Here is a 72,089-nt window from a genome sequence, read left to right on the forward strand (position 1 = left end):
GTTATATGGTTTTTGACCTATTTACTGTCTCCATATGTTTTCCTTTTTGTCTAGTTTTTCTCTAGGCTTTGGTCATTTAGTTCTAGTAATATTTTATTGAATTGCATATAAAAAATTGTCAAGATTTTGAATAATGTTATTTTCCTCATGAAAAGGTTTGCCCTTTCCTTTGCTGAGTAGACAGATTAGGGGTTATCAACTTTCACCAGTCAAGTACTAAGCTGGTTTGAAGTAGATCTGTGGTTATGGCAAAGATCTATCACTTCTGGTTTATATCTCCCCTTTCTGGAATTACCAATAGGTAATCATTACTGAGGTGTTTCTTGGAGATTTTTCTACCTGCTTGGTCTTGAATTCTAATCCTTCTATCTTTGGCGTTATAACACTAACAAAATTTCATTCTGCTTTTTAGAGCCTACCTCTGTTCATCTCCACAGGCAAATTCAGAATTTGGCAAATATTGAAAGATGGTGAATCTGATGGAGTGTTGGGATCAGGTCTCTAGCCTTCTTTTTTCATTGTTATTCTATCTTCACGTATCTTCTTTTTGTCTTTCCAGCCCCATAAGACTATCAGAATCTCTATGGTTTCTCTGTGTCTTAGTAGCTGTCTCCTGCCTGGACCCTTTGTTTCAAACCCCAAATTGAAAAATGCCCTGAGATTTGGAAGTCACTTTAAATGTCAGCTCACCTCTTTGCATGATTCCCTCTTCCTTGGAATTTTGTTCCCTCAAGTCCTCGTTGCCTTTGCCAGCTGTCAATGCCCTCAAATCTTTCTAGTCATTTTGCTGGGGGCTACTGTATTATATTTGGAAGTAGAAGTCTATAATGTGATTTGAAATTTGAGGAGTGTTTTTGTTTCATTGGACCGTAATTTTATTTTATTTTTTAAAGGGTGAGAATGGGAAATGCAGCAAAGATGTTGACCTGTAGATAATGAGAAGATTTTGAAGATTTTAAAACACAGAGACAGCATAACTCAGGCTGTATACTAGGTGGAGTTTCTTGGCAGAAGCATGTGGAAAGGAATGGGAGTGGAAAAAGCAGAAAAGGAGAGACTGGCAATTGTTTCCCTACTTCTTGTCCCTGCTTGAGAAATGACCCAACCTTTTAGGCTCCTGCTCCTTGCTCTAGAAAAATCAGAAAAAGGTGTTCTCCCTACAACAGGGAGCTTATGAGCAACGTCTAACAGAAGTGATAAAAGGTGGTTTCAGAATAAAAATAAGGACTTTGAAGCCAGATAGACCTTGTTTTAAATCCTGTCTCTGCCACTAGCTAACTATGAATCTGGTAAAATCACAAAGTTTCTAAAACTCATTTTTCTTGTCTGTAAAATGGGAATATAATGCCCCATAGAGTTATTTCACAAATTAAATGTGATTTTAGTATTGTGGTTGAGCCAGGATTCAAATACAAGCAATCTGGCCTTAGAGTCAAATGTTTAAGTACTACAATATACTGCATCTATGAGAATCAGAGATTGTTGTTGAAATTCCCCAAGTCAGATATTTCCAAAAGACAATATTTTCCATTGTGCAGATTAGTTTGAAGACAATAGGTTCTCTTCAAGGTCACCCAAGTCCTGCAGTGGTCCTGGCTCATAGTTTCAATCAGATGAGAAATTGGTGACTCCAAATCTAGACTCTTTCAGGAGATTACAGGAAAGGACTTTGCCCTGTAGACAGACAATCAAAATTTCTGATAGAAAGTGGTCACATTCATTAGTATGGGTTAAGGTTTCTCTTACTCAGGATTCTGTCTCTACTTGTCCCAAGACTAACCTGTACCTAATGCCTTAAAACACCACACAAAGGAACTAAATAGGCTCCATCTATTTGTCAGGACAAGTCCTTTTCCCCGTCTTCCAACTCTCTCACTGGGTTCTTCTTGGCTTCCTTGCATTTTCCCAGCCCCAGGTAAAATCTTTCTGTACAGAAATAACTTATATGATAGGCAAGCTGTCACCACAATTCTACTCCTCTTTAATAAGAATAAGGCCCTTTGTAACCTGAGAAAAATCTAAACTCCCAAAGACTAGACCATATGCTCTCTGTTTGCTGGCCTCTGAAGCTTTGTTCATGCCATTTCCTCTACAAAAATACTCTTTCCAATACTGTCACCAGCTACCTTCACAATTGTATTGACTAATGCTCTTCGTTTTGCAATCGACATAAAACTCAGAAATCTAAAACAAAGATTTATCAGCTCCTGTAAATGAAAAGTCTAGTAGTAAGGAAGGCTTCAAGTACATCCTGATCCAGGGGTCCATGATTCATGAGGGATCTAGTACCAGTTCTCTGAAATTTGGTTTGTTCTGCCCCCCTCAGTGTATTGACTTTATCCTCAGGTTAACTTCCCTTATAGAAGAAAAAAAAGTTACAGTAGTTTTATGATTCACGTCTTCATATCACACAGTCTTGAGGAAGAGACTTTTATGTCCCAACATCCCCAGCAAAAAGTCCAGAGACTCACTCTGATCATACTAGTTTAGGTTATAGTGATAACCCTCAGAAGAGATATAGACTACCCCGATTTGCTCAGCCTGGGTTATGTGCTCCATACCTGGAGTTAAAGGAAGAGCTACTTTCCTCAGAACTACATGGATCTCCAGTGGAAACTGAGAACTACTAGAAAGAGATAAGAGAAGAATGTGCACTTGGGAGGAACCAACAGAAATTCATTACATTATGAAGTCCTGACATCCAAGAGGTGAATCAAAATAAATACAAAATGGATAACCAAGGTAAAAGATCTGGTGGCAAACATTTGACACACTTAAATTTAGATCTGACTAAACAACATTAGAATTGGGTTTTGATTTTGCCAAGAAAGACTAAAACTTTTAACCTTCAGCAATTAAAATATACTAACCCAAATCAGGAAATGGAGGAAGGGAAATATGAGGAACAACACATGTTAATTTTATCATATTTCAGAACAAGGAGTCAATCAATCCTATCTAAAATTGAAACATGTACTTTTAGAAATCATAATTGCTCCAATGTCAAAATTTTCGTGCTTCATTTTCATGAACTTAAAGGTACCTTTTCTGAACTAATATACCTTGTATTAAAGAAACATTTATTTGAATTCAGAGATTCCCTCCATTTCTTTTTCTTCAAGTTGAGTTGAAGTCAAATTGAGTAGTTTTTACTTTGTGAATTGTGCATAAGATCACATTTCTCTAAAATTACTCCTATCTATATACCTATCTATTCATTTTATTGAAGAGCTAATCCATTAATATGGTTCCTATATAAAGTTTTACAGTGAAAAGTCATGCTTTCACCCATATCCTCCATCCTCCCAAGTCCCAGCCCTCAATTCATCTGTTTTTTATTAGTCTAGAAGCCTGGAATTACATCCACCAAAAGTGTACATGGTTATTTGGAGTGGTGGGATTTGAGATACTTTTTTAACTTTCTTACTGTTTATCTATACTTCTTTTTTTTCAAATAGTAATCAGATATAATTTTTAAGTTATTATATTAAAAATGAAAATAATTCCTCTCCTTCAATGGCCAATTAAGTCCCACTCTTTTGTGAAGACTTTGTTGGTTTTCAGGAGCAGGAATTACCTCTCTCCCTCTTCTCCATCATCCATATCCCTTACTCTGCAGCCCTCGCACACCATACACATACTCTCTGAGACCAATGCTATTTGTGGACGTGTAATGCATTCCTGCTGCGGGAGCTCCCTGGAAGTCCAATCTGGGGTTCCACTGTTAGCATTACACAGACCAGTCAGCCTCAAGAAAAAGTGATAGCTAACATGAGTTTTGAATTTCAAATTACACTCAGTGTCCCAGAAACCTGTTTATTTTTGCATTTTTGGCAAAATTCAACTTCCTGTTTCTAAGAAAGCCTACTCAAAGAAAGAAGGGACTTCACTCAGCTGTTCAAACCTCAGGTTGTACCTCCTTTAGCAGCTTAGGAGTTCGTGCGATAGAAAGGTCATTGCTTGGGGCCTGGGTTCAAGTCCCAATTCTGCCACCTGGGCAAATTGTTTCATCATTCTGAGCCTCCATTTCCTCATCCCAAGGGAGAGATGGTAATGATGATATTTACCTATCTCATAGAATTAAGTGAGATCATATAAGTAAAGTGCATGGTACTCTGCCTGACAGAGTAAGCACTACATAAGTATCAGCCATCACTGGTACCCATGAGCCATATCCCCGGGGGGCAACTTTACCAGGTGGAGATACACTTTTTAGATCCTGAAGGGCAGCTTACCCTGGAACTGACCACATATGTCCAAGGATCCAGGCTCTGCTGCTTTTGTCTCCACCTTTTTCCCACCTCCCCAGTCCTACAAAACCACCAGAGACAACTCCACGTTCACCTCAGTTCACCAGCCCTTCCCAGGGCAGAATCATAAACACTTAAATAAATTTTGGACTTCATTCAAACTTACTTTCATAAATTCCTGGAATTTTCTATTTGGAACAACCTCAGAGATGATCTAATCCAACCTGTTGATTTACAAATGAAGAAACCAAAGCCAGAGAGTTTAAGAAACTTGCCTAAGGGCCCATGGCTAGGTAATAATGGAGCCATGACCGGAACCCAGGCCCCATCTTCCTGCATTTCCCTATTATTGATCATATTGCCATGTAATATGTTGGTTAATTGGCCATCTCCCCCAGAAAGTGTGAGCTCCAACTTAGAATGCCTGCTTGTTCATGAGGAAGCTGAGGTTTAAAGAGGTGAAGTACTTGCCCAAGGTCACTCAGCTTGTAAGTGAAGGTATGAGATTTGGAACTTAGATTGCTTCCACTCAAAAACCTGTGCTTTTTATGCTGATAGCCTGTTTTCCAGTCCCATGACTTAAAGATATCTCTTCCTAAAGAAAGAATGGACATCAACGGTGGATGCAGGACAGTGGAGTAGAACAGGAAGTCAAGTGGGCTCATACACTAACCTGCTGTGTGAACTTGGACCAGTCATTTGACCTTGTCTTTTAGTCTGTCTTGTGCAGTAAGACTGTGGCAGCACCTGGTGCAGTGCATGACACCTTGGCTGTGATCCATATGTAGTTGAAAATTGTTGAATGTGTGAAGCTTTTTCCCCCCAGTACCACGTAGCCACATTCTTTACTTCTTGTTTTCCCTCTCACAGGGCACCTCAGAGGAGTCCATCATGGGCCCGGAATCCTGTGTCTCCCCATTCAGGTGAGGCATCCTCAGGTCGCCTCTGTTTTCACAGCTTCAGCAGGGATCACTGACTCTATCATCAAGTGTGAATACACTGTTTGTTTTCCTTCTTCTCCTTCCATTTGTTGTTGAAAAAGTCCATTAGTGCTGAATGTCATGACTAAATAGTCAAGGGGAGAACAGTTGATGTGTTAATAACCCTTGCATAAATACCATTTGTTACTGTCACCACTGAGGCTTTCAGAGAAATGGCACCATTCCTAGCCCTGGACTGTCCTCTTGTCAGCTCTCTGTCTTTCAGCAACGTGGAAAGACAGGTTTAGAGAGGGAAGAAGTCTGAAAGGGACTGGTGAGCAAGAGGAAGGAAAGGTATGGGAAAGAAACAGGGACTCAAAGAGATACAGAAAGTAAGAGAGAGGAGGGTAGGTTCCAATACATACACACATATGTGTGCGAGCGCAGACACACGCACATACACAATGAAGCCGTGGAGAGAGTCAGAGAGCTGATGATTAATGGGATCTTTTACCAGATGTTGTATTCTCTTGTGCTACTTCCTTAGCAGTGCTAGAGACCTCTGCATTCATCATATCTTAGCAGCTCTGATGTGGTCTCCCTGATTCCACATCTGCTCTTCTACTAACTTCTAGGATGTGCAGTTTTTTCCTACCAGCACTGGCTGGGACCCAGAGCGGAGATGATGTTGGCTGGATTTGAAGAATCAGCATAAGAAGGTTACATGGCATCACCATGGAGACCAGGAGAAAAAGAAACTTTCTAAAGGATATCTCCATGTTGGGGATGGAGGAACCTGCCGTCAGGAAAGGTCACACTTGGATGAAAGGATTCATGAACAGGAAAACTGGAAAACCAGCTTCCCCTCTTAGTTAAGAGCCTGGGTGACCTTGGGACTGTGCATTAAGCTCTCTGCACTTTTATGAGGACAGTTTGCATCAGATGATCTTCCAGCTCTAAGCATCTCTGGGGCTGAGATTTTAAGGTGGATCAGACACCAAATCCTCTTTGAATTTTCGTCCCTGGCTAGGGCTGATCAAGTATGACTTTAACGCAAGGCAAAATGGCTTGAAGACATCCACGTTGGTTAGATATCGTTGTGTCCCCAGACTAGACACCTTAAATACCTCTCTTGGAATTCTCACAAATTTAGTAATAATTCATTTACTTTGCTTAGTACTTAATTCTTTTCATAGCACTCTCCAAGAGAGACTACAGAGCATCATGATTAAGATCCCAACTCTGGACTCAGCCAGACAAAGGCTCAAATCTCAGCTCTGCTTCATACCAGCAGGGTGAAGTCAGGTAAGATTCTTTACCTCTATGAGCCTCAGTTTCCTCATCTGCAAGATGGAAATAACAGTAGAACCTATCTCATGGGCAATGACTTAAATAAATACTGTTTAGCACAGTGCCTACATGTATAAACCCTCCATAAATATTAGAATTTGTCCACTCCATTCCCACACCACCAATGGGAAATAGGTATGTTTCCATTTAGGAGAGGAAGAAACTAAAGAATGGAGAACTTAAGTGACATGACCACGGTCTCCAACCAGTTAGAGTTGAAGCCAAGACCAGAAAGAAAATAGACTGTCCATCCCCCATATCATCATGAAGTCTGTGAACTATGCTTTCAAGAGGCTAAGCTTTGAGGATGAGATTGATAAGGGAGAGGAGTAAAGGCTAAGGCTTTAATCTTGGGGAATACGTGCTGTTAGAAGGATGGGAAGAGTAAGAACTGAAGGATGAGTACTCAGGAAAGCAGGTGAAGAAAACTGTTGCAGGAAACAAGGAAATGGAGAGACCTTCAAGATGGCGGAAGAGTAGGACGTGGAGATCACCTTCCTCCCCACAAATACATCAGAAATACATCTACACGTTGAACAACTCCTACAGAACACCTACTGAACGCTGGCAGAAGACCTCAGACTTCCCAAAAGGCAAGAAACTCCCCACGTACCTGGGTAGGGCAAAAGAAAAAAGAAAAAACAGAGACAAAAGGATAGGGATGGGACCTGCACCAGTGGGAGGAAGCTGTGAAGGAGGAAATGTTTCCACACACTAGGAAGCCCCTTCACTGCTGGAGACTGGAGGTGGCGTGGGGGGAAGCTTCAGAGCCACGGAGGAGAGCGCAGCAACAGGGGTGCACAGGGCAAAGCGGAGAGATTCCCGCACAGAGGATCGGTGCTGACCGGCAGTCACCAGCCCGAGAGGCTTGTCTGCTCGTCCGCCAGGACGGGCGGGGGCTGGGAGCTGAGGCTCAGGCTTCGGCGGTCGGATCCCAGGGAGAGGACTGGGGTTGGCGGCGTGAACACAGCCTGAAGGGGGCTAGTGCGCCACGGCTAGCCAGGAGGGAGTCCGGGGAAAAGTCTGGAGTTGCCGCAAGAGACCATTGTTTCGGGGTGCACGAGGAGAGGGGATTCAGAGCGCCACCTAAACGAGATCCAGAGACGGGCGCGAGCCGCCGCTGTCAGCGTGGACCCCCGAGACGGACATGAGATGCTAAGCCTGCAGCTGCCGCCACCCAGAAGCCTGTGTGCAATCATAGGTCACTATCCACACCTCCCTTCCGGGGAGCCTGTGCAGCCCGCCACTGCCAGGGTCCCGTGATCCAGGAACAACTTCCCCGGGTGAAAGCACGGCGTGCCTCAGGCTGCTGCAACTTCACCTCCCTCCCCCCGGCCTGAGTGAGTCAGAGTCCCTGAATCAGCGGCTCCTTTAACCCCGTCCTGTCTGCGCGAAAAACAGACGCTTTCAGGCCACCTACACGCCGAGGTGGGGCCAAATCCAAAGCTGAACCCCAGGAGCTGTGCGAACAAAGAAGAGAAAGGGAAATTTCTCCCAGCAGCCTCAGGAGCAGTGGATTAAATCCCCACAATCAACTTGATATACCCTGCATCTGTGGAACACCTGAATAGACAACGAATCATCCCAAAATTGAGGCGGTGGACTGTGGGAGCAACTGTAGACTTGGGGTTTGCTGTATGCATCTGACTGGTTTCTGGTTTTATGTTTATCTTGGTTTAGCATATAGTTTTTTATCATAGGTAGATTTGTTTATTGATTTGGTTGCTCTCTTCTTTTTTTTTAATATAGATATATATTTTTTCCTTTTTCTCTTTTTGTGAGTATGTATATGTATGCTTCTTAGTGTGATTTTGTCTGTATAGCTTTGCTTTCACCATTTGTCTTAGGGTTCTGTCTGTCCATTTATTTATTTTTTTTAGTATAGTTTTTGCACTTCTTATCATTGGTGGATTTGTTTTTTGGTTCGGTGGCCCCTTTCTTTCTTTCTTTCTTTCGTTCATTTGTTCTTTCTTTTTTCTTTTATTAATTAAATTTTTTTAAATTTTTAATAATTATTTTATTTAATAGCTTTATTTTATTTTATTTTATTTTATTTATTGTATTTTTTTCTGCTGAACCATGTGCTGACAGGGTCTTGGTGCTCTGGCTGGGGGTCAGTCCTGTACCTCTGAGATGGGAGAGCCGAGTTCAGGACATTGGTCTACAAGAGACCTCCCGGCTCCATGTAATATCAAACGGTGAAAGCTCTCCCAGATATCTCCATCTCAACACTGAGACCCAGCTCCACTCAACGACCAGCAAGCTACAGTGCTGACACCCTATGCCAAACAATTAGCAAGACAGGAACACAACACCCCCTATTAGCAGAGAGACTGCTTAAACTCATAATAAGTTCACAGACACCCCAAAACACACCACTGAACCTGGTCCTTCCCACCAGAAAGACAAGATCCAGCCTCATCCACCAGAACACAAGCACCAGTCCCCTCCACCAGGAAGCCTACAAACCCACTGAACCAACTCAGCCACTGGGGGTAGACACCAAAAACAGCGAGAACTACAAACCTGCAGCCTGTGAAAAGGACACCCCAAGCACAGTATGTTAAGCAAAATGAGGAGACAGAGAAACACACAGCAGATGAAGGAGCAAAGTAAAAATCCACCAGACCTAACAAATGAAGAGGAAATAGGCAGTATACCTGAAAAAGAATGCAGAGTAATGATAGTAAAGATGATCCAAAATCTTGGCAATAGAATGGACAAAATACAAGAAACATTTAACAAGGACTTAGAAGAACTAAAGAGCAAACAAACAATGAGGAACAACACAGTAAATGAAATTTAAAATTTTCTAGAAGGAGCCAATAGCAGAATAACTGAGGCAGAAGAACGGATAAGTGACCTGGAAGATAAAATAGTGGAAATAACTACCACAGAGCAAAATAAAGAAAAAAGAATGAAAAGAATTGAGGACAGTCTCAGAGACCACTGGGACAACATTAAATGCACCAATATTCGAACAATAGGGGTCCCAGAAGAAGAAGAGAAAAAGAAAGGGGCTGAGAAAATATCTGAAGAGATTATAGTTCAAAATTTCCCTAATATGGAAAAGGAAATAGTCAAGTCCAGGAAAGGCAGAGAGTCCCATACAGGATAAACCTAAGGAGAAACATGCCAAGACACATTAATTGAACTATTAAAAATTAAATACAAAGAAAAAATATTAAGAGCAGCAAGGGAAAAACAACAAATAACACACAAGGGAATCCCCATAAGGTTAACAGCTGATCTTTCAGTAGAAACTCTGCAGGCCAGAAGGGAGTGGCAAGACATATTTAAAGTGATGAAAGGAACAAACCTACAACCAAGATTACTCTACCCAGCAAGGATCTCATTCAGATTTGATGGAGAAATTAAAACCTTTACAAACAAGCAAAACCTAAGAGAATTCAGCACCACAAAACCAGCTTGACAACAAATGCTAAAGGATATTCTCTAGGCAAGAAACACAAAAGAAGGAAAAGACCTACAATAACAAACCCAAAACAATTAAGAAAATGGTAATAGGAACATACATATCAATAACTACCTTAAATGTAAATGGATTAAAAGCTCCAACCAAAAGACATAGACTGGTTGAGTGGATACAAAAACAAGACCTGTATATATGCTGTCTACAAGAGACCCACTTCACCCCTAGGGACACATACAGACTGAAAGTGAGGGGATGGAAAAAATATTCCATGCAAATGGAAATCAAAAGAAAGCTGGAGTAGCAATTCTCATATCAGACAAAATAGACTTTAAAATAAAGACTATTACAAGAGAAAAAGAAGGACACTACATAATGATCAAAGCATCAATCCAAGAAGAAGATATAACAATAGTAAATATTTATGCACCCAACATAGGAGCACCTTAATAAATAAGGCAAGTGCTAACAGCCATAAAAGGGGAAATAGACAGTAACAAAATCATAGTAGGGAACTTTAGTACCCCATTTTCACCAATGGACAGATCATCCAAAATGAAAATAAATAAGGAAACACAAGCTTTAAATGATACATTAAACACGATGGACTTAATTGATATTTATAGGACATTCCATCCAAAATCAACAGAATACACTTTCTTCTCAACTGCTCATGCAACATTCTCCAGGATAGATCATATCTTGGATCACAAATCAAGCCTTGGTAAATTTAAGAAAATTGAAATTGTATCAAGTATCTTTTCTGACCACAACGCTATGAGACTAGATATCAATTACAGGAAAAAATCTGTAAAAAATGCAAGCACAGGGCGGCTAAACAATACACTACTAAATAACCACGAGATCACTAAGGAAATCAAAGAGGAGATTTAAAAATACCTAGAAACAAATGACAATGGAGACATGACGACCCAAAACCTATAGGAAGCAGCAAAAGCAGTTCCAAGAGGGAAGTTTATAGCAATACAATCCTACCTCAAGAAAAAAGAAACATCTCAAATAAACAACCTAACCTTATACCTAAAAAAATTAGAGAAGGAAAAACAAAAAAAAACCCAAAGTTAGCAGAAGGAAAGGAATCATAAAGATCAGATCAGAAATAAATGAAAAATAAAGAAGTAAACAATAGCAAAGATCACTAGAAGTAAAAGCTGGTTCTTTGAGAAGATAAACAAAATTGATAAACCATTAGCCAGACTCATCAAGAAAAAAAGGGAGAAGACTCAAATCAACAGAATTAGAAATGAAAAATGAGAAGTAACAACTGACACTGCAGAAATACAAAAGATCATGAGAGAGTACTGCAAGCAACTATATGCCAATAAATTGGAAAATCTGGAAGGAATGGACAAAATCTTAGAAAAACACAATCTTCTGAGACTGAACCAGGAAGAAACAGAAAATATAAACAGACCAATCACAAGCACAGAAATTGAGAGTGTGATTAAAACTCTTCCAACAGGGCTTCCCTGGTGGCACAGTGGTTGAGAGTCTGCCTGCCGATGCAGGGGACACGGGTTCGTGCCCCAGTCTGGGAAGATCCCACATGCCGTGGAGTGGCTAGGCCTGTGAGCCATGGCCACTGAGCCTGCGCGTCCAGAGCCTGTGCTCCACAACAGGAGAGGCCACAACAGTGAGAGGTCTGTGTACCGCAAAAAAAAAAAAAAAAAAAAAAAAAAAAAAAATCTTCCAACAACCAGAAGCCCAGGATCAGATGGCTTCACAGGCGAATTCTATCGAACATTTAAAGAAGAGCTAACACTTATCCTTCTCAAACTCTTCCAAAATATAGCAGAGGGAGGAACACTCCCAAACTCATTCTACAAGGCCACCATCACCCTGATACCAAAACCAAAGATGTCACAAAGAAAGAAGACTTCAGGCCAATATAACTAATGAACATAGATGCAAAAATCCTCAACAAAATACTATCAAACAGAATCCAATAGCACATTAGAAGGTTCAAATACCATGATAAAGTGTGGTTTATCCCAGCAATGCAAGGATTCTTCAATATATGCAAATCAATCAATGTGATAAACTATATTAACAAATTGAAGGAGAAAAACCATATGATAAAAGGAATCTAAATCAGAAAAGAAGAAGTAAATTTGTCACTGTTTGCAGATGACATGATACTATACACAGAGAATCCTAAAGATGCTATCAGAAAACTACTAGAGCTAATCAATGAATCTGCTAAAGTAGCAGGATACAAAATAAATGCACAGAAATCTCTTGCATTCCTATACACTAATGATGAAAATCTGAAAGAGAAATTAAGGAAACACTCCCATTTACCATTGCAACATAAAGAATAAAATACCTAGGAATAAACTTACCTAAGGAGACAAAAGGCCTCTATGAAGAAAACTATAAGTCACTGATGAAAGAAATTAAAGATGATACAAACAGATGGAGAGATATACCATGTTCTCGGATTGGAAGAATCAACATTGTGAATGACTCTACTACCCAAAGCAATCTACAGATTCAATGCAATCCCTATCAAATTACCAATGGCATTTTCACAGAGCTAAAACAAAAAATTTCACAATTTGTATGGAAACAAAAAAGACCCCAAATAGCCCCAAAACAATCATGAGAAAGAAAAATGGAGCTGGAGGAATCAGGCTCCCAGACTTCAGACTATACTACAAAGCTACAGTAATCAACACAGTATGGTACTGGCACAAAAACAGATATAGAGATCAATGGAACAGGATAAAACACCCAAAGATAAACCCATGCACATATGGTCACCTTATTTTTGATAAAGGAGGCAAGAATATACAATGGAGAAAAGACAGCCTCTTCAATAATGGTGCTGGGAAAACCAGACAGCTGCATGTAAAAGAATGAAATTAGAACACTCCCTAACACCATACACAAAAATAAACTCAAAATGGATTAAAGACCAAATGTAAGGCCAGACATTATAAAACTCTTAGAGGAAAACATAGGCAGAACACTCTATGACATAAATCACATCAAGATCCTTTTTGGCTCACTTCCTAGAGAAATGAGAATAAAAACCAAGTAAACAAATGGGACCTAATGAAGCTTTTGCACAGCAAAGGAAACCATAAACAAGATGAAAAGACAACCCTCAGAATGGGAGAAAATATTTGCAAATGAAGCAACTGACAAAGGATTAATCTCCAAAATACACAAGCAGCTCATGCAGCTCCATATCAAAAAAGCAAACAACCCAATTCAAAAGTGGGCAGAAGACCTATATAGACATTTCTCCAAAGAAGATATACAGATTGCCAACAAACACATGAAAGGATGCTCAACATCACTAATCATTAGAGAAATGCAAATCAAAACTACAATGAGGTATCACCTCACACCGGTCAGAATGGCCATCACCAAAAAATCTACAAACAATAAATGCTGGGTAGGTTGTGGAGAAAAGGCAACCCTCTTGCACTGTTGGTGGGAATGTAAACTGATATAGCCACTATGGAGAACAGTATGGAGTTTCCTTAAAAAACTAAAAATAGAACTACCATACGACCCAGCAATCCCACTACTGGGCATATACCCTGAGAAAACCATAATTCAAAGAGTGTCATGTACCACAATATTCATTGCAGCTTTATTTACAATAGCCAGGACGTGGAAGCAACTTAAGTGTCCATCGACAAATGAATGGATAAAGAAGATGTGACACATATATACAATGGAATATTGCTCAGCCATGAAAAGAAACTAAATTGAGTTATTTTCAGTGAGGTGGATGGACCTAGAGTCTTTCATAGTCTTTCTGAGTGAAGTAAGTCATAGTCTTTCTGAGTGAAGTAAGTCAGAAAGGGAAAAACAAATACCGTATGTCAATGCATATATATGGAATCAAAAAAAAATGAAATGTTTCTGAAGAACCCAGGGGCAGGACAGGAAAATAAAGACACAGATGTAGAGAATGGACTTGAGGACATGGGGAGGGGGAAGGGTAAGCAGGGGCGAAGTGAGAGAGTGGCATGGACATATATACACTACCAAATGCAGAATAGATAGCTAGTGGGCAGCAACCGTATAGCACAGGGAGATCAGCTTGGTGCTTTGCGACCACCTAGAGGGGTGGGATAGGGAGGGTGAGAGGGAGATGCAAGAGGGAGGAGATGTGTGGATATATGTATACATATAGCTGATTCACTTTGTTATAAAGCAGAAACTAACAAACCATTGTAAAGCAATTATACTCCAATAAAGACGTTTAAAAAAAAAAGTGTATTTTAGGCAAAGGGAACAGCTGAAGCAAAGTTCCCGAGGTAGGGATAAGTTTGACTATGACTTTCAGTGGGGCATTTTCAGTGACTTGATATGAACAGAGGCCAGATCATGACAGTTAACAGAAGAGAATTGAAGTATAAGGAAATAGAGAGTCTATGGGTAAACTACTCACTCAAAGAGTTGGTCTTGAAAAGAAGGAAGAGAACGGTATTGGTGGCATTTATGGTCGACAGTGGGCAGTGCCAGCCATTTCTCTTTGGGTACCTTTCATTTCCCTTCCCATTTCAGTGATTTCCCCTCAATACCAATATTCTCAAGCGGAAAGCCACATCCTTGGAACATTCACATTAACGACTATGAGGTATTTGTGGGGTTTGGAGATAAGAATACTCAAATCCTCCCACTCCAAGTCTCCACTGACAGCATGGAACTTGTTTGTACTTGTAGATACTGTCACCATTTCAGCAAGCACAGAGATATTTGCTTTGGATCTTTATTTTTTTTTTGTTCTCTAGAATTCAGGGTCACCTCTGGTTTCTAAGGCTTACTGTTTCTTATTTTACTGTTGGTTAGTTTCGCTCACTATCTTTCCACCCTTACCCCATCCTCCCAGGTCAAATTCTAGAGAAAGGCTGTCCAATAGAACTTTCTTTGATTATGGAAATGTTCTATATCTGCATGTCCAATACAGGAACCATTAGTCATATGTGGCTATGCAGCATTTGGAATTTGGGTAGTGCAATTAAGAAGCCACAATTTCGGCTAGGACAACAGAAGAATTTATATTTTAATTTTATTTAAACATTAATTTAAAAATATGACACATTTAAATGTTTGGAAAATAAGTATGTTTGGAAAAAATCAGGTATATGAGTCAAATAATTTGATTATAAAATTTATGAAATCTAAATACAGATCAAGCCTTTCCAATCAATATTTAACATGTGTTCAGTAAGTATAAAATGCACACCAGATTTTACAAACTTAATATGAAACTTTTTCATATTTCATAAAATATCTCATTATTAACATATTAACTAATTTTAAAATGACAATATTTTTATATATTAGATTTTTAAATATATTATTATAAGTAATTTCACCTGCTTCTTTTTACTGGTTAAAGGGAAAATTGGAAAATCTCAAATTTCAAATTACATATGTGACTCATTTTATTTTCATCAGAGAGAGCTAATTTAAGCTATTATTTACATATTAAAGAGCAGATTTGACAAATTCCCCTATTCTTAGGTATATGAATATAATTCATAATGTTATTGACTTATGATGCTTTACATTAAAACAGAAGAGTTAAAAAAAAGCCACAATTTCATTTACATAATTTTCACTAACTTAAATAGCCACATGTGGCTAGCACCCATATTTTTGGACAGATAGTTCTAAAGTTAAAATTCAGGAGAGTTCATAGTTCCCAAAGAGAAGACACTCTGCAAGTTCTTTGTGATTACTGAGAAATGCATCAATGCAAATAAATAATTCCCAGGACAATGAGGGAATTTCTTCTCAATCAAAAAAAAAAAAGGAATATATACAAAGTAGGCCAAGTTTGATGTGCTTGAATATTATCAGCATACAAATTTAGCCCAAACGTGAAAATACTCCTTCTTGTAAATCAGAGAGGTAATCTCTAAAGATCATCATTTCCCTAAGTGTGTTCTAAAGGGTGCTGATTTCATGAAGTCTTCTTTGATGAAAAAGGTGCATTGTCAAATAGGCTTGGAAAATTGGGAACACTTTTTTCCCTCTCTTATAGATTCACAATACACATCATAACACAAAGGTTCTGGGAAATCCTACAGTAAATAACTCTGTGATACATTGTTTGACTCACTTTCTCCAATGTATTTAACCATGAAACTCTGTGTGTGTGTGTGTGTGCATGTGTGTGTGTAAAGCATTAGTGTTTTGACACACTAGAGAAATATTAGGGTTAAGAGTATGGACTTTGGGGGAATTCCCTGGAAGACCAGTGGTAAGGACTCAGTGCTTTCACTGCAGGGCCGTGCCCCTGGTTCAATCCCTGGTCAGGGAACAAAGATCCTGCAAGCTGCGTGGTGAGGCAAAAAAAAAAAAGTATGGACTTTGGGAAAAAAAGAGCTGGGTGAACAATGCCAGTTCTACCACTTACTACTAGCTGTGTGACCTTGAGAGAGTCATTTAATCTTTCTGACCTTCATTTCCTTCATTTGAAAATTGGAGATAATAGCTATAAACAGCAGGCTTGCATGAGGATTAAATGTAATAGTGTATGCAAAGAAGATATCACAGTTCCTGGGATCAAGTGGATCTTCCCCAAATGGTTAGCTATTATTATTTTCATTATGACTTCTATTTATTTATTTATTTATTTATTTATTTTTATTTAAAAAATTTTTTTATTGGCTGTATTGGGTCTTTGTTGCTGCTTGCAGGCTTTTTCTAGTTGCGGCGAGTGGGGGCTACTCTTCGTTGCAGTGCGCTGGTTTCTCATTGTGGTGGCTTCTCTTGCTCTGGAGCACAGTCTCTAGCATGCAGGCTTCAATAGTTGTGGTACGCGGGCTTGGTTGCTCCGCGGCATGTGGGATCTTCCTTGACCAGGGCTCGAACCTGTGTCCCCTGCACTGGCAGGGGGATTCTTAACCACTGAGCTACCAGGGAAGTCCCTCATTATGACTTCTTAAGTGACTGAAGGACTGAGACTTTCTGGGCCCCAGGAGAAATATATTATGAACTGGTAGAGCTCATTTCTTGCCTGGAAATATTTTTACCTGTTGTACTGGAAACCTGGATGTAAGAGTGATCTTTTCTGCCTCTCTTTGTTCATCCTTCACTAAGAATGTACACTCAGCATCAGATGCTCTCCATCTCACTCAAAAGAAAAACCAGAGCCTTCAAAATGACCTCTAAGTTCTGTGTGATCTGGCCTGCCAGGGCCTCTCTAACATTATTTCCTACTACTGCTGAGTCTACTCTGGCAAACAGACTGTGCTGCTGTTCCTTGGACATGTCAAGAACACACGTCAGGAACCTCAGGAACTTTGCACCTGCTGATCTGTCCAGTAGGGTACCATTCCCCCAGCCATCTGCATGGCTCCTTTCCTTCCACCCTTCTTAACCCTACCTAAACTTGCAATCAACCCTACATACTCCAGCACACTTTACTCCTCTTCCTTGCTCTACATTTCTTGACTACACATCTGATATGCTATGTTCGTCTCTTAATATTTTGTTTCTTGTCTGTTTCCATCCAATAGAACATAAACGTCACGAGAGCAGAATTTTTTTTTGTCTCTTTCATTCTCTGCCATAACTCAGCACCTAGGACAGTGCCTGGCACATAGTAGTAGATGCTCAGTAAATGCATATTGAGTAACGATATGCAGAAACTGCATATGTTGTGTTGTTAAGTGTGTTGCTAAGTGCATTCCCTCTAAGCCTGGTTTTGAATGACTTCTTGAAGCATGAAGCACACAGTTACAGGTTGGTTTCTGTGGTTTTTATTAGTGTTTTCTGGGACCCATCAAACCAAAAAAAATATTTTGAAAAATATAATTCTTTCATAAAACAGAAATATTCAGTTTGAATTTAACACAGTTTCAAGGGCAAGATTTCTGATTTTTAAAAAAATAGCAGCAGTAGGGTTGCTTCCCACAAATTGTCAACCCTGAAGCCAGATGGGAAGAAGAGCAAGAATTAGGCATATAGTTACAGAAAGATTAATCCCAATTAAGCTAAACTTGTGAAGGCTTATACATTTTAGTGGTTCGTGAGGCCCAGTCTCAACACGTTTTTATTAAATGTTCTCTGTATCTCTTATTCCAGAAATGGAATACTGAGAAGCAATGCTGAGGTTAATTCAGCTCTGATAATTGTGATTGCTGTGTTCTTTCTTTCACACAAGAAGTATCCATCCAATGGGCTCCTATGGAGCACCTATTACACCCCACATAGTTAGATAAGCTCCTCACAAACATGGTTCCATGCTGTGCACACAGTAGGCACTCAATAAACTTTTTTTAACTAAAGAAGAATAATATAATTGCCTTTCCCTCTTACTATTTTAACTTTTCCTACACTTTATACATTTGAAAAACAACACACTTGCAAAACTAAAACCTAACATGCATGACTAACCTTATCAAAAGATCCCTCAGTATTTTTCAAAACAACAACAAAAAAATACAAACCAACCCCAAAATACTAAAACTTAGAACTGCTTTACACTTAAATAGCAATTTACATCATATAAACACATTCATAATCTTCATTGGTTTAAACAGGTGCAAGGTTCATGACTGGCTTCTTATACCAGATAAGTCTCACAGTTCCTAATAAGGTGACAGAATTCTCACACAACATACATTGACTTGCAGAACCAAATAACCTGTTTTGATTTTATTTCAGCACAGGTAGGAAGGCAAAGTAAAGAGTCTCACAGTAAAATGTTCACCTGATAGATAATATGTCCTTGAAGTTTTGGCCATTGTGCTCTTCATCCAGTGAAGAAAACAATTTACATCACGATTATGGATATGGCTTCCCAATCCGAGGAGTCTTCCAGAAGACATTCATTCATTAACTCAACATATGGTTATTGAGGACCTGTCTCATGTTAGATACTGGGAAAACAATATTGCTAAGATATCATCCCTGCCCTCAAAGAGCTTACAGTCTAGCAAGGTAAGAGTTTGAAGAAGGACAAGCACATTCACAGGAAAACTCACTGCCCGGGTCTGCCCTGCTCAGAAAGCAAGTTCAAGAAGCTGTAAGTATGTCCCTGGGAGTCAGGGCTTTGCTCGTTTCATCAAGTCAAATATCTAGAAGCCTCAGATGATCTGAGTCTGGTAAAGTCTTAGCAATACCTTTCCTGCCTCAGGTTCCTAGGAAAAAAACAAACAAGAGTCCAAGCCTTTAGTTTAAGGAGAGTTTAAGGAGACCATGCGTAGTGACCATAGGAGCATCAGCTCAGACGAGCTTCTCAAGTGAGAAGCTGTGAGTTGCCAAAAGAAGGGGGCTTCACCTGGTGCTGGCTTGTCTCTGGGATTTTGTTTTCTCTTGCAACACCGGGGGGAAGGATTCTATTCACACCCCAAATTGGCATGGCTCGATTACCTTCAGTTCTCCAAGTCATGAACAGCGCACAGAAAATGCATCAAACTCAAGCCAAGACAATAGAGAGATACGCTGAGAACTTAATACGCCCACCTATTTATGCAGGAACCGGGTGCCAAGAAACTGTCACTTTCAACAAATAACATAATCTGCTAATTATCTGCAGAGTGTTCCATTCAATATGTCCCAGACTCACTACCTAGCAGGGACTGCTCTTCAATGGAGAGGGTGAGGAAAGAGCCAAGACCAATTTGGAGGAATGTGAAAAACTTACAGGTTTGAGGAAGAGCAAGGTCGGAGAAGGATCCAGGCTGCCTAGATGATGAACAGGCCAAGCCAGAGAAGAAACAGCAGAGAGCGAATTAGCAGACACCCCTAATCACGTCACACAATTCAGACACACACAGCCACACAAACATTCATGTGTTTACACAAATTCAAATATCTGGAGGTTTAATTTATTCTGTGGGAAGTATAGTCAACTGCTGGGAAAGCCTCATAGTTCTTTAGCCTTCCTTGTAGAGCAAGGTGTGTCTTTCATGCAGGAATGTCTCAGATCTGTGCTGCTCATCTTCGTTTCTCTCAGTTCCCTCAGTAACTGTGACTTGACAACACTGAATAGCACCCAAGTCAGGAAGAGAGAAAAACAACTCGGTTGTACCTTCAGAAGATCATTCATCTCACTAAGCTGTGCTCCAAGGTCACTGGCGATAATGGCTGTCGTTATAATTAGGACAAATTCTTAATTCTTCATACTTCCAACCTTCTGAATCCATTACAGACACTCTGCAACTTTTGACTATGACTCGCTTGCCTGAGTTGAGGAAGGCACTGCAGGAGGTGTTCCATCAGTGGATGAGACGAGCCCCCTCTTATTGGTACATGTCTTCATTCCCATAATATGCTCAAGATAGAGAGGCAGGAGGGAGGAGAAAGCCAAGGACATGGGGGGCAGGAAAGAAAAGTTGCAAAAGGGATCTGGATATTCAAACTCATTTTCAAAGTGTCTATAGGCTCATGTTCCTCCCAGATTTCAGGGTCTGGCGATAAGTCTCCAGGGACCCAGAACAACACCAGCATTGGAGAAGTCTCCAACTCCTTCCTGACCATAGATCCTGAACTGAGTTTTCTGTTTTTCTCTTCCATCCTTCCTTTCTTTTCTTTGTCCTTTTTTTTTTTTTTTTAACATTCTTCTGGATGCAAATCTAGGCAAGACATCATTCACTTTGGAATGAATTAAGATGAGACAGGAAAGAGATTATCCAAAAGAGGAAAGATTATCACATCTGCAAAACTAACATCTGCAAAGACTCTCCCCTGGAACTAACTTCCTCTCTCACACACACACACTCTTTTTCTCTCCTCTCAGTGTTTCCTTCTGTAATATAATTTTTACTCTGTTTTGTAATTCTAATGCAAGTGTGTTCTATTGTTAGCCCTTGTTTATCTGAGTCTAGCTCTCATCTCAGGTTCTGAAAAGAAATCCCTCTAGCTCTTTCAACCCATTGTCCAAACATTTTAAAAATGAAAAATAGGTTGACTTTAAAGTCTTGCTTTTGCTTCTCTCTAGGGATTTTTGGTTGTTATTGTTCCGAGAATAAATCACCATCCTCATCTTGACTAGCTAAATCAGTGGTTCTCCCTCCCCCCCGGCCCCGGGGACATTTGGTAATGTCTAGAGACATTTTTGGTTGTCATAACTTTGAGGACCAGAGTGCTATTGGCACCTAGTGGGTAGAGATCATAGATACTGCTAAACATTCCAAAACACACAGGACAGCCAAATAATACACAACAAAGAATAATTCAGCCAAAAATATCAATTGTGCCAATTGGGAAACCACAGGACAATGGGAGTACAAGAGCAAACTCATAACTACCTCCCTTTTCCAACTTATTTTTAAGCAACTGGTATAAAAATAACCAAAGCCAGACCTTCTCTTAAGTAACTAAAAGTGAGCAGAGGTGGCAATTGAAGTTTTTCACCAATCATCCAAGGGGGAGGAGGGAAGATAGACTTGGCACCAGGTAAATCATTCCTGAATGAGTATAAAGCCCCCTCCACCATTATTATTCTCTGATTTAAGCATAAAAGGCATGTGATTATGCAGTGATTACAGTCCACTGTGGATTGTGGAAGTCCTCATTCTCCACTCACTGACACCCGAAGGTCAGGGTAGACTTCTCAGCATCCTTCTGGTTCATCCCACCAATCGGAGACCCTGGAGTTCATCCTAGAGACCACGCCCACCTCTCTTGAAGAGGCCACAAGGATGCTATGTGCGGAGGACACGTCACCTTTTCCTAAATCATTTTGCATATAAAAACTTTTAATGCCATCTGATTTTTTTTTCTTTCTCCTTAGCAAGAAGCACATGGCTACAGACTCTGTTCTTGCAGTGGGAAAGAACTTCACAATAGAGGCAAAAATAAATCACAGCCACATACAGTGTCATATTTCACAGAAAACTGTGTACGTTTGTTCCCCATATAGGACATACTTCAAAGTAACAAAATAATTCTATCAACTGTCATGTTCCTCCTTCCTGTTAGAAGTAGATGTATTTTTTTCCCCATCATGGTACATAAATATCAGAGAAAAGTAGTCTTTGAAATATTTATGTCCAGGGACTTCTTGGTTGGTTATCATTTGGGATGTGTTTAGGTTTGTGTTCAGTGTGTCAGCAGCTTCAGTTTTCATTTTCCCTCCATCCGCGTGCATTCTTCCCAAATTTATATACCAGTCTTCGTCCATCCACACGTTCCAGAATTTCTCTTTTGTAGTAATATCTGTAACAAAAGGCATTGCATAAGGTGGCTGGTCTGATTAAGACAGCCGGGGGAATGACTGGTCACACGGCCTTATCATGTTTGGAGACATGAAACTCCTCACCTCATGGCTCGGCTGAGTTTTTCATAGGTCATGCTGCTGTTGTTTTTCTTTTTCCCCCAAAGCTGGGCCACAGCCTCTGATTTCAAGAACCTGAAGATGCCCTCAGACCGGTCTTCCCACTTGATTAACCCTGGATTCTTGTCTGGGTTCAGGAGGATGTCGCGGATGAATTCCCATAAGTGAGTCCCTCGCGGATCTGAGGTGAAGGAGAAAAAGGAGTTTATTCATGGCTGAAGGCCTAGAGGAAGCCTAGAGTTGAAACATCTTACATCAAGTCAGAGATACTCGACTCCATGCTACCCACCTGTGATGCCAAATCACAGAATCCCCACTGGGTATTTAAGAATGAACTAGCACCGTTTTTTAATTTTACAAATCAGAAAGCTGAAGCATGGAGAATTTAACTGACTTGACCAAGGTCACACAGCTAACTAGTGGCAAAGCCAAGACAAAAGAACAGGTCTTACATAGAGAACAGATTTGTGTTTGCCAAGGGGGCACGGGTTGGGAGAGGGGGCGGAGTGGGAGGTCGGGGTTAGCAAATGTAGGCTATTATATGGAATGGATAAACAACAAGCTTCTACTGTATAGCACAGGGAACTATATTCAATATCCTGTGATAAACAATAATAAAAAATATTTTTAAAAAAGAATGTATATATATGTGTAACTGAATCACTTTGCTGTACAGCAGAAATTAACACAACATTGTAAATCAACTGTACTTCAATAAAAAGAAATAAATTTTAAAAATAGGTTTTAGATCTCCTAGGCTAGGAGGTGTATCTTCTAAATATGGTTGACAGATTGCTGGGCATTCATTTCAACTTGTTACTTCCCAGGAGAGCAACGCTCAACCACTTTTATTCGGAACTTCTTTTATTTAGAACCTCAACCAATTAGACGGCTGCCACCCAGAAACTGTGTGTCAGCCAGATGTGCATCGGTAGGGTCTTAGAATTCTAACTCCTAGAATATATTGGGGCGGGGTCTCACAGGGGTTGAGGGGGCCAATTTGAAAATAAAACAGCTACTGTAATGAAATTAGCAACCAAATTCAATTCTACCCTCACTGGATTTGTGACACACAACTCCCTCCCACACCCAATTTGAAGGGCTGTGTTCATTCAGTTCTGTGGGATGACCTGGAGTAGCAGATAGCAGATAGCAGTCCAACTCCTTACAATTTCCAGATTACACCACCTTGATTTCTTTCCATGTCCTCCGCCCCCCACCTCCACGTCTCTGATATTTCATACACTTTCATAAGGTTTTATTATCGGGAGAAATACAACTCCCCAAAAGCACTGTTGAATCTTAAGAATAAACAGTATTTCTTGGAACAATAACTCCACAAAAGTAAGAAGCCAACATATAGCAAAAGAAAAAAAGAATACACCCTCAGCTGTTTCTTCCCATCTCTCTCCTCTTCCCACCCTTTTTTCTGGAGAAAGGGAAATTGCTCACCCCATGCCTGAAAGAAGTTCTCGTTCACTGATGTCTCAGTTTTAGCACAAAGAGAACAGAATGAGGAGGAAATATCCACTGGGGCTCCACTTTGAGAAGCGACTGCAGAGGGGGTTACTTAGCCAGCAAGTGATGCCTCTCTTTTCACATCCTACCCAGTCTGAGGTGAAGAAATGCAGGCAGCAGGCAGAGGCAATATTTGTCTAAAAACTGGTGGCCTCCAGTTACTCTCCACTCAAGGGGAAGGGCCAGGAGGCATCTGAAAGCCAGCCAACTTACTGTGCTTTTTGGTGTGGGACTTTGTTGGTTGGTCTTGCTGCTTTTTCATATCAGGCGACTCTGCTAAAGAGAAAAATGAGAACTGCTTCATTTCCCTATTTCCTACAATTATCATCTTCATTCATTCATCCACTCATTTCACCAGTATTTATTGAGCACCTACTACATGTCTGGCACTGTTCAGGTAGGTGATCGTGTCCAAAACAAAACAGAGGTGATAAGTGCTCTGGAGAAAAAATTTCAGGGTAAGAAATAGGGGTAGAAGTGTGGAGATGGGAATAATTTTGCCATTAAATATAAGGTGGTCACAGAAGACGTCTCTGATAAGGGGACCAGAACAGTGTGAGGGGACAGCCATACAGAGAGCTTGTGGAAGAGCTTTCCATGCCTGAGAATAGCAAAGGCCCTGAGGTCAGTGTGCATAGAATAGAAGGAAGCCAGTGTGGCTGTGAACAAGGGGCACGGGGAGCAGGTGAGGTTCACTAAGGCCTTATAGGACTTTTTGAGGATTTTAGCTCTTATTCTGTGAGAGATGGGAAGCCATTGAAGGATTTATTTATTTATTTATTTATTTATTTATTTATTTATGGCTGCGTTGGGTCTTCTTTGTTGCCCGCAGGCTTTTTCTAGTTGAGGCGAGCGGGGGCTACTCTTTGTTGTGGTGCATGGGCTTCTCATTACAGTGGCTTCTTGTTGCAGAGCATGGACTCCAGATGCGTGGGCTTCAGCAGCTGTGGCACGTGGGCTTAGTAGTTGTGGCTCGCGGCCTCTAGAGCGCAGGCTCAGTAGTTGTGGTACCTGGCTTAGTTGCTCCCCGGCATGTGGAATCTTCTCAGACCAGGGGTCGAACCCGTGTCCCCTGCATTGGCAGGCGGATTCTTAACCACTGCACCACCAGGGAAGTCCCCACTGAAGGATTTAGGTCATTGAAAAGTTTTAGGTATATATATATATATATATATATATATATATATATATATAATACAAAAATGTAAACATTTATAACAAAGAAAGATGACTTTTAAGCCAGAGGAGTGCCTTTTTTGGCATGCAAAGTTACCTTTTAATTAGCCTGACAAAGGGGCCATTGACTGGCCTGAGCTCAGTACAGAGGGCCACAGTGGACTATGGAAACACAGATTAGTTTAACAAATGGCTCATTATGGTAACCCTTGAGATTATCAACAAAGAGGAGATGACAGAGGAAAATCTGTGAAATAAAACTTGTTAAAGAGAAAACTAAATGATCTAGCAGTGTGTGTGGGGTGTGTGTGTGTGTGTGTGTGTGTGTGTGTGTGCGCGCGCCAATGGGCACTTCAAATGTCAGGACGACTAAAGCAGATCTTACCATAAAAAAAATTACCACAATCAAAAATCTGCCAACTTGAATCCAGGGCAGCCCCTAAATGGTAGCCAATCCTGATAAGAAATTGGACCAGTATATCGTATCCCTTCTGTGTACATTACATCAGGGCTCCCTAACTTAAGGTTTGCTGACCCATGTGTGGACTTCAAGGGCATTTCAGACTGACTGAAACCACAGGCAAAGGAAGAGGGTCCACAGCTTTCAAGATTGTCAGTAGTGATCCATTATTCAATAAAGTTTGAATACCATTAGATCCTAAGGAAAATGGTTAAGAAGACTAGCTCCTGTTTCTTGACCACTATGTACCAGGCACTGTGGTCAGCACTTTACATGAATCACCTGTTTTGATTCACACAATCGCCCTATGAAGAAGGTACTAGCAGGATCCAGAGGTTTTACTCAAAACCACTATTCTATGCCATTTCCAAAGATGGTGCCACATAACAGATTTCATAAACATCTTCCCTGCCAAGAATCAGGTTCAGTTCTGCAACCCACTACTTAGTGGGGAAAATTCATTCCAATTTGATGATTCTCTATTTCCCCGCATGCATGGATGCATTCACCTATCTGATCCCCCAGATTGTCACAACTCAGAGCTCCCAGCAGTTTGAAAGTCGTGGTGGGATAGATGAGAGAGTTTTAGTAAGATCTGGTTAGAAGAGAAACCTCTTCTTCTGGTTAAATGCGCCACCACCCTCCCCCACCCCGCCGCCCCTCCCCTCAACACTGTCAGCAGGAGGGTTTGCACCCGACTTGGATTTCTCTGAAACCTGAAAGAACAAATTCGCAGGAAATGCAAGGAGACTCCACTCTCCCTCTCTGTAGGTTTCAGGGTGAGGTTGCGACATCCCATCAGGATGTGACAATATTGCGACAGGTTGGCACCCACAGCGGTTTCCAAGTGATACATCATTCTGACAGGGCCACGTTGTTCTGCAGACAAAGAGTGGCATTTACCCAGCAGGCCACAAGCAAAGCTCATTTTCAAATGGCATCCAGGAGGGATGCAGGGCCATTATTTCAGAGCCAGCATTGAACTCAGAAAAACCCAAGTGTAGGTGTCTCTCAGCTTTTTGGCCTCAATCATTGTTTAGGGGTTGCAAACTCATGTAAAGCAAGAATCAGTTACTTTGGGGAGTTAAGGTACCTTTATGAATAAAATGGAAACCTTGGCCCCTCTCCCCAGAAAAAGGCACATATGTGTACACTCGTGAAATTCTGTAACAATTTCAGGAGTGTGTGGGTCACTTAGGAGTCCATGGACTCCAGATTAAGAAGCCCCAGACCAGCTACACCACGAGGAAATGTCGCTTTGAGATGTCAGCCATTTACCCAAGCTAGACTTCCATCCAGCTTAAGAAAGACCTCCCGCGAAAAAAATTCCCCCAATAAAAATGTGTGCATCATCGTAGGCAAGAATATGCAGCCGAAGGCAAAAGAAACTTGAATTTCTTCCAGCCTCTTCTTCCAGTCCCCAGGGCATGGGGGACAAGCTGTGGAATCACCCACCTGCCTCAGCACTAAAATCTTTTGATCTGAAACCTTACCTTAATATGATGGCCCTGCCCCCTGTCTCTTCCCCTGGCCTCAAAATAAAAGTCAAAACCTTTGAAGTTAGCCACGTGGTTAAGTGATTCATCCTTGTAAAATAATGGCTTGCTCTGGGGAAACTGTCCAGCTTGGCTTTCTCCTGCTCCGCTCCCAGGCACCTCAGGCCAAGATCCAGTCCAGACGGGGCAGCACCGAGGCACAAGTTTATGATGAGTTCCAGAGCGTGACTTCATCTAAGCTGCTTCACAAGAAGCAAAGATTAGAAGCATTTGCATATGATTCAGCTGTGAGCCATTTCTTTACGGGATATACAAATTTCAGTGTTATAATATACCATGCCACCCTCGCTCTAGGCTCAGCGAGTCGGTAAATAAACACATCAATCCCGAGTTAGCGTGATTGGCTCGAGGACTATCGGGCAGATCAGGAACACTGGCGGCGGCCATTTTATGAAATGAGCAGATGACAGAGAAATCAAAACAGAGCCCGCTCCCCAACCTGTGTTTATCAGCAAGGGCGTCAGTTGACATGTGGCCTCGCCTCAGCGCGGCTTGTGACTTGCACTAAAACACATAAAGATACTTAACTGCACTCCATTTCATAGGAGCTGGAAATCTAAAGACTCAGACAAATGACAAGGGTCTTTGGGGGGGGGGGGCGGTTCTGGTCCCGTCCAGTAAAGACTAAACTATTCTAAAAGGAATTGATCCTTACAAGGTTGTAATAACTATCCTACCTGGAAGGCTGTTACCCCAAAGAATTCACCAACCCAGGCACTGAAATGATTCTTTAAGTGATCATTGTGATCGGGGTCCTGGATGGCTTATCTCATTTTCCAGCCTGTGTTACAATTTCAGGATAGGAATCTGGAGTAAGGTGATCAAGAATCAGGGGAGGTACAGGAGAGCAGATTTGTAAAGCCCATTTGAAGAAGGACTATTGAAAAGTAGAATAGCTGAACTCAGAAGACAGTGAGTTCCCTGTTACTACAAATATGAAAGCCGACCTTGGTCCCTGTTGATCGGGAGATTCCAGCAGGTTAAGTCAGGATGCAGGAGAGAGCAGTGTGTCCTGGCTGGGAGGGCAGCAGAGTTGTTGATTACGGCTTTTCCTTTCCCAGGTGCCTAGAGACTTAACCATCCCTGAGGCTCAGGAAGTGGTTGGTTCAACTTTATTCTTCCTTGGAATCTTCTGCCCTAAGCCAAAGACCCAGGACATGGGAGGTGACACTTTAGGAGGTGTGTCAGGAAGTCAGAGGGTGACCATGGTGGTTTCTTCAGCTCTGAAAACCTTGGTCTTGACTGGGTGGTGATGATTGCCACAGAAATTTTACCCTGACTGACTCAGTTCCCCCAGCATGGCAAATCCACTGCAGAACCTTTCTAGTGTTTGATCTAGTTCCCTAATTTCAGCAAATACTTAGAGTGACACATAAGGCGATGGGCCTCTGTGTGGAGGGGGAGGTCGAGAAATGAATTGGCCTCCATTCTTAACCTCAATTCCAGAAGCATTTACCCTGGCTCCCAGACCTGTCTCATTCAAAGGGCTTGACCCGAACAAAACCTCAAACCAAAAGCTTTCATTTTTTCAGTTCTCAAAAGCACACTCAACAAAATGAAAAAAAAAAAAAAAAAAAAAGGAAGGAGGAAGGGTTGTTGTTTGATTCTTCCTTTCACAGACACTCTTTTAAATCCCAGTTCTGAAGTTGCCCCAAATTCAATTCCAGGAAAAGACAGATTCACTTGTGATGGGTCTAAACTCCATTTCACAGAGCCAAACAGATTCACAAATTCGCACCGAGATCAAGAGACAACACGAAACCCTCTCTTCACCTCCCCCATGCACTCATTCCTACCAGTGGAACTATTTGTAAGTGGACAAGGAGAAATAATCTGAAATACAATCTGAAAGCTTCTCTCCCAGACTCCCAGCAGACCAGCCCTCTCACTCAGTGTAACCTTGATTGAGAGTCATGGGTAGACCCCAGATGCATCCAATCCTAACCAAACACGACTCATATGAACATGATTCATAATGTGCAGGCGGTCTGACTAATTAGAGAGTCCTGATGAGCCAACAAGGTCAGACTTTAAAACTGACCTGTGATTCCCAGGGTTCCAGAAGTTTTCAGCTACTGCCCCTCCACCCAGAGACCATCATCCCAGGTTCACTGTCCTCTGAATTCCACGGTTAGACATTCATTCTCTAAAGCCAAAGACAGCTTGTTGAAAATTAAATAGAGCCTTCTCCCCCATAAGTATACCCACATATGAATAATTTTATTGGATAATTTCACAAAAGCAAGTTTTTACTGAAAAGAGAGTTTCTGTTGTCACAGAGAGTGACTTGGTTTCACAGGAGCAAAACACATTTCCTAGAGGCATCCTTGCTGGTCATTTTCAATGTACAAATATGGGCCCAAAAGCAGATTCTTTATAAACCTTTCCTAGCCTTTTAATGGGAAAGACTCCAGTGAAGTTGGAAATGTAGGGCATTGGTAATTCTCATTAATTCACAGTAAACACTTGCAGGAGGCACACTCAGCCTCAGATGTCAGGACAACTTACCAATGGGAAAGTGACCGCTGGTTGTCATGGAGATCTGGGCCCGGCAGAAAGTTTTGCTGTCCAACAAATCTGTGGCAATGAAAACATAAAGGACATTAAGAGTCCCCTCCTTACAACATAAATTTTTGGCTGTTAGCAAACCAGAATAAGAATGTAAAAGGGTCTTAAGCGTTGGGGAGTTAGTTACCTACTGTGCTACCATAGTTGGTGTCATATAAATAGTTTTCTTCTTTCCAGGTGTTCATGATGGAAGGGTCTACAAAGGACAGAAAATGGGAATGTCAGCAATCACCTTCCCCAGGTGAGGAGTTTGCCTTTTCTTACTCACTGTTCATCAAAGAGGTGTGGGACAAGGGGCTGGTTCTCAGAGAGAAGAGATAAGATTCTGCTTCAGCCACATGTTACCTTATCATAATGTTACCCCAGTTTTCTTCCAGGGCCCTAGGGGAGATGGACTTTGTTACGGCCCCATCCAGGTGTTCTACACCTGTTGCATTTTGAGGGAAGTGAGAGAAGTTGTAACAGTGGGATCCTGTCCTGGACCAATGCTTTCCTGAGGATATTCCCAGTCTGTACTTGGGGGGGTCCAGGAGCCTGGCATTGTCTTACATTCTACTATATTGTCACCAGAACATTTTTAGACTAGTAAAAAAAAAAAATGGTAGGGACAAAATAATTTCATGATTAATGAGCATCTTTTACTAGTAACGTCTTCCTGGGAGAATTAATGATGTTTCTTTAAGAAAAAGTCTGCTCAGTCTTATCACAGAGTCTTTACTGCTAAAATCCAGAGAGAAACTCTCCTCAAGTTGGGTGACAGCCCCCTCCCTCCAGAATTTCTCCAATATGCTTAAGGGGTAACATAAAATTTTCAAAACAGAACTAAGGAGAAGGAGATGAGAGTGTTACCAAATCAAATAAACAGGTTTTAAGAGTAGGGCCTCATTGCTTCATCTAGGAAAAGTTCTCTCTCTCTCTCTCTTCAGTGTGCTGGGTAAGCACGTCTCCTGACTCTTCAGATTTCAGACTCCAAGGAAACTCCCCTCCACCTACCCTAAACGAAGCCCAACTCCTACACACCCCTCACCTCTGGGCTGATCTCCAACAGAAGTTTCTTCTTTCCTGGCTGGCCAAGAGCTGTGAGATCTGGCAGGAGCTGTCACCTCATCCCCACCAGGAACTTCCTGCTCTCCCCTCGTCACAGACAGAGGCTGCCCTCCGCTCCCTCCTGCTCAGCATCTGAATTTCAGGGCCGGGGTGGTAAGCCACTGGCCGAGTTTCATTTTGTTTGTGTAGCATAAGTGGTATACAAACCTGACTCACTGGCTAAGTCCTCCTGTTTACGACATAGGGATTTAGCTGGTATTTGAACTAATAGCTACGTGTTTGGGCACCCCAAGCCTGATCACTTAGGGGTTACACCCTCTGTCCTCGTTGGGTCACCTTGTACACCTGTTGTTGTCTCTGAAAACAAACTGAACCAAAAAGATTTGGGGGTGTTGGCCCCTGTATGAGCCTCCTTTCCCCTCCTCCCAGAGTGGAGCTTCTTCCCCACCCCTCGGCTCAGCTTTTGTGAACTGGCAACATGAGAATGTCTGGATGGTCAAGGAGGAATTGTCAAGTACTTGGGACCTCTCCAGTTCCAAACTGTCTCCTCCGCTGGGGCTATCTGTCCAGTCAACAGTGGGGATTCGGGGTCAGGGGGCACCATCCTCTAGGCCAACTCCTGTGCCTGCCTCTAGGGCAGTCACGCCCATAAAGCATAGACCATCTGGGTAACTCAACCCTGGTCTCTGGGGGGAAGGGCAGGGCTAGGAATACCTAATTAACATGTTTAGCAGCTACTGCTTTTCTTTAATAATGGTAGACCAGCCCCCTTACAAAAGAGTAAATAACTGCGTGGGGCCAATTTCCGCCCCTAGTGACTCAAAAATCACCCCAGGTAAAATACAGTCCTTGGTGACTGGCACGCAACCTGCAGGGAGGCCTGAGGCAAACTCTGTGGTTGGTCCATGTGGCCCACATTCTCACTGATGTGGACATGGGGAGTGACCTTGGAGCAGTGGCAGCTCCTATGGGCTTGGGGGGACTTGCAGAGCTCTCCCTAGCCTAAGAGGTCATAGGCCAAAGGTCACTATACAAAGACCTCTGATTGGTACAAGGCTCTAGGGCACAACTTCTCGAGGCAGTTACTGCCCCCTGCAAGTCCCCAGGGGAGACAGAAAGTTCTCAGGAGAGAGATTTTGGGACAGAGGAAGGAGGGATGATTAGGCAGATGGAGAACAAAAATGAATGTAGCTACTCTGGGCCTGCAGACTCTACTCAGAGCTCAGAATAGTGGCTTTTGTCTAAAAGCGTACTTAAGGCGGGAATCAGTTCCACAGCTGCCTTTGGACATCCCTACAGAAACTCCAAGGTCCCCAGAAACTATAGTAACTACAACACCAAGTCCGAATATTCCTCCTCCTTGTGAAACACACTCCCTCCAAGGGAGGAGGGGGAGAGGAGACACTGACCCTTCCTCTTCTCTCCCCTTGCTTCTCCTAACTTGGCCAAGTCCAATCCCCTGACTCTTTGTGGTGACAAGAAAGCCCACTTAGATTCTGCATTTTCTGGGCTCCTGGATCAGAGCCTGGGTGTTCCCTTGATCAACCATGGGAAGCAGAGAAGTGTGGGCAGAATTAGGCTCACCATCAATCTTAACAATCAGAAGTAGTCGTCAGTCATTGGTCCCAAGGACGAGGGATGAGGCTCATGGCTGCCTGGCCCATTGGAGACAGCCAGGGAAGAGACATCCCTGGGTTTCCTGCCAAAGTACTGGCTCCGTCCTGCTCCCGCACTCTCCCTCACACTCCCTCCCAGTTGTCCGCCGCAGGCCTTTGCCTACCAAGTTGGCTCCCTTCATCTGCCACGACTCACCAGCTTGTTCGGTCTTGACAATGACATTGTGTGTGGACTGGAACAGGTCACTGCTGCACTGGCCTGTGAAGGACAGATTGGGAAACTCAGAGCGGGCCCACGTGTAGCCAAAATGTGTTGCTTGACCAAGGACGAAGCTGGCTTCATGGAAGAGCTTCTGACAATCCCACAGCATGATCACCCTTCTTTGCTTCTGGGAGGGGGCTTCCCTCTCTGGATCTATAATCTCAAGCCTGGGGCCCTTGGCCCAGAAAATCAGTAGCTAGGGCACCAACATCAGATGGAATTATTTGGCCTTGTATAGAGAAGGCATCCAGTATGAAGGAAATAGAACTTTAGAAGTTGGAAGACCAGTTTTTCCACTAATAGCTGCAAGGTACTTCACCTTTCTTCATCTTGGTTTCCTCAACTGTACATTTAGGAGATTAAGCTAGCTAAAGTCATTAGATTTCCTCTAAGGTTCTTTCCCATACTAAGATTTGATACAAAATGCAAAGGAAAACCACCTTAGTTCTTCTTTGATCTTAAATTTAATCAAACCCCTTTTGATTAGATCTAATCTATGAGCTATGTCTGGATAAGTGCAGTGATTCTTCCCTTATTTATGCCTGGCAACTTTTCTCCAGATGTATCATATATGAAAGCACATATATACAAGTGAATTCGTTTCATATGTTTTTCCTGCCCATCCAGGTTATAAATATCTCAGGAGCAGAGGTCATGCTTGAATGTCTCTGACCTTCAGTTTTCCCAGATGAAAACTGCCCCTGTCAGATGGGTGCAATATTTATTTTCACATAAGGTCACCAAATGAATCAATTCACTTAGAGTCCTTGTATAAGTAAATACTCAATAAATGTAAGTTAGTAGAATGTCTACAAAGAGGCAAACAACGAAACAAAGGTGAGAAATCTGGACATTAGGCATTCAGAGACACCAGCAACATGCAAGTCATGGAAGACCAAAGGTGGAAGGTCAAAGGTGGAAGGTCAAGGACGGCCACATCACCTCCCACATTTCCCTGACTTAAGCTTCAATCAGGGCAAAGCTTTAAAGGAGTGGATTTAATTGGAGGTGGGGAGGTAAATATTTTTAATTCTTCAGGTGTAAGTCTGCTCTTTCTGAAGATGCCTGGGGGTTATTTTGAGAGCTTTATTTGGTTTGGTTCTAGTAAAAGAAAAATGAGCAACCACCTCTGTGAGGTGGATGGGAAGTAGGGAGTGCCCAGGAGCTGAATGAGGTCATCTCAAATGGCCACCACTTCTGCCTGCTCCGAAGCCAGACGCTGGATTCTCTTCAGTGTTGATGGCAGCTCTCTGGATCTGAATCTGGTTCACAGCCCTGGAGCTCATGCTTCCCAAAGCTCCAGCTACATGCCCAAACACAGATTCTGCTTAGACAGACATGCCCATTCTGATGTGGACAGGACAGCTCACTATTCATACATATCACTGCTTTCCAAAATAGTTCTCAGAGGAGCTAGTTTTTTTTGTTTGTTTGTTTGTTTTGCGGTACGCGGGCCTCTCACTCTTGTGGCCTCTCCCGTTGTGGAGCACAGGCTCCGGACGTGCAGGCTCAGCGGCCATGGCTCACGGGCCCAGCCGCTGTGCGGCAAGTGGGATCTTCCCAGACCAGGGCATGAACCCGTGTCCCCTGCATCGGCAGGCGGACTCTCAACCACTGAGCCACCAGGGAAGCCCGGAGCTAGTTTTTTATAACCATATCAGAAGAACCTTAGGCCCGTGTCAAGGACATTCTGCAAGATACTTGTCTACCCTACCAGCTCTTGCAAGCCAGTGTAGCACGCGTGTAGTTGTGAATAAACTATCACCAATGGACAGCCTTTAAACGGTGCCTGTCTATGTGCTAGGTGAGGCCTCAGGAAAGACACCTGGGGCTCTAGGGCAGCACCAATCCCAGAAATCACTGAAGAAACATCCCAAATGTGTCCAGACCATTCGTTTTAAGCCTTTTTTCGATTCAGGACCTTTTAAAAATCTGTTGTAAGATTGTAAGCTTTCTCCCCTCCCAAAAAACAAACTAGATCTAATTTTGCCTATTTTCTTACCACACTTACGTCCCATCTTGAGAACCTAGGTGTAGAAATGTTTTTTAAAAAATAGCCATGATGATCTTAACAAGCAAGGGATTGGGAATGAAACAATCGAACCCCATTTGCAAGAGAAAGAAGTGGTTTTCTGAGAGTACCAAGTATCCTGTGAATACCCAGCTAACCTTTGTCTCCTTGGAAATTAACCACGTAAAGAGAGAATTACAGTATGCTGGATTTGTATGGGATTAGACACACCTTGTACCCTAGGCTTCAAGCCTGTCCTCTCACTTCCCTTCTACTTCTCTGTCTCAGGAAACAGTCATTTGGAGGTGAGACCATCCTTGGATGCCCCTAAACAGGAACCCTGCCAGCTGTGGAGTCTCTGCTCTTCCCAGATGGCTCCTAGCAGGGCAGAGAGACAGAGACAGAGACAGAGAAAGAGTTACCATTCCACTTGAGATGCTGCAGGTTGCTGTAGAGGAGCTGTCCTGCTGTCCCTGCCGCCCGGGTGAACTCCTGCAGACTCATGCTGCAGAGATGCTCGCCGTTGATGTCAAACTCCTGGAAAGGGATGCAGCTGGCGTCCAGCTGGTTGGTGTCCAGGAGGTGCTGGAGCCACTCCCACACCTGATACTTGGTCCAGTACTGAGGATGGATTTCATGCCACTGGCCTCCAAAAAACCCGCTGGAAACTGCAAAACAGGAGGCGGCCCTGTGAGTGACCCGTGTTTGTTTCCGAGCATGATCCCAGACATGGGGATGCCCCTCTGGCTGCCAGACGTCACAGGGATCACAACCACTCCCTGCGTGCATCAGTGGGGATTGGAGCTTGAGATGGGCTCTGGAGAGGAGGCTCTAGGAAATGCAATTCTTTCCCCAGTTGTGGTGGGAGCCAATCATTCAGCCTCCGTATATCTTCATTTTGTTCTCCATATACTTACCCCTGAGCTCTGGATGAGGACACAACACTTGAAATGCTCTGAGATCATGAGCTCTTTCCCCACCTCCCACAAACTACCATGAAAGCTAAAGCATTGCTACAGTTTCAACAGAGTATTAGCTTCTTGTCCACACCCACATAATTCTCTCCTTCTTCTCCCTCTCTCTCTCCCATTTATTTCTCTCTCTTACACACGCATATATACACATACATACCCAAAACTCAGACCATTTTCAACCAAACTGAAGCTTGAGACTCAGGTTCTTGTCTCTGTGATGCCTTTGCTGCTCCCCAAAGTGGCCCAGATGATTCATCTGCTCACTGTGCTGACATCCTCCCACCCCATACTGGTTATTACAGCCACTAGGATGTCACTTCCCTACTCAGCTACCTTCAGCAATTTCCCTTTATCCACTGAAATTAGGCCCAAAACTGCCAAGCCAGGCATTAAGGCTCTTCACTAACTATTCCTCAAGTGACCTTTTGCCTTTTTTCTATGTTGTTCTTTCAGCCTGGTTTGTGTTCTACCTATCACTGCCTGTTGAATTTCTACCCAGCTTGCTGGCCCTGACCACCCTATAAAGCCGTCACAGATCCCCTTGACTGACTGCTGAGGGCTGCTGTCCTCTGAATCTCTAGGAGATGCACTTTACATTTCTCCTAATTACGTTTGTCATGTTCTGCCTCTCTTGGTGGGTCTCTAACTACAGTCCTGTTCTCCTTTGTAAATTGTATGCTCAAGGTCATGGACTCTGTCTTACCCATCCTTGTATCTCCCATAAAAACTACCTCAGAGACTTTGCCATCATAGGTACTGTCTCTCTCCTTCTTTAGTAAATTTGGGGCTGAAGAAGAAATAACGTTGGAACCTGGAAGAGTTGTGAGGTGCATTCACAAGATGGTTAATTCAAGTACCGGCGAAGAAGAGGAGTTCATTCAAGCCAATAAATATTACTGAGCTCACTATGGACTAACCATCTATGTATGTGACACTCATACTCACTTAAGAGAACATGACTAAATCAGCCCCAAATCCTGGAGGGATGGAGAAGAGAGAACCAGCCTCTGGCAGCATATAACCAGACTGAGAGACCTTACAATCCCCTTGAAAGCATGGGCCAAGGGAAGGAGCTCTCTAGTGGGAAAGGTGAGGGGCAAGGACAAGGGGAAAACCCTATTATAGCCCACCAAACTGAAGGAGGGGAAATCCAGCTGAGCATGACACACAGATATTCCCACAAACTCAAGAATAGACCAACAGAGGAAAACATAGCAAAAGAAAATGGTCCCTAACTTTTTCTTCAAGGTCATGCTAGATTAGTACTTCTCAAACTAATGTGATTATGAATCACCAGGGGATGTGGTTCAAATGCAGGTTCTGATTCCATAGACCTGGGGTGGGGCCTGAGTTTCTGCATTCCTAACAAACTTCCCAGGATGATTATGATGTTGGTCAGTGGATACAGTTTGAATGGCAAGGAGCTACAGAGCTCCAAAAGGTTTGATCTCCATAATGCCTATGGCCTAGCCCTCAACACCTCAGGGGGAAAGGCTGAAGGGGGAATGTTTCCAACCTGGTCCCACCTGCCACTCATATTATGTGCCTTACTCCTCATTCCTCATGGCCACACAAAAGCAGGCCTAAACCCTCAGCTTGGGCCCTAAAGGAGAAGCCAACAGTGGAGGGGGAAGGGGCAGGGACTGGACGAATCTAGTCCCAAAATTTAATTACATAGAAATATTCCCTAATACACCAACACACAGAGCCTAGACTGGATGTCTCTACTTCCTCCCGAATTTTTGGTGTCCTACCAATACAGCTATTTAAGGGTGGGCTACATTTTTTGCAGCTCCCCAAGTCTTTGTACTTTTATTTTTTAATTAATTGTGTTGCTATGACCCTGCAGCTCCGGGTTTGTAAACAAGAGACCCTCAATAACCCCACACCAGGCCTGCGGTACTTTCTTCTCTCGATGTCACATGACCCAGATGAGAGGATGGCTCCTGATAGCGCAGCCTGTTAGAACTTGCCAGAACCCGAGAATTTTGTCTAAAGTTGACCAGGGGAGACTCCCCATCAGCCAGGCGACTCATCAGATTCCTGAAGCTTTGGGAAAAGCACTGAAAATCGTATGAGTTCAGCTCCTCTCTGGCATTCAACTGGCCTCCCCCATCAATCATGACCAGGAGCTGGGCCCTCTCTGGGGCCTCTGGAAGTTAGAGAGTAAAAAAGTGATGTTTAAATTCCACTCCCTGCTGACTACACTCCAGAGTAAACCAGAGGGATGCTGCCTTAATCGAGGGTCCTAGGGCCTGGCATCCAAAAGATTTTGCAGCCTAAAGAGCTTTTCCCTGTTTGGAATCATCCTTTGAGGGCCCCACAAGGAATCTGAGTCCTGCCACAGGGAAGGTCATGCCCAGAAAAGGCAGGAGTTCGGAAGCACAGGTGATCAGTCAGAGAAGGTCACCCATCCCCGCTTTTGACCACGTGTGGCTGGGCTTCCAAGCTGGAAGGTGGAGCTGCCCACGGATCGGCCACTTCTTGGAGAATGCACCCCTTCCATCAGCCTCCCACTGCTGCTTCCCAGACTCTGCTCACCGATGGCCCATTTCCATTTTCTCAAGGGAAGCAAGCACAGCAGAGTCTCTGGGGAGGAGATTAGCGGCAGGTATTGGGCAGGAGAAGGCTCAGAGCTCCCTACACCCACTGCAGTTCGGTGCACAGCAGTCTGTGCAAACTGAACACCTTCACAATGGGGTGCGGTGCCCTGATTCAGCAACAACTTTTTTCAGTCCGGCTTCTACAGTAAGCCATGGGCTTGATCACCAAACCCTCTCTAAGCCCCACCACCAGGCCCTCCTTCTTCTAATCAGTCAGTTCTAGATTAAAGCACCAAAGGCAGGCACATGGTCTCCTAACAACTCTCCCCTCCCTTTACAAAGGGAAATCACCGGAAAATGAAATAGAAAGATTAAGCTGCTACAACTCTCTTCTCCTTAACTTCCACGCTTCCATGCGACACACACACACGCACACACACATATACACACACACACACACACACAGTTTTCCATCCTATCCTATCTTGATATCCCAGCCAACACTATTAAAGTCGGCCTTCCTCTGGGGTGCCTCTTCTATCACCCTCTCTGCCAGGCTACCAACCTGGACCTTTGAATATTGGGAGAAAACCATGGAATATCTCAAATGGGCTTCTGGCTGGGGCCCTGGGGGGCCTGTGAGGACCTCCAGCGTGAAGAAGAGTTTTCTCCAGTCTCCCTGGTCCCCACACCCCCCCGGCTGAATAAAACCTGTATTTTTCATTAAGTTGGGAAACGAAGCCTAATTAAAGCCGAGGAAGAATCCCCATGGGGAGTGACACTGACCCCCGCGCGGCCCCTTACCATTGCACGTGGGGTAGCTGTCTGTCCAGGCCGGCTGCTGGTGGAGGAGATTGTTGCTGGGATTGAGATTCATTACACCACTTCCTTCCAGAATCATGATCTGTAAAGGGATCAAACAGGCCGTTCAGCCAGTGCCTCTTGGACAAACGTCATTTGAGAGTATAGATCATAGAGTGAATTTAGGAAGGAAGAAATAATTTGGTCCTTCCATCCATTGCCTGTGAAGCATGTTGCCACAGCCCTTTCAGTAAAAGCAAAACTCATTGGCAATTAAAAATTTCCAGGTTCGATTTTCATATGCATGAGGCAAGATTTTATAGCCACCCATTCACAAATGAATAATCTCTGATCAGGAATGAAACGGGAGGAAAATGTAATACTTGCTCACTGGGCGAGTCTGGCCAGCAGCCAATTTTTTTTTTTTTTTTTGACAAAAGTGAAAATACCGAAGAGGTTTTTATTTAAAGTAAAATTTCAATCAATGAAAACCCAAATGGGTAGCAGAACAGACCCGGCACCTGTGCAGGAACTCTGACCTGAAATCAGACATTTACAAATCTCAACACATCTGAGCAGCCTACACCTGGGCATCCAGTAAATTTCCTCAGCACAAATGTCTGCCACGGGATGGGCTCGTCTTGGAGGACCTCAGCCATATTTGACCTAGAGTTTTTCAAGTATTTGGCTCCGTGATAATATTAGAAATCAGTTGGTTTTGGGGACAAGACACTGCCCCTTCCCCTCCTTCTTGGTAAAAATTCAGCCCCACATTCCCTCTCCTTTTAGAGACCTGGAGAATACCGCAGGTTTCAAAGCTGATCTGAAGCTGACTTTCTCAGTCTGAGGGCTCGTTTTCTCAGTAAAGGACCCAGGAGAAGAGGCTGTCTTCCATGAGCCTGTTTGGGTTTTTTAAACCATGTAAAAATTTTACACTTTAGAAATATTCACCTCAGTCGTCCAGCATCTACAATGTTCCTACCCTCAAGGCAGGCGCCCTCCACCTTTCAGACTCAAAGCCCCAGAAGTGTGTTCAATCATCCAAAGGATGAACAGCTTGTTTCCAGAGGATGATTGAGCATTACCCAGGGCCTCTAAGGGTAACCTGTTCTTTGTAAAGGTTCAGGTAGGGAGAAGAGTCTAGCTTTAGAGTAGCAGTTCACGGAAATGTTTCTGCCTGTATGGGGGAAATCTTGCATCTTCACGAGTCACCAACCTCCCCCAGTTGGAAACTGCCCAGCCAGAGTAGTTCCATCCCTCAAAACCCTTTCCTCTAATTTAGCTAGTGCTCCTCTGGTTCTATGTAGGGCTTGAGAGGGGAGAAGAGGGGTCTGGAAAAGGCATAAAAATTCATTCATGTGTTCATTTATTCAACAGATATTTATCAGCCTTGCAATGGGCTGGGCACAGTTTTAGGGACCAAGGATAGAGCAGTGATTAAGAGTTGAACTAGGCTAAACAGGAACATTTATCATGATTATTAACATCATCATCCTGGTTGTTTGGCAAATAATTAGGCCTAAGTAGAAGGTAGGAGAAGGAAAGATGTGGTGGGAATAATGAACACTGTAACAGACCACAGGGTGCGGAGATGGCAGAGCTGGATTCTACGTGGTGGTGCCATAGAGATGAGTTTCGAAGTCAGAAAGAGCGGGGGTTTATCCCACGCTCTCACACTTACCTGCTAAAGTTGGTACTAAGTCGAACAAAAGTCATTAACCTCTCTGAACCCCAGTTTCCTCTTATGCAAAATACAGGTCATCATACATACCATGTGTATTGGTTGGAGCTTAAACGAGTTTCTATACCTCAAGCACTTGTCACAAAGTAGGACATGACCGCATGGTAGGTGTTATGAGGAGGAGGGCTACTACATCTCTGGATAACCCAAACCAGAAGCAACCTTGGGCCTCAGTTTCCCCACGCAAAAATTTAAAGAAGGTAGGTTGCTTCTTAAGTTCATTTCCAGAAATCGCTTTGATTCTCACTCTCAGAGAAAACCAACCCAAGTCGAGCCTTTTTCTCCTTCACAGGAACTGGGCCTTTTCCCATCGAGCTTTCTACAGCAATTGCCCTAAGCTAAGAAACCAAATGGGGGACTCCAAGGTACAAGAAAACTTCCAGGTCCCCAGAGGGGTGGCTGGGGGAGGGAGGAGGCATGGCACCGACTCCTGTTTGCTCAAGGCTGGGCTTGTTCCTTGCCAGCATTTGCTCAACTACAAGCAGTAGACAGGTTACTGTTTAACCCTGAAGGGGCTGCAGCTCAGAGCCCAGCCCATCTGCCCTCCAGGCTGTGGGTAAGGGTGGGGTGGGCAGCGGAGGCTTCCCTGAAATTCTTTCACAAGGGTTTGCCCGCAGGGCTGTTTCAAAGTGGCCATTTCAGTGGAAGCCAGACCTGCCGGGGCCAACTAGGACCCACCTCCTCAGCCGGCTGGCCCAGACCTCCTGCTCACCACTTCCCAAAAAACTAGAAGGCAGGGTGGTGTGAGGACTGAACGCCTGGCTTTGAAGTCAGGGAAAGGTGGGCTCAGATCCTAGCTCCCCTGCTCACTGTGGGTGACCTTGAGCAAGTTCAAGTCTGTCTAGCCTAAATCTTTCTGATCCTCACTTTCCCGCCCTGTAAAATGGGAACAACCCAGACACAGAGGGCTGTGGGCATCAAATGAGCTTGTGCATGCAGAGAGCCGAGTGGGTACTAAGGAACAATTCAATAAATGTCTCATGACCGTGTGGGCCAGTTTTCCTCTTAGGACTGAATGCCCACCAGCCCCTTTCCTCTGGGCAGACATCATTTCTCAGCACGAGGCACCCAGAACTCTCAACCCACAGAGAAGCCCTGAGGACTACAAGGTCACAGCTGCCCGGTTGCCACCTGGCCCCCCAGGAGGCTGAGCGTGCTCCCTGCCAGCACCCCCTTTCCAAGGGAAAGCAGCTGGCAGGGTGAAGGGCCCTTTTTTACAGGGCACAGTAAATGGTTACTGCCCATAAAAGAGTTTATGTGGCATATTCCTTAGTGAGTCAGAGTTCACCGAGGTCACCCGGGCTTGTGAGGAAAGAAGATCAGTATTTTCAACCCAGCTTGGGGCTGCAGGGACAGCGCCCTTAGCATGGGCAGCGAAGGCCCCCCACCTCGGGGCCAGCATGGCAGAAGGCCTTTCACCAAGTCCTACCCCCCCACCCCCGGAGGCCCAGCTCTTCAGGTGTAAAATGAGGACATTTGCCCCCCAGCAGCCTTACAGGACTGTTGAAAAGATCAAATGAGATAATGGATAATAAATGTGCCTTGTGAATTGTTTTTTTTTAAAAAGCATTATTATAATCAACTCAGCCACACTCCCATATATGAAATTAAACTTTCTATGGTACATGGTGATTACTTTATGAGGTATAAAAAGCAACCCTTTTCATTAAAAAGTAAGGGAATTATTTAATGCTGCTCTTTAAGCTTTCTACTTTACCTTCAGCATAGCTTTTGTTATTTTCTTTCAAAAGAAAAATATATCAAGTGTGGGAGGTAGAGACTTTGGAATCTCTGAGGCCTGGGTTGGAATCCAGGCTCCCCATCTTTCAGCCACCTGACCTTGAGTATGTTACCCTTTCCCAGCTCAATGTCTTCACTGATTTCAAAGGGGAAGTCAGGGAAAGTGGATGTCCTCCAAGCCTAAGGGCTGTTTGGAAGGATAAATAATATCATGGATTTAAAGGTCCCTAGTCCAATGCCAGAACACATGCCCTCATTTAAAATCAATTTCTTTTCCTTTCTTTAAACATCAGTTCTCAGGGTGTTGCTCTAACACATTTTACTTCTTCCAAGATTGGAGGAAGTAAATTCAGAGCCTAAGTAAGAAGGTTCCACCCTTCGAGCCAAAAGCAAGCTGGGAAAAGGATCTATTTGGCCTCATCTCCAGCTCGAGGGAGAATTCTAGGGGTGAAAAGCAGTTTCTCAACCTCAGCACGACTGGCATCTTGGTCCAGGATGGTTCTTTGTTGCGGAGCCGACTTGTGCATTGCAGTATGCTTAGCTGCATCACTGGTCTCTAGCCACTAGATTCTAGCAGCACTCACCCACCACCCCCCTGAAAAATGTCCCCTGGAGCCAAATCACCCCCAGTTGTTGTGAACACCAGTCAAATTAGAGCCTGTGGAGGTGACAGCTCAGGCTTTGATCTTGCTGGTGTGGTGACCTTGGACTGTTTTCTATCCTTTCTGAGCTGCTATATCCTCTCCCAGGAAACAGCCGTGGCATTAGTATCACCACCTAAGCTTGCTGGAGGACTGACTGAGATAAGGGACTGCGAGGTCCCCAGCACAGTGCCTGGTCATGCTGGGTAATTGCCTCCTAGGTAGAAATTTAAGAAAATGCACTGGGTATCAGGCCCACCTTTGTCTATTCCCGCATTGTATGTATTCTGGGAACACAGCGTAAATTACTACTTGGGCGCTTAAAAACTGCACACCAGAAAAAAGGTAAATCTTAATTGAAACCGAAAGAGTGAAATGCAATGTGGGTGATGCAGCGTTTTTCCATCTGCATTCTCTTATCCCCCCTTCGTGTATACAAACAATTGGAGGGAATTTTTGCCCCCTGTGATTGTCTTGACTTCCACATTTGCCCAAGACATCACCCTTTGCACGGCAGTTCTAAAACTGACACTTTGGGCGACAGAAGTCTGGAGCCACGCGTGGGACCCAGTCGACTACAGTAGACGGTACCTCATGCCAGTCTATTCCACCTTAGGCAGCAATTCCATGGCAAACAATGGGCCACTAAGTTTTGACCAGTCCGAACCCAGTTTGTCAGAGAGACGGCACCATGCTGTGCTGGGGTGGCCACAGACACTCTTTACTCCCCTACTTTGTTAAGTGGCAGTTCGGGGTTAAACACAAATTCCCACAGAGCCCTAAGATGCTAGGGTCTCAGACTACTTCTGGGCCACCCACGCATAAAGGCGATCTACCACCTCTGTACCCTCCCTACCAGACCTTCATCAAAGGCTAAATTCCCTTCGAGCACCAGCTTGACCACCACGCACGGAGGACCAATGGATCGGGGTGGAGGCCATCAGAGCACTTGGCCTGACCCTAAACTTTAAGAGTCTCACATTTTAGCTGCTGCTCGGTGGCACAAATGGGACTGCATGAGAAAGAGTCTCACTAACATCTGGGTTGAAAGGGCATACTCAAGGTGCGAGGACCTTCAAACCCAGCCCGATGTTGCTGCATTTCTGGAGGGCAGCTCTTACAGTGACTCAGATGGTGAAGCTTGAAATCTTGATTCTGCCCCTTGGCAGGCTGTGTTGACCTTGGGGAAGTACCATCCTCTCTAAAGTCTCAATTTCCCCCCATGACAGAAAGTGGGGGAAATGGAGTTGATGTGCGGATTAAATGAGAATGTTTAATGTGTGAGAATGTAAAGTTCTCACACATTATCTCATACGTGGCAAGTACCCAGGAAATGTTGGCAGTTATCATGGGGTGTGCCCAGGCATCTGTCTCTAAACTGTGCTGGTTGGTTTGGGCGACATTCTTGGGGTCGGGTTAGACCCTTCAGAGGCAGGATGGTGTAACGGTGGAGAGCTCCAGGCTCTGGAGTCAGATGGCCATGGTTTAATCCCTGGCTTTGCCAGTTTACTAATGGGGCAAGCTTGGACAAGTGATTCAACTTCTCCTGAAGGTCTCATTTTCCTCATTGATAGAATGGTATGAAAAGTGTTGATAGATGATATGAAAAGGGTTGTTGAAAGACAAAATGAGATGATACCTGTAGAGTGCTTGGAAAAGCGCTTGGCACATATTAAGTACTTGGTAAATTTTAGCTGGTCTTTATAATCATTATTATCATTTCTTTATTGTGTTGTGGCTATTATTTTGTTGAGTCTCCAAGGAGGAAATTGAGGGTTTAGTTCACTTCAAGCAAGGCTTCCAACTTCCACCATCTACGTAATATTCAGCAATCCCAGCTGGCTGGCACAATCTAGCCTAGGGCTGGACTCGTGCCTCCCCACTCCCCATCCTGGGCTGCTGGGCAGACGCACCGTTAGGCTGAGCTGTGGGCAGCATCTCTCAGCCCCTGCTCACAGAAGCCGTGCTCCGCCCCTCTGGGCCTGCATCCTTCCTGTTCCCCTTCGTCCCACCAGGCACACGCTGCCTGAGGCTGCCAGGAGCGGTGGAAGGGCACACCTCTGCGGGCCTTGGGTTACCACCCGGCATTGTTCTCTCACACACCATGGTTGGTTGGCAGGTGCACAGGAGAGCAGCACATCCAAAGTGGGAGCTCCTGGCAGAGAATGGCCAGAGGATCTCTCTATCCTACAGGGTCCCTTAGCACATGAACTGCTCATTTACTGGAAGAAGGAGGTCTGGGGTTTGAGCTCATGGGTTCAGAAAAATGAGGGGAAAGAGGCACCACTGGGACTTTGACAAGGGACCAGAGTCATGCACTCCAGAACCCAGGAGGCTCTGCCCAGTCTCGGGACTCCTACCAAGGCCAAGAACTGCTCCACTGGTCTCTCTCCTTAAACACACAGAGAGAACCTGCCAACAGAGACAAACGCAGCCCAGCTTGGGCTCGCTTATCTGGAGCAAGGTGTGTCTTTTGTTCTGTGGTGAGGTTACTGAGACCAAGGACAAAATGCTGTAAAAATGAAAAATAAAAAACATAATAGTAATAATAATAATAACTATACTATAGTAGCTAGGGTTTATTGAACATTTAAAATGTGCTGGCTCTGTGCTAATAGTTTTAAATGCATTGTCTCAGTCAATATTCACAATTACTCTGTAAGGCATTATGTCATTTAACAGATGGTTTATCCGAGGATCAGAGAGGTTGGATAACTTGTTCAAGCTCACACAGTTTCGAAAGAATTGAAGCTAGAAGAGAATTCAAACTCCACGTGTCTAGCAACAAACCCTGGGCACTTTCTGCTGAGAAGGGGGTGCTTTGCCAGAGAAGAAAGATGCCTTCAACTCATCCTCACCTCCATCCCCATTCCATACATACTCACAGCATTCTCCCTCTGCCATCTGGGGCCTCACACCTTTACTACGTTTCTCCAAGATTACAAAATCCTCTGGTTCATTCAGTCATGCAGTGACCCTGACTGAAACCCTTCTCCTTTTTGCCAGAGCAACCTGAAGCCATCACTCTTCTCAATATACTCAAGAGTTCTTTTTAGAATGAAAGGGTAGAAATCTGTCTTCATTCTGTCATACCTATGATACACTCAGGTAGGAATATTTAGGGTATGAAAGCTGGGCCAGTTTTACTCTTTTAGCCATTAATTACAGATTTATACCCCTATATATTTATATACACATACATACATATTTACATGCATATATATACATGAGTATATTTGCACACATATATAAGATAAACTCTCCTTTTATGACTCAATAAAGTTATTTTTATTTTATATTTTGGAAATAAATTGGTCCATAATTCTTTGTGCTTCATCTGAATTAGCTCTCAGTCCAGAAAGTAGGGTTTACTCTTTCTGGGAGGGTAAAGATACACTGGGAGCCACCAGGACCACAGAGCAGACCATAAGCAGGGCTTTGCCTGTATTCCCTGTTCCCAGCCCCAGGGGACTGAGAGTCAAAGCCATGGTCTGCCTTCTTCCCAGCTCCTTGATACATTCAACCACAACATCCCCAAATGACCTCAGACCTGGCTGTCTTGTGTGGGTATTTCTACTCCTCAGGCTCGAGGAGCAATTAGACATTGTAAATAATTACTTTTGCAATGACAGTAATATCCAAACCATTCTCGGTCCTTAACCAAAGTTGCCAGCAGGTGAATTCACAGCATTTGCCTGAAAGATGTTGCAACAGATTACTGACTTCCTGTTTCAATATGACTGTCATTTCAAGAGAACTACTCCCAACGAGAAGAAAAGAAAATTCAAGTACCTGTGAAATCTAACTGAATTCAATACAGACAATAATTTGTGTTTTCCAAATGTATTAAAATGTGAATCAAGCTTGGGGAATGTATTTGATCCTCTCGGGATTACATCACAGGTAATTTCATACCCTCATAATGTGTTTTGAAACAGACATTTCATGTTCCCAGGGGCAACATCAGAAGCATTATTCCTGGGCTTTCAAGCGTTTTCATGAAGAATGATGCCATATTGGGAGGCCAAGAGTTGATCCATTATAGATACACTTTACTGAGTGTGAGCCATTTGGAAATATACATATTAGGCTGATCCTTATCAGTCTTGGTGCCAGATCCAGACAAGATTCAGATAACGACAGTGGACAGGCACCAAAGTTGATCAAAAAACAAGATTACCTTTCACGACCCCAGGAGCCTTTATCAATCTCGTTCAGATGTGACAAACTAAGAAAAATAGGGCAAGCTTTGAAGCATAAAAGGTCACAGAGTCTTTTGAGACCTCAAGAGAAACTAGGGTTTTCTCCTCTTCAAAATGCACATCAGGTTTTGCACGTATTTTCTGGGCCCCAGGCCCTCTAAAGACCATCCACTGACCCCTGCAAATCTATGGACACCATGGATCTTTAAAAAAAAAAAAAATCTCTCTTGCACTCATGTTGGATTGAAATGTAAAGAAAACTTTGCAGTGGAGTTAGGGATGGGAGACAAGTCTACTCCGACCTCTGAGAGAAGGCCTGAGAGATTCTATTCTTGCTCTTACTTGACATGAGTGTTGCCTAGTTTTCCTATGGTGACACCAGGAGGGGACCCACTGTCCCTCTCCATCGGCACCTAATGTAGAGATCATGCTGCATCCAGGAGAGTCATTCTGGACCTCTGTTTGGCAATGCAGTGAAGAATTCACCATCCTCCCCACCACCTTGAACCTCAGTATCTCTCTCCCCACTAATCCTCAATCTCTATTCTAAAACCAAATAATCATAAAGTAAAGATCATATAGAAAAAACAAAAAAAATCCAAAAAAAACCCAAACAAACAAAAAAACAGGCCTACTTTTACAACCCTAGGTCTCTGTAGGTCTTTGGAAAGGTACAGGTATGGGGACTAGAGGATTACATTTATGGTGCTTATTCTCCTACTTGACTGATGAGGCCGCACACCTGTTTCTCAAAGGTTGGTCTATAGGCCACCTGTATCATCATCACCTGAGGAGAAGTTAAATTTGAAGTTTACTGAGGTCCCGCCCAGACCGTGAATCAGAATCTACATTTTTAAGACCCTTCCTTCACGAATCCTTAAACACTCTCACAGCTGAGAGCTTCTGGCCAAAGATTCATCTACTTGCCTTCCCTCGATTTCCCACAACAAGACAATAAACTCCAGCAGATATCAGCCCTAAAAGAAACATCCATAAACACCAGGAAATCTTTGTAAAGTCAGAGACAATACATTCAATCCAAAGAACTCAAGCTCCAGTTCATCTGAGGAGATTCTATCACTGTATTATTTGCAAACTTGAAATAAAGCTGTTCCTAATGTCCAGTACCACCAAATGGTTCAATGCAACGGTGCTCAACGAACTTACAAGTATGAGTCTCTGAAGGCCAAACAAACAAAACCAGCATTTGCAGAGGACTTTTGTAATGATTATTTCCATCAAGGGAATCTCATGGCTGGCTGAGTCACCCCTTATCCCAATCCCCACCCCCACCTCAGCTCTTCCAAAGTTTACTTAACCACCTTGGATTTCAGACCTCATACCGAAGAAAATTAGTATCTTAGCCTTCGGCAGAGAGAAACAATCATCAAGGAATGTTTGTCCCACAGGTCTAAATATTTATCCCCTCCAATTAATATATATTTCTTGACTGTCTACTAGATGCTAGGCACCGTGCTGGGAGCTGGGGGCACAACAGTGAACACAACACAGAAGCTGCCCTGCTCTATTGGACTATCCAGAGAGGACACCACTTCTGAAAACAACAGTAGATCTTTCCAAAATTGTCTGACCTCATTCGCCATCTCCTGCTGGGGTTACCGTGGAACCAGAGGAGACAGAGCCTGGCAACCTGCTCTGGCATTTGGAAATCACCACCCTTGGAAAGAACTTCAACTCCATTTAAAAACAGGACTGACCCTCCTCTCTCCAGCAACCCCAAGCCCTCACCTTCACAGGAAACCCTCACCAAGACCTGGAGTTGGCAGCCATGAGTTTCACACGAAGCAGCCTCAGCCAAAACCAATCTCCGCTCAGGGCAGAATAAAGCAGTTGGTTGTCTGGATGGCTGAATGTCTCTCCCAGAGACAATGGCGTGTTTATGCGTCGGAGGGGTAGGGGCAGGTTAACATAAAACCCACCGTAAACAGAGCTGTTAATTCAGTTGCTGGCAGGGGCTTCTGTTATCTTCTGAATACCTCCCAGAGGGTATAAGCCCTACCTTTGCACTTGAGTTGGCAGCAGAGGTATTTCTTTGCACCTGTTACTCTGCTCCAATAACAACGCAGTTAAGCATTGATTTGTTGGAAAATAAACAGAAAGAAGCAAAGAAAGGCATCTGCCCAAACAGCCTGAGCTGGTTTGACAGAGCGTTCATGCCAATTTGTTTTTCCTATAAAAATCAAAGAAAAACCTGCGCTTTCACTTTGGATGCTACCCTCCCACTCCCTCAGAAGAAAAGGTGGTATCGAAGAGGCCAGCCAGAGCTGGCAGGGCCAAGGAGCCCGAAGACACTGTACTTTTCCATCGGCTGGCTCTGTGAGGGCGCTGAGGGGTGTCCAAGATCTGCAGAATGACATGGCCAGCCTCCAGCCAGCCCAGGTTAAGATCCTGAGTCAGATTAACAAGGGCGGAGAAGGGGCTGCTGGGGTATGATCAAAACCCAAACCACACTCTTCCAAATGGTTGACTTCTGAAAGTCAATATGGTTCAAGGAGAAGGTGTGGCCTATGGGAACCTCCCTAAGCAGGGACTCAGCCTGCTTCTCCCACGTCTTCATCTAGCCCTGGGCAGCAAGCATAGTTTGAAAACTCCAGGTCCCCGGACCATAGCTTTCCCAGTGGGGAAAGGAGGTTAGCCATACCTACCTCCAAGGCAAGATGTGTAGACTCACTCATGTCCCACCAAGCGACTTGATGTGTCAGGTCCCCAGTGGAAAGGACCTAAGATGTTCACGGTGTGATGCTTGCATTAATTCAAGCATCATTGTGCTCTCATTTCTCAACAGTTTGTCCATATCACATGAGGAACTCAAGCCAAAAAGGGCCACAAAGAGCTAAACAAATCACTCAAATGGAGATCATGACAATACTAATTAAGCAATGGCATCATCACCCACCCTTTAACACACAGTGTCAGAAGAAGCCTCTTAATATCTCTTGTTAAGCCTTGAGCAGAAAGCCTAGGACATGGGCAAGGCTCACTTTTCCCCGAGATGACCACCTCCCCTCAGCTTTCAGCTGTTGGGCCTTCATTATCACCAGACCACTGGCTTAATGGAGGAGTCACAGCAGCGGGGGAAGGCCTCAGAAAAGCCGCTTCTCAAGGAGCGTTACGAACAAGGTGTTCCGACAGAAGAGGGATATGGCTGGCTGAGCATTCCCAAGCATTCTTGTCATGAGCAGGGCAGGGAGTGGAGTGCCTTGGAACCAAACTGGGCAGCCAGAAAAATAAAAGATTTAACAACACCCTCAGTTCACTGAAAAATAAATAAGACCAAGGACGCAAGAATGCGGGAAGGGTGGAGCGAGGTAAGAGGTGAGAACGGCAGCCAGGGAGGGGTTGGGATGGACTGGGACAATGGATTTGACCATGTTGAGATTCAAGTGTCTTCCCAGAGAAAGACTAAGATGACCCAGCCAAGGAAAGATCAACAGCCACCAATTTAGAATCTCACAGATTGTATAATCACAAAACAACAGACAAAATTATGATGAGGATGATAGTTTATATTTATTGAGTGTTTATGATGTGCTAGGAGTTGAGCTAGGCTTTACAGGAATTTCCTCACTCAATCCTTGCAATAGCCTCAAATGTTGGTACTAATATTATCCCCATTTTACAGGTAAGGAGGCACAGAGAGGTTAAGCAACTTACCCAAAGACATGGAGCTAGTAAATGGACTGGATATATTATAATAAATGTATTGGAGTGTGGCAGGAAAGAGCAATACAACTCTTGCAGCTTTGAAAATGCATCCCTGTATTTCCAAAGACCAAGAGGATGTCTCTTTAGGATCACATTCTTTTAGTTTTAAAGTTGAGATCCTTTAAGTACAGACCCCTTCATTTTTTCCCTAAATGTGAACAAGAGGCATACTAAGCATCCTTGTGCCCTAATATGAAAGTTCTCTTAGTGTCCATCAGTGTGGATGCTACAGAAGCACCAGTTCACTGCCACGCAAAACCATTTGTCAATACTTCAGCCTGGCTTCCTGTTGAAAGGCCCAGACTGACTCAGGAGTTGGGCTTGGCTGCTTGAAGCCACCTCAGACTTATTATCCATGATAAAAGAGCAATAATAATAACAAGGAAACAAACTGTTGAAAAATTACGGGAAAATTATACCTCCTTTGGAAAAGCATCTGACGACTGAGCTGTCACACACAGGCCCTAATGTCAGACCTGCTGTGTTGTGGACATCACACCCACAAGAGGAGGACGTGAATGTGTCACTCTGGGAGCCTGCATTCCATCACTCAGAGAAGAACTCTAGGGAAGTCCACCCTCTCCTCCACCAGGCGCACGACCCTGCAGCAGTTTGTAAAAACGTAGCCGTAAGACACAGAACTTCATTAGACTCGTTCCAGTATCATCTTTGAAACTTAAGAAACAAATAATATCTGAATTTTCTCACGAATTAGAGGATCTCCTCTTTAGAAGAAGTAGGGTTTTCTCTTCACATAGGCAATCATTAAACGACAATAGACAAGAAAGCTGCGTTCCTTTTTAGTGCCATCCTACAAGAACAATAGACTCTCAGCAACCCAAGTCTCATTTTTCCTTCCAAAACACGTTTTGCTCCGCTTCTCCTAGCTCACTGGCCTGTGGATTAAGCCCTCTGGAAAATAACAAATGAAAATACTCCTCAACAAGGCAAGCAACTGCCTATCAGAAATGTTTTCTGGGCTTCCCTGGTGGTGCAGTGGTTGGGAGTCCGCCTGCCGATGCAGGGGACACGGGTTCGTGCCCCGGTCCAGGAAGATCCCACATGCTGCGGAGCGGCTGGGCCCGTGAGCCATGGCCGCAGAGCCTGAGCATCCGGAGCCTGTGCTCCACAACGGGAGAGGCCCGCATACCGCAAAAAAAAAGAAATGTTTTCTGAGGAATCAAATCCCTTCCAGCCGATTATTCAGCCATCCCTTCCACTGCTTCAGTGGACACCTTTGACACTCAAACAAAATGACCCAACTCACTAACTCAGAACGCCCAAGGTCAGCTAGATGAGCACGACTAGAATGAGTAGGGCCTTTCCCAACAACTTCCCGGCTTGCTGGCTTCCCAGCATCAGGAGCTGTTACATGTTTGAATAATTTCATCACACCCAGAGGGAGGTCCAGCTACACAATTTGCAGGGCTTGGTGCAAAGGAAAATTCGGAACCCCTTGTTCCAAATGTATTAAGAATTTCAAGACAGCCGCAACAGAGCATTAAACTAAGCACAGGTGTTTTCTAAGTGTTGGACCCTGTGTGACTGCAGTTGCTCTATCCCACTGACACCGGCCCTGTCCCAGGGGTCAGTCCCAACTTTTGCCTTCACCTGTACCCTTGCTCTATCATCATGGAAGGCAGGGGGAATCTTTGCTGTCTAAAGCTTTTCTGTCTAAAGCTCCTAAAGTGGTTAGGAGAATTAAATGAAATATGACATTGAACATGCCTGTAACAGCACCTGGCTTACAGCAGGCACTCAACAAATGTTAGCTAGTATTATTATTGTTGTTGTTATTATTATTATTTTCTTTATGCCAAGGTCCCTTGACAACTCCAAAGCTACCCATAGGCAAGAATGAAGGGTGGGAAGAAAATACACCCCATTTCGACAGAGACCATCTATTAGCTACTGCTGTTCAGAAATCATTTCATTAGCTCTGTGTGAGAGTGCTATAAATTAAGCATTTTTAGCCTTCTCTTTATACCATGGACCCATTTTATTCAGTCTGCTGAGGCTTATAGACTCCTTCTCAAAAAAAATGCTTTTAAAATGACAAAGTAAAATAATAAGATTAGAAAGGAAGTTTATCTTGAAATACAATTATCAAAATACTTAAAAAATAAATGTGTGATATCATAATAACATATGGGCTTCTTTATTAGTACATTAAACAAGAATATCTAGTGCAGGTTCAATAACTTCCGTAATATCAAAGTAGTGATGAATAGTGATATTTTGAGACATTTGTAACCAGTATAACATGATATGAAAATATCTGTAATTTCTCTTGGTGCCAATCAGCTACAGCTATTGCTACTGGGGAGTTTTGCTTACATTCATATTGAAATTGAATTCACACTGAATGTTGAATTTTAGTTAGATTACTGAAAATAAACATGTAATTTTTTCCCCACATCCAAGTTCACAAACCCTCTGATTTCTCCCCGTGGACACTAAGAGATCTTTGGATCCCAGGTTAGGAACCCTTGCTGTTTTATAGCAACGACTGCTTGTTCAATTCAAATAGTCTCTTGAGACCACTTTCACATGGCCAGAAGCCTCAGCTGAACAATTTACAGGAGGCAGACCCTATAGTGCCTTGGCAAAATAAGTAGGAATTTTTTTAAAGCCTCTAGAATACCCAGAGTAAGTAATGCCTTAGCTGCAGTGGCCAGTAGGTATCTGGAGACACTCAAGAATTTAAGGGTGGGCTTCCCTGGTGGCGCAGTGGTTGAGAGTCCACCTGCCGATGCAGGGGACATGGGTTCGTGCCCCGGTCCGGGAAGATCCCACATGCCGCAGAGCGGCTGGGCCCGTGAGCCATGGTCGCTGAGCCTGAGCGTCCGGAGCCTGTGCTCCGCAACGGGAGAGGCCACGTACCGTAAAAAAAAAAAAAAAAAGAAAAAAAAAAAGAAAAGAATTTAAGAGTTGGGCAACATATATAAAGTTGCAGTTAACCATGTGAACTGCTGGGACTGAGATCAGTTTCTCCTGGAGGCCCCTACCTGCCAGGCATCAAGATGGGATAAAAACATGCTATGTACCTACCCCAGGTCTTCCTTGGAACTGCCATGGGTGGTGGTTTGCAGCCAGTTCAACCCAAGGCTCCATCTGGAGTCCCCGGCTTCACATGGCTCAACCCATCTCCCTGCTGCCCACCTTCCCCCACTGAAAACCCCACTGCAGTTCTTTCCCAAGGTCACAGTGCAGAACCAACATCGATCACTTTGAAAAACAAAATTCCAGAATTATTATCAGCCACTCTTACTCGATAGCGCCTCACTGAAAACACCCATGTTGAGCACTGACCCTCCAATTCCGTTCCACAAATTACTAATTGTTTCCTCACAAGCATTTGTCCAGGTGCTTTCAGAATCTTTTTCTAATTTAATCCTTACAACAGCCTGTGCAGATGTTATTAACCTTATTTTCCACATGAGGAACTTATATTCTTGAGCTTACATAGTTCACCCAAAGTCACTCAGCGACTCGGTGGCAGAGTCGAACGTGAACCCAGGTATTCTGACTCTAACCTCCGTGTTCTTTGTACCACATTCCAGCTGCTTCCAGGCATCAAAAACTCATAGCCTCCTGCTCCTTCAGATACATAAGCAGCCAAAGTCTACTCTTCACCAACGTTCCTCAATCCACAGCCTCTGGCAAGTGAAAGGTAAGCTAGGTGCTCTCTGATTTTCTCAGTGGACATAATTGAGACAGAGCCTGAATTGGGGCCAAATCTAAAGTCCTTTGCAGGGTCTTCCCTGGTAGTGCAGTGGTTGAGAATCCGCCTGCCAATGAAGGGGACACTGGTTCGATCCCTGGTCTGGGGAGATCCCACATGCCGCGGAGCAACTAAGCCCGTGCACCACAACTACTGAGCCTGTGAGACACAACTACTGAGCCCGTGTGCCACAACTACTGAGCCTGTGCTCTAGAGCCTGCGAGCCACAACTACTGAGCCCGTGTGCCATAACTACTGAGCCTGTGCTCTAGAGCTCATGCTCCACAACTACTGAGCGCATGTGCCACAACTACTGAAGCCAGCACGCCTAGAGCCCGTGCTCCACAACGAGAGAAGCCACCACCATGAGAAGCCTGCACACTGCAACGAAGAGAAACTAGGGCTTTCTCTAGTTTCTCGCTGCAACTAGAGAAAGCCCGCATGCAGCGATGAAGACCCAACACAGCCAAAAATAAAATAAATAAATTTATTTTAAAAAATAATAAACTAAAGTCTGTTGCAAAGAAAACATCTTGTCAGTAGTCACCCTGGAGACAAGGCTGAAATAATCCTCACCTTTCAGACCCCACTTACCTCATCCAATAGGATATATCATTAGCCCTACTGAGGGAATTTTTTAAAGGTCCTAAGAGGGACCCCTCAAAACAATCTCTATGAGATAGTCATATGCTCCAAGGTCCACTGTCATACACAAAAGTAGGAGGCATTCTTCATATTCCAAAAAAGACTCAATAGACTTTTGGAAGAAGTCTGCATCAGGCAAAGAAAGGGCTGGCAGGCAGACTAAAATTTCTCAGATCCACAATTGGACCCATAAAGACCTAGTCCCCGAGATTGTTTATGTGGTGTCTATAATATAGAGTCAGGGGGATGTGACAGAATAGGAAATTTTGAATTCAACACAATTACAACAACATCAAAGAAATTGTACATCTAGACAAGGTCCTACGAAAGTAAAAATAGTTATTTTAATAGTGGGGTTCAAGAGGTGGTCTAATAGTCCAGTAATCAAAATATTATAGGAAGCATTTTGGCTCCTTTTGATTTGGAGCTTGGTTTTCATCAGAAAGCAGGTTTGGAATGCACCTCTGCTGGCCACATTTTAAATAAATAGGCAGATACCCTTAATAACAACGAAGATGCTCCTGAGAAAGGACAGGAAAGAGGCTCTAAGGGCCGGGGTGTGGGGGAAGATTGGAAGAGAAGAGATAATGTGAATCCAATGAACCAGAGCAAGGGACTCAGCCCCATAAAACATACCGAAGACAGAGTGTGCTTAGGTGCTAGTGAAATCAATTTTCAAAGAAGTATTTTACAAAGTATCTCTTTTAAAACAAGGCCAATTAAAACCCTGGTAGCCTCGGGCTTCCCTGGTGGCGCAGTGGTTGAGAGTCCGCCTGCCGATGCAGGGGACATGGGTTCGTGCCCCGGTCCGGGAAGATCCCACATGCCGCGGAGCAGCTGGGCCCATGAGCCATGGCCTCTGAGCCTGCGTGTCCGGAGCCTGTGCTCCACAACGGGAGAGGCCACAACAGTGAGAGGCCCGTGTACCTCAAAAAAAATTGAAAAAAAAAAAAAACCCTGGTAGCCTCTTTAAATGGGCCATCCTGCTTGACCCTATTGCAAGCTTTGGTTGCTCCAGATTCGGGCCAAGGGCCTCTGGGAAGACCAGGCTCTCCAGGTGGACTGCCCAGTGGCTTGGCCAGCCATGTTCCCCTTCTGATGACCCCTCGGGTCTTCCTCTCGGAGAAGTGAGTCCATGTCCATCCAATCTACCCGATAATTCATGGACAGTCAAAGGACCTGATCAGCACCACACAAGCTGAGCAGCCTCCACGGGGTCCTGAACGCTCACTTTTCAGCCGGCTGCTTTCGTGTTTTACAGAAGACAGCATTAGAGTGCCTACCCGTGGACACCACTGGCTCCCGGTGGTCACAAAGCAGTCAGCTGCATCCACTTCTACACTGGCACCAACTTCACATAAATGAGGCAATTGATAAAGATGGGATGTTGTCATGGGAACAGCTCAAGCACCCCTAGTAAAGGTATCTAGTCTTTAGTACCTCCACCCGGTACATCCCTTGGCCAAAATTCTGAAGACCCCAAGGAAGCCACTTAAGGGCTCCTACTGGTCTTCTTTCCTGTCTCATCCTTAGGAAGGCATCTCCCACCCCATTCTCAGCTTTCACAGACTCAAGCTAAACCTGCTGACCTCTAGGCATAGCTAGTTTCCCCGGGTCATCAGATTCTGAGGGCCAAAGTGGATCTTACGGATGATTGGGTTCAAACTCCTTTGTCCAGATAAGGAAACAAAAGCCCAGAGAGGTGGAGTGTACTGCTCTGGGAACACAGCTTTGCTGGGACTACAAAACCAGGTCTCCTGACTGCCAGTTGCATGACTGTCTTGCACCCTTCCTTGCCCACACCATGCTCCAATCACTCAAAAATGTGAGTCTGGAATTCTTCAAGGAAGATTCTTAAAGAAATATCTTTTTTTCCCCCCTCCGAAGTCCAATAAATTTTTTATCAAATAACTCTGAGGGATCCATGGAAATTTCTACTCCAGCACATCTCAGCTTCCCTACATCAAAGCCACTCAGCTTGAACATATATCCCATCCTAACATTAGCTGCTGTGGGAAGCCATCCTCCCCCACTGCACTCTTTGTTTCCTGCACAGCTTAATAGTCTGGGCTTTAAAACCCTGTCCAATTTAAATAAACGTAGTAGTCATATATGTCTAATAAGAGCACAATTGCAGCTCCTCAAAACAAATCCGATGATTTAAAATCTTATTATGAAAAATTAGATAAGAAAACATTAAATAAAGTTTACTATCTTCCCTGTCTCTTCAGTTATTCAGCAATAGATTTAAGAGAACTCCAGCACCATACGGCTGCCTCTCTGCCTCTGTCTTCAGGTGACACCCCCCAGCTCAGACAGAGCCGGTGTGGCTCACCCAGGCTGACAGCCCCGCACGGTCAGTTACCCAGTAACAAAGCAAGGATTAGAAGCGTGGTCTCAAACACCAAGGCTACATGGAGCCCAATCCTCCCGACTGGCCCCTCCCACAACAGAAATGATTGTCACTTAAATTCTACCAGAGAGGGACCCTAACGAGAGAAATAGGCTGAAACGGCGGAAAAGGTATCACCGAAAATCAGCTTCCGACTTTATATTTGATTCCTTAAAACCGTGGTGTTGCTTCTCAAGTGTGTTAGCAATTTCTACCACGGTGTTCTTGGTATCCATCCTACCCCATCTCCCAGAGGTCTTTGAAAATCCCATCTGTTCAAAAGGACTTAAGGAGGAATACAACTGGAGGAAAGGGGGGAAAGACTGGATCACTTTTTAACGATTTGTATAAACCTCTATGGCTGGGCTTGATGCTTTAACATTAAACAGGGTTCCTACACTGAGTTTTCAAAAAGCAAAGAACACAGCCCAGTGCTAACTCTAATTTGGGGGTAGAGGTATAGGTGGAGATGAGGAAAAGTAAAACGTTACAAGATTCCAGAAAGCTAAATTCTACTTCCTGGAAGTGAACTTTGACCCAAAGCACTCACTTTCTGGCCTAGGACCTGACATGAGTTCCTTCCAGTTTCCAATTAGCTAACTGAGTGCAGTTGAGTAAATATTTTAACCTCTCACTTTGTCTCAGCCTTTGAAGTCGTCAAAAAGGTAATGAAAGAGGATCTGCATAAAGTTGGTAAATTAATGGGAGCATAAAAGTGGAATCATGAGTGTGAATGTAGGGCTTCTCAGAGGTCCAGAAAGGCCCAAGTCATTTCCATTTGGGGGAGCTCACAGTATATTTAAAAAATGGGGAAAAAAATCAAAAGGGGGTTGTTTGAATTTAACAAATAGATGCTTTTTAACACAAAAGAACAAATATAATTGAATTTGAGATTTTTCATACATATGAGGCCTGGATCAAAGGCATCACCCTACCCACAACCACCCCAAAAAGGTCTCGACTAACGCCGCCGTCTTGAACAGTAACACAAGAGAACTTACAGCACGGTTGTTCCCTCAAAGTTACTTTCTTCTAAAATGCCTCTGTAAAATGGTTTGGAAACATGGAGGATTGTCTCCATTATATTTATTATTTTTTCAAGTGTGATCACACACTTCCAAAGGACCCTCATTCCATGTCCCCACTGTTTTTTAAAGTCTATCCATATAAGCCATGAGTGATGGTGTGAGAATAATGTGATCCTACCCGACTTCAGATTATAAGATGGAATTGATGAGTTATTTCATAGTCTCAGAATTCTAGGTCTCAAAAAGAGAATAAATGGAGCCTTCTGCAAACTCCAAATGCAGCTGTTAAAGTCATTCTTTTCCTTTTTAAGAATTAAAGATTATTCACTGTTATAGAGCTCCATAAAGTCATTCTTACAATCTCTTAACAGCCTTTCCTAGTAGCATCCCTTACCCCTGAAGTTCTACCCAATAACACGACTTCATCTCTCCTGTTGGAAATCAACTCTTCCCTTGACCTCAGTGGAATTAGCGCATGGCCACTCATGATCCCCAACTATGCTTTTATGCAGTGAAAGGCTCTATCTAAACACATCCTCACAGCCATGCCTATAGAACCAACTCCTGCATTAGACCTTCCACTGAAATGTTCTCAAGTCCAAACACTCACTCACTTTATTCCTGTTACTAAGGTCAGTGCAGATAACCAGCAAGACACCTGTGAACTCAGACTCACAGAAGCTTATGCTTCATCATAACAAGACACAGGCTCCCACAATCCTAGGAGTATCCTAAATCTTGACGAAGACGGGTGGTGAAAATGTCAATTTCCTGACTCGGCGTTGTCATTTACCAGCAAGAAGATTAACTCCCCACTGTTTCCAGTTCTATGCACACGTAGGCCAATTCTTCTCCATTGTGTCCAAACAAAATCAAAAGAGCCCCTGTCTTAGAAGGCATTTGGGGCTGCTGACTCACATCTGCCTGTCTGGTCATAGTATCCTATCATGGAACAAACAAAGGGTTAGTTTGACCCCATGTGAAATGACAAAACTCTTTGCCAAAATTGTTTTTGTTTTTTGTTTTCTGGACAGAGATGCGCAGCTCTCCCCAATACCCTTACCTACCTGGGCTGCCTGACCCCTTTTTCCAATGTGGGTGCATACACCCTTGCCTGTTTCCAGACATTTTCCAACACCAGAATATACTGAAGATACTCTGCCTTTCTCTACAACTAATGTAATGAGTCAGAAAAACTACCAAGAGAAGACATCTCTAGAAAGTGAGAACATGTGCCCTGAGCCCCAGTAGCTATTCAGCCAACCAGTTCTTCACTGAGAAGAACCTATCCCCAGCTTTCAGCATTTCAGCATTCAATCCAGGGAAATGGCTTTGTCACAGAAAGAGAGGGAAACCAGGGGGCTTTTAAATTCACAGTGATCAAAGACCAGACTCCATGCAGGGAGTTCACAGATAACATCCAAAGTCACCCTGCTGCCCTCCAAAATAAAATCCTAAGACAACCCAGTGAGGAAAGCACCGCTGAGGCGAGCTTCACTTCCTGCCAGCTGCCTCCGGGAGTCTGGTTTATTTTCACCTGTCTGATTCAAGGCAGGTTTCTCTTTCCACTCAGGTGTTTGAATTCCAGATTCAAAAGAAGGTTTAAAAGTAAGGACTTACCTCATTTACCTAAAGATTCTGGGTGGGAAATCCAATAGCTGTAGTGAATGGAGGGAAGGTAGCGAGCAGCACTCACGCCAGCTCCTACAGGGACAGGGAACCAGGAGTGTTATCACGTCTGAGCTCTCATCAGAGTGAAGATCAATGCACATGACAATAATTTTACATCATTTTGTAGGATGTTAAGCAATAAGCCACCAACCGGGAATTCCCTAAGTCACTTCCCCCTCTTCTGATTGGCTGCTGGGCCCTTTAAAAAAATAAAATAAAGGATTACAAACATTTGCTCATTTGCATTTGGCCAACTCACACGTTAGTGTTCAAACAAAACAGGTCTAACCAGGTTATGCCTGTGTCTCGAGAACAGAGACAACCTGTTAATGGATGAGGAATTGATTTGGTGCTGACTGTTCTTTCCAACTTAGAGGCTGTTTCAGGTGAAAAGCACCAGGCTTGCTCCCCAAAGACACCAGCAGGAATGGAGAATGTAAGAGCAAGGTGAGCAGAAGCTCAAATCTGGAGGAGATGATGGTACAGGGGATTCGGGGGTGCTCTGAAACCTCTGTCTCATGTACTAATTTGTATTCAGTCCGCTCTGCTTTGACATCAAGATCTTTGCCCTGGCCACACAGGTACCAGGTTCTTAAGGGACTCCTGGCCAGGTAGCAGGAACATAGGTTCTATCTCCAGGCACCATGATTAACTCCTTGACAGTGACCCTTGGCAATTGCAGTGGACTTTGAAAAGCCCATCTCCCCTGGCCCCAGGTAAGAGCTTTGGAAAATTTGAAGGGAGGGTCCTAGAAGGAAGAGTCTACCCTGAGTTGTTCAGGTAGAACAGTCAGCTGTTAACAGCTCGAGGGCTGACTATCTGGTTGGTGGATTATCCAAATTCTTTACATCCTCTTGACACTTCCATGGTCTTTTTTACTATATATCAACCCTCCCTACAGGTGCTAGAGAGGGAAAGACCAGGATGCTGTAACTGGAAATACAACAACACACTTTGGGCAAGAAGAAGATGGAATCTGGGGGAGGATCCACGGATTTCAAATGCCCATGCTATCCCCATCACCCTGGGCCAAGGGCCTGCTTCACTGGGTCACAAAAGCCCTTCCACCAATACAGATGAGTGCCGGCTCCTGGCAAAGAAAGATGCCCTCCCCTAACCATGAACTTTCTCTCTTGGGTCTCCTTGGACACTGGCCTGGCATGAGCTAAGTGTCTAGGTAGATTTCTTTAACTCACCAGGCCTCCCCTCTGTGGGAGGGGAAAGGGAATTTGAGTTTTGGCAAAGAGACAAAGATTTTGTGATCAAAACCAAGAAGTTCCTTGTGTAAAAAAGGAAAGTCTATATATGGGCAACAACTGAATAGAACAAAAAGCAAGCAGTTGTCCTATTAAGGTGGAGTGGTGAGTGTACGGTAGCACTCCTTTCTTGCTGATTTTCCTAGTGTGGGCACCCACCGTGTTTGCTGAGGTTTGGGAAAGTGTAAAAGACTCGGTGGGAGGGCAGGGGTGGGTTTGGGAGGGTCTTGGAACTCAGGCAGGTCTTGAAGGTTTTGAAGGTTTGGGGAGTGCAATTTAGGGAGGCTCTAAAAAGCCCCTCTACCTCCTTGGTCTTCACTAAACATTCCCACCATTCCCTATCTTCAACCTACGTGTTTCCTAAAGGCCTTGTTAAAATGCAAATGTCTGATAAATACAGTAAATGTCATTATTGCCCATTATCACATTAGCCCAATTAGTCTATCAGTTCCAGATCTGAGAGCAGGGCCCTGAGGGAACAGACTGGTGATGTTTTGCTTAAAAGATGAATCAGGAGCCACCTGAACTACCAACCCCACCCACTGCAGGGTGTGTGTGTATGCGGGAGTCTGTGTGTGTGTGTGTGTGTGTGTGTGTATGTGTGTATTGGGGGAGGGGCGTCCAGGTGTTTTGAGTGCCAGTGTAACTCCAGGAAGCAAACTTGGCCTTCTTTACAATTTTGCCTGAGATTAACCTGAAACAGGGACTTCCCTTGTGGTCCAGCAGTTAAGACTCCATGCTCCCAATGCAAGGGACCTGGGTTCGATCCCTGGTCAGGGAACTAGATTCCATGTGCATGCCGCAGCTAAGAGTCCGCATGCCACAACTAAGGACCCTGCTTAACACACGAAGACCCCACGTGCCACAACTAAAAGATTCCTGCATGCGGCAACAAAGATCCCGCAACTAAGACACGGCACAGCCAAATAAATAAATAAATAAATATTTTTTAAAAAAGCAAACAAAAAACCTGAGACAGCCGCGGGGTAGGTGGGAGGTAGGGGGTGTGTGGTCAAGAGATGGTAAACCTCAAAAGCAATTCCAAAAGTGGTGTGACTCTCCGGTTCGGCCCCAACCACCTTTAATTGCAGGCTCTTTCATTTCTAGGTGAAGAGTTTCAGTTACATCTCTATTTCTTCATCCACTCTTACCCTGCCCATTTTCCATCAGAGGACTGCTCCATTAGGGCACTCCTGGGAAGAGTCATTTGAGGATGGTAGTGGTGAAAGAGGATGGAAAGACGTCACCTCCTACTCACAAGCCACTTTAGTTGTGAAGTGTTTATGTATATACACAAAGTACCTACTACTGTGTCTGGTCCTTAGTGGGTTCTTATCCAGTATTGGTTATTTTCTCTACTTGGGACTTAGGTGAACCTCCCAGAAGAAAAACAAAAACAAAAACATCTTCCTCCTCTATCTGGAAAAAAAAAAAAAAAAGGCTAGATTTTTAGGCATGTTACACCCATAGAGAAATTTCTTCAGAGTATGAGGTCTCTTACCCTATAATTAACTTCAACAAGACAGCACTTACATCAAATTAAATAGATGGATGGTTAGATAGACAGATAGATGGATCAATGGATGTCACATCCATAGAGAAATTCCTTCAAAGTATGAGGTCTTTTACTCTATGGTAAAAGAGATAGCACTTACCTCAAATTAGATTGATGGATAGATAGATAGATGGATGATGGAATGGATAGAAGTCCTGATTTTTAACTGAAAATGCTAAAAGTTGGATTTGATGCTGAAGCCTTCAACTGCAAGAGCCTCAAATATATCAAGCATGTCTCTCATGGATAAGTTTAAAAGTGTAACCACAAAACCATCAGACACACCAGAACCTTTATATAAACACATTGTTAGTTTCTTGAAAGTCATAACCTTCTCAAGGAGGAATCAGGCAAGAGTCTTGTTATCAGGTCAGAGCTGCAGCCCCATCACAGATTCTGTTTGTTCTGTTCTCCGAGGATCTCCCGTAGACTGATAAAGACAAAGGGAAGCAATAGAGTGATGAGACAAAGCTGACTGCCTGGGTTTTGAGGATGGGAGGACTTAAGATAGAGAGGCAAAGCAGCTTGGCCTCAGGTCAAGCTTTAGATAATACTGAGATAACTGGAACCAACTCTGCAAACCCAGTTACTCTGCATAGAAACCTTCCCGATTTCAAGGCCCTATCACTGTCTCAGACCTGTGCAAAGACACAGAGGCTTTGAGTCAAGCTGCGTTGCTGGTTCACACAGAGGAAAGAGGGGCAGAGCCAACCAGGCCAGGGTGTGGGCAGTGAACTGGGGACCCTGAGTTCAGTTGAATTGTCTGCTAGGAGATCCACATTCCTACATCAAAGCCAAGACAAAGAATCTCTCTGAGCCAAGTATCAAGCCCTAAGGGGTCAAGTCTTAACACCAACACAGGCTGTGGTTACAAGGTTAACGAGAGCCGAGAGCCGTATGCTTGCTTTGCAAAAAGAGGATGCTGGCTTACTTTACACAGCACCTTTTAACTAGAGGCCCTATATTTATTTTTGAAAGCAAGAGTGTGTTTATATCTGTTTCTGTCTATCATCTGCTCTTGATGACATGGACTTACCTCCGGGGCAGAATGTAACAACTATTTAGTGGAAGCCACACAAGAATATTACTCTAGAACTAACAGGAACAAGAAACTCTGGTGGGGGGAGGGAAGTGACAGAGAGCATTATCATCAGTTACCTTGGCTAGAGTCAAATAAGGTACCACGATTAATAAATATCATCTTGCCTCACACCCTACTCCCTTCTAAAAGCTACGCTCCCCAAATCTTTACATTTTGGCTTAGATTCGATTCCCAGGGATATACAAATCCTCTGAGGAGAAATTTCCTGGGCTCTGAAGGTAGCACCTGAGCTCCATTTGGGAGGTCTGACAGCTGTCCTAACAGATATGCAAGACACCTTTTGACCATGTCTTTTGCCATCACATCTGTGCCTACACACTGAGAATATTCTCTGCCCATGGCACATACCACGCACCTGCTGAAGTGGGGACAACCTTGGTGCTGGAGTGGGAAAGGGTGGCTCACCATTTCTGGAAAAAAGTGATCTATCGCATACACGCTTCCGTGCTCACACACACAGCTACCCCTCGGGCACCTGGCTGCGCCACCAATCTTACCTAGGCACCAACGGTAAATGTTACGAACTCGCCCTTCATATTTTAATTATTCTCAAGATACCTCCATTCTTGACTTACTTAACTCACCTCTGACCCATTCCTTCTGCTTCACCTATATCTCATTACTTTCTTTCTGGCCTTATCTCGCCTCACAAACAGCTTTACACAGTGCCCTGACTTAATGCCAACTCCACTGTTGGTGTAAGCACTTTGTTTCTTGATTTGAGAGTCTAAACAGCATTTCCATCAGGGTCTTCAGGAAAGTTCATTTCTCCATCTCAGAGCAGGAGGAAAGATGAGGCAAAAGTTGGCCACTTCCAGACCATCTTCTTGCAGCCTATATTTTCTTCTTTTTTATGTGGGGAAGAGCTTCTTAACAATTATAGGGGTTGTATTTATGTATTATTTTGGTGTTAGAACTTTTTCCACTATCATGGAACCCCCAAATATAAAACAGAATAAAGAGATGCTTCTGCAGATGGATTGGAGGTGAGGCATCTGCAGCCTCCCCTGATCAGTCACCCTTCCCTTCCCCCACAGGCACTCAGCCTCCTCTGACCCCTGCGTCCTTGCTCTAAGCCAGTGGAGCAACCCTATTGCCTAATACAACTCAGGGGTTCCTGCCTATACCTGCCAAATTGGCACCTCCAAAGGTGGGTGACAGCAGAGACAATAATCAATTTTGCATTCATCAACGTCTATTTTTATTCTGTGGGCTCCCATATTATTCCACCAATGGTAAACCAGAAGCCTAGGTTCCTACTGTCCAAGAGGACATTTTAATGGGACTGATCTTGGGTGAAAGTCTCAGTGCCTCATCTTTTTCACCCAGGGACCGTGAGAGACAGCAAACTCTCAGACCCAAGTAGAAAATGTGTAAAATCACAATCTAAATGTCTAATTATTGGGGAGAACCTGTGGTGTTATAAGATGAGGGGGGCTAAGAATTTATTCCCTCACCCTCAAAAAAAAAAAGACTCAGCTTTCTCAGCAGCCACTGTTATTGTGGAAAGGACAGAGATTTTGGAGCCAGACAGAACAATCTTGTCACATTTACTTACACTTTAGCTCTCAGTTTTCCCATCTGTTTATTGGGGATATAAACACTCTCAGTGAGCTGTCTGAGGATTTAAATGAGAAATGTACAAAGCCTCAGCCGAGTGCCTGGCATTTGGTGGGCTCTTGGGAATGCTTACTCTCTTCTCTAGGTATGGGACTTGAATCTCAAGAGATTCCCCTTAGCAATACATGAAAGTTACATATGGGTGATCAGAGCACTAATTCTCCACGTTTCAAAAGACAAAGTAGGAGAAGAGGGTGGTGCTGGACAAGTTATAGGAAAATGGAAGCGTAATAATGACTCTTCACTTTTATTCATTTTTAACCGTGTCCCAGTCACTAGACTAAGAATTTAACTCGCATCACCTCATTTAATCCTCACAAAACTCTATGAGAAAGGTTTTATCACTCTTCTTACTTTGCAGATGAGGAAACTGAGCCTCATAAGCCTGATAAGTAGCTTGGCCAAGGCCACACAGTAAAGCAAGTTGCTGGAGCTCAGACCCAGCCAGTGTCATTCCAAAACAAGATCTCAACCACAACCCTCTTCAAAAAAGAGAAGCTTAACAGTGTGTTGAAATTTGGATTATAATATCTTATAGGGACAGGGAAAACCAAGCTCAGTTCTGGAAGGCAATTGGACATGTGATTGTTTCTTGGAAGAGTGAGATTGTAAAGGTGAAATGAAAAAAAGTACGAAACAGGCAAACAGGTCTGGACCTTCTAGGATAGTCTTCACCCCCTGACCTTCAATACCAAATATGTACAAAGCCAAATGCTCAGAATAAGAATTGAGGGGAAACCCATTGGAAAATGTTGTGACTTGGTCTTGCCTGGGAAGTCATGAGTCTCTTGACACAAAGGTCACCCTGCCACACACCAGGCCTGATAACACTAGGCAGGCTAAGTCCCATAGCATCTAGATCCAGAAATGGCAGAATAGAGTGAAGAGCTGGAGTGATGATCAAGGCATTACACATGAAGGTTGAGGGCAGTAGCTGAAACTCGTTGGGGGCAGGGTCTCATGAGTTTCCCAATCCCACTCTTCATAAGCAATTGAGAGTGTCTCAAGAAAATGTAAAATACTAACCAACCAGATTCTGCTCCTAAATGCCTTCCAGATAGAAATTAGGAATTCTGGACCTGCTCATGCCTCTGGAAAGAATGCATCTAGAAACCTCCTGGAAATGATATCTGAGAGTTGACAAGCATGTCCACTGGAACTATGTAAAACAATTCATTGCATAAATAAAGTATTCATTCAGTCCATTCAAAACATATGCACCTGTACTTTGGTGGAATGTCAAGAAAGAAGCCCTTGGAATTATTTCTGAATAATTCCTGATTTAGGGGAACTCCGGATGAAATCTCCCCACATGTATCATGGCGTGTCTATGATTTTTCTCCCCTTTCTCTCCCCCATCCCCATTCTTAGCAACCACATGTGAGTTCAGGGTTTGGAATTAGTCAATCTGTCTTCCTGGACAAGGACAGTCTACCAAATACCTATTTTGAGACCTGGTTTCTCTTATGACAGTGCCCCAGGAAAGTTTTATAAGAATCCTGATTTAAGGTTGGAGGTTAATAGCTCTGAAATTCTGAGAACCAAAAGATACTGTGTAGGTGGGTGCACAGTCAAACTGAAATAAGGAACTCCTCTGTAAACTGAATCCAAAATCTGCACAGTCAGTTCATCTGAAAACTTCTCTTGGGAGGACAGCCCCAAGTGAAAGGGACCAGCCACAGTCTACCCACTTCCTTACAGTGGAAAACATGGAGGCCCTCGAGCTCTGTGTTGCTGGAAAGAATGGGAGATGGAGAACAAGGGGCAGAGGCACCTGACAAGGCGAGCCTTCGAGAAGGGCACGGTCAGCTTGCCTTGGACGTTCTCCATCAACACCAAAGTCCGACGTTGAGGGACTTTTTCCATCAGCACCAAAAGGCTTCAAGGTCTGCCCAAGGTTTACCATCCTCAAATTCACCAGTTTGTGGTTCTCCAGGAATTGCCAGACCCACTAGAGCAGAAAACCTCAGGGAGTCCAACCTTAGCTCTCACAATTGTGTGTGGTTATGGTGGAGGGGCCACACCCTTGGCAGATTTCTGATTTTTGCTAATCCATTTTCTTTTCAGCTTGGCAGGTCACTTTAACTTGGACGCTGAATGCACAGCTAGGAAAAAGAGGCTTGTTAGGGGATGGGTCAATGCTCTGTGAACTTGAGCCTTGGCTGGGGTAACATTCTTTGAACAACCAGGTAAGATGAGCCTAGGAAGACACAGCACTATGCCACCATGGACACAACTGCTAGGCATCCACACCCACCATGGGTCACCACGCAGCCCACATCCTGACCCCCAGTGGACCACTCGTTGCTCTAACTGCAACCCCTCTCCATTCCTCAGACCTGTTGGCAGCAAGCACTAGATGGTGGGGCAGAGTTGCTGGGGAAGAGGGTAAACTGAGACCAAGAAGGAAACAGATGGAGAGAGAGCAGTTCCTGCATGTTTCATCCTGAAGCCCTTAGAGAAACTGTGAAATGCCCCCCAAACTCACCTTGGTAATATTTCTTACCATTCTGGTCACAACTAGACCAGAATTGTATTCACACCCCCATTCTTCATGTTTGCCACCTTCTCAAAAAGCAGTTAGATCATTCTCTTATTCCAAAATCTTTGCCAGTATCCCCATTCCCTGGAGCTGTGCTCCTCAGAGGGTAGGCAAGATGATTTTTAAGCACAAATAATTTCTATTTTAACAATTATATGTTTTTGATGTAAAAACAAACTTAGTAAAGTAAAAGAGAGTCGGTGTAAGTCAAAAAGAAAATTATTAAGCAAATAATATAAATGGGTACAAGACATAGCAAAAATAGTGATAATAACTATCACTAATAACTATCGCTAATAACAATAACAAAAATAGTGATAATTTGAGTGATTGAAATGTGGAAAATAATGCCTTAAAGACAGGCAGTCCCAACTCCCTGAGGGCACACCGTTACCGGTCCCCATCACTTGGTCTTCACCTATGTCCTAAGTCCCTGGGGGCACATCCCAGACACCGTGGGCCCACATGGCTTCTGCTTCTCTGCTTCTTGCCATCCCACCAAGTGGACCGTCCCCTCCTCATCTTTGCCCAGTGGAAGCCAACCCACTTTCTCCATTCAGTCTTCTCCAATTGCTTCATTAGGATTTAAGTCTCCCCAAATGGTTTGTTTGTACTTGGAACCATTCTATAGTCAACATTTAACAAATGTTTATGGAGCTTCTACCATGGGCCAAGCACTGTACCAGGCAATGGGGATTTAGCCACTGGAGAAAAAAAAAAGGCAAAAATTCCTGCCATCAGGAACATAGATTCTAAAGAAGGGAGACATCAGCACATTTAATATTCTGCCATGGGGGCCACTTGGGGTTCCGCTTTTCCCCAACCAGCCTGGGTAACCTAGGCAGACAGGGTCTACATTGCCTATCCCCAGAAAGTCCTGACATGACTTCTCTCAACAGCAGGGCACTGAGTTGGTGAAACCCCAGAGCTGGGGCTCTGGTGTCTAGAAGCAGTGGCATAACCCACACACCCTGTGTGTCTATGGCTCTTTAGAAACTGTTTCCTCTTTGTGTCTCCTTAGATCTTCCCAACGTTCCTGGAATGTGTGATGCATACAAGATGGTTGAAATGATGACCCCACTTGGTTTGGCATCTTTCCAGAGGTCGTGCAGTTAGCGCAGAGCAGACAGCGGTCTGAGGTCACGTGAGTGGTTCCCAGCGGCTCCTCTGGCCCCTGCAACGGCGCTCCTCCAGCCTCAGGGAGAGACACCTCCAGGCACAGACAACTCTAATTCCCAATGGGAATCAAACCCACAGAAGATACGGAGTACCTCCTGGTGCGAGGCTCTGTAGTGGCTGCAGGAAAGAGGAGGGAGCCTGAGAGCAGTGCAGGGGTGGCAGAAGCTCTGGACATCTTTCCAGAAAGAAACAGTGCAGAGCTGCTGCTACTGTTCTATCCCTGCATTTCCCTCTTCTCCTCTCTCTCACCCCAGGTTTTTTTTCCAAACTCACTGCCCAGCCTCGGCGGGGAGATGGCATGTAGAGGACTTAACGCGTCCCAGACTTTCCTGATTTTAGCACTGAACGCCCCACCTCCCAGGAAACTCCATGGTCCAGGAAACTCCTGCCAAACCAGGAAGGTTGGTCAATCCAGCTGTGTCACAAAGGCTCCAATCTGATCTTCTCTAACATCTGTGTGTCCTTGGGCAGTCACCTACCGTCTCTGAGTCCTCGTGTTCTTATCTGCAAATGGAGACATTGCCACCCCCCAGGGCTGTGGAGGGGATTAAAGTCATAACGTATGTTTAGGGCAACACGCCAGTGCACCATAAACGATTGCTGTGATTAAGCCTGTGGAGGCTGGACCGAGAGCTGCAGTTGAACCAAAGGTCCTGGTTACTGAACTCGTAAGAGAGCTTGCCGAGTGGCTCTCTTTGAGAGGTGCCCGTGCCAAGGATCACGTGGCCACAGTGACCATCATCTCACCAGGGCCTCTGAATGGCAAGAAACAAGACACTTGCTAGCCAACCAATCACACAATCCACCCAGCTCTGCCTTATTATTTTTTATTAAGCACTTACTAAATGCCAGATACTAAGTACTTTATTTACATACAATCTCTCATTTAATCCTCACCACAGCCCCTCAAGGTAGCATCATAATCCCCCATTTTAATGACAGGAACCTGAAACTGAGGGGGATTTAGTAACTTGCCTGAGGTCACACTGCTGGGAAGGACAGACAGAAACCAGGGCTGCCTGACCTCAGAGCCTCTATCCCTAACCACCCCTAACCTTAAGTGAAAAACATCCTCTCCCCGTTCCTCAGCAGGAGCTGATCGCTTTTTCTCCCCTCCAAGTAGAAGGAAATTGGCATTTGATGAGGCACTGGGCCATCTCATCAGCCTCCGAGAGAGGGGGAATTAGCAGGCTAGCCCTTGCTTGCTTGCTGTGAGATGATGGCTTACCCTGCAACCCTGCTGGGTTTCCCAGAACCCTGAGTAAATATTTACATAATCTCATGACATGGCTCCCCAGCTTCAGACTGTGCAGAAAACATAGAACCAACCCAGGTCGATGAACCTTTGTAGTTTGGATGTACTGTTTTTCAGCCCATGACAGTCTTATAGGCAGACTCGTGCCTGTAGACTGTCCAGTACAGAGAAAAGGACTCTTGACTTGGAAACAGACTGAGGTTTTCATCCCAACTCTACCGCTTACGAGCTATACCCTTCGGACAACTTGAGGCTCGGTTTTCCCATCTGTAAAATGGGCATAAAGTTGGTCCCAGCTTCATTATCATCATCATACCTCGTGGAGAACTTACAGGTGTGCTAAGCATTATATTTCCATCTTTGCATCAAATCCTCTCAAAAGCCCTTTGATGCAGTTACTATTTTTATCTCTGTTGAGGCAATAGAGTCTCAGAGAAATTAGGAAATTTGGCCAAAGTTATACACCCAGTAAGAAGCAGAGCTGGGTCTGAAACCCAGGTGGCCCAACACAAGATTCTTGCTCCCTACCCCTCTTTGCCTCATTCTCCCATGTACTGTCCCTCATAATATGTATGTACTGTAAAGCTTTCAATGAGATGACATACGTGAACAGGCCTGACTCAAAGGTCACCCTGTGGCAGCATCCTCTGTTCCACAATTCTCAGCCCATGCTCCTTACCAGTACCTGGAAAGTTGGGAGAGGAGCTCAGGGTGGGAGCACTCCCTCCATGGGAGCATCTCTTCCTACATGACTGTACGGCCCTCCAAGGTGATAGTGAACGATTGGCCAGTCCGGCTAAGCACCCGTGAGCCTGACAGTGACTCAGGAATGCAGAAGGACCAAGGAAAGAGTCTCTCAGTGCAGAACAAAGCCAGGCAGCAACCTGTGACAATGCTCATTACAGGCTGGAGAGGCGACACGAAGGCTGAGAGCTGGCTGGTTTACACAGTGATGAGTCACAACCTCAAAGCCTTTGAGGTCTAGAAGCTCCACCAGGCCACTGGGGACCCAACTAGAATTTCTAAACAAAAAGCCCAGACCCCCTGCTCCTCTCCCCAACTACCACACTGCATAACCTCTTGCCTTGCCTGCCTCCACATTAAGCCTACCTGGATGGCCCCCACTAGCCCAAAATTCTCAGAGATGGTGGGAGGAGGGTGTACAGTTGGAGTGTGATAGAATTGTCAAGTATACAAAAATCAGCCACGTGGTTTAAAAATGGAAGCCAGGGCTCTTCGTGTTGTCCTACTAATGGGTAAAAATAGGTCATTTTTGGGCTTCCCTGGTGGCGCAGTGGTTGGGAG

The 72,089-nt window shown here is 44.0% G+C and overlaps 1 protein-coding gene across 4 annotated transcripts; it reads right to left on the minus strand.

Moving 5' to 3' along the window:
* Positions 1-22,015: 22,015 nt before the first annotated feature.
* EHF (ETS homologous factor) lies at positions 22,016-38,868 on the minus strand. 4 transcript variants are annotated; one of them, XM_060104338.1, is made up of 8 exons: positions 38,769-38,868; positions 34,870-35,115; positions 32,371-32,433; positions 29,639-29,707; positions 29,452-29,520; positions 23,965-24,027; positions 22,219-22,414; positions 22,016-22,115 (listed from the first exon to the last, which is right to left on the minus strand). In XM_060104338.1, the coding sequence occupies exons 1-8, from the start codon at positions 38,863-38,865 to the stop codon at positions 22,016-22,018; spliced, it is 903 nt and encodes a 300-aa protein (XP_059960321.1). In that variant the 5' UTR covers positions 38,866-38,868. The 4 variants fall into 4 exon arrangements, with proteins under 4 accessions (XP_059960321.1, XP_059960319.1, XP_059960322.1 ...); XM_060104336.1 differs by having other exon boundaries at positions 23,965-24,024; positions 38,769-38,865; XM_060104339.1 differs by lacking the exon at positions 29,452-29,520.
* Between the last annotated feature and the right edge of the window lie 33,221 nt (positions 38,869-72,089).

The sequence above is a fragment of the Mesoplodon densirostris genome, chromosome 7 (assembly GCF_025265405.1).
Source record: "Mesoplodon densirostris isolate mMesDen1 chromosome 7, mMesDen1 primary haplotype, whole genome shotgun sequence".
Classification (NCBI taxonomy): domain Eukaryota; kingdom Metazoa; phylum Chordata; class Mammalia; order Artiodactyla; family Ziphiidae; genus Mesoplodon; species Mesoplodon densirostris.

Bases quoted from the DNA above. Each gene is read 5' to 3' on its own strand.
- EHF (XM_060104338.1), bottom strand. From the start codon at position 38,865: ATGATTCTGGAAGGAAGTGGTGTAATGAATCTCAATCCCAGCAACAAT. The intron at 29,708-32,370 runs GTGAGTCGTGGC...TGTCCTTTGTAG, and splicing joins TGTCAAGACCGAACAAGCTG to ACCCTTCCATCATGAACACC. The intron at 22,116-22,218 runs GTGAGGAGTTTC...CTTTTGTTACAG, and splicing joins AAACTCAGCCGAGCCATGAG to ATATTACTACAAAAGAGAAA.